Source organism: Coregonus clupeaformis, chromosome 7, assembly GCF_020615455.1.
Source record: "Coregonus clupeaformis isolate EN_2021a chromosome 7, ASM2061545v1, whole genome shotgun sequence".
Taxonomy (NCBI): Eukaryota; Metazoa; Chordata; class Actinopteri; order Salmoniformes; family Salmonidae; genus Coregonus; species Coregonus clupeaformis.
In genome coordinates this window covers 39,123,195-39,177,184 of record NC_059198.1, presented here as the reverse complement: position 1 = coordinate 39,177,184, position 53,990 = coordinate 39,123,195, and the positions used below count along the sequence as shown (strand labels likewise).

Below are 53,990 nucleotides of genomic sequence, written 5' to 3'. Positions count from 1 at the left end.
TGTGGATATAACTGTTCACTTATACTAACGGACAGTATACAGACAACCATACAGTATTGACACACACACACACACTACTGCCTTAGGGTACTACTTTCTCTGCTTCCAAGCTGAATCATCTCTCACACACATGCATGTGCGTATGCACAAGCACCCACACAGATAATTGAGGGGGAGCCGTCCACCAGAGGAATGTTCACTCATAACACCAAGTTCACTTGGACTGCTAAATCTTCCACACTAATTATACAGACATAAACATGTGGGCACACACACATACACACAGGCATAAACACACTCACAGTCATTCTTCCCACAGTAATTATTCCTCTAAACATGGCATTTCCACACAAAAATATCCACACCACCATCTTACTACAGTATAGTCTGGTGGTAGACCCAAGACCCCACACATCACACGACCATAGTACAACTCCAACCAGAAACAATGCCAGTATAGTGCTCGTGCTTTTGATGCCCTTGCTGCTTTTTAGTCTTTGTCTTTTCAAAGGTTTTGTTTCTTTCGATCAACCTCCATATCCCTACTAGCCCTCCCTCTAATTCCTCTAGATATGAGGGTTGTATACCAACCACAATTGTTGAGCGCAGTGACTTAACTTTAAAGAACCTTTGGTATGTGGGGGATCATTATGAAATAGACTGTACAGATAAGCAGCTGGTGAAGTTCTGTCATTGTTTGTATGACTTTATCATTTGCTCCAGGGAGGTTGCACTTTGTTAACGGAAAATGCCATTTATATCTGACACACCAGTATTACACTGTGTGATGCAAAATGGTGGGAGAAAGGTGGACAGTCTGCTAATAAACCATTATGAATGAGTTTTTTCTAACCATTAGTAAACCATGTATACGTGTTTACCATCTATAAACCATTTAGTGGACCTGGTATAATTTATAAATCATGAAGAAAAGACTACGTACATATACACTATATATACACAAAAGTATGTGGACACCCCTTCAAATTAGTGGATTCGGCTATTATCGCCACACCCGTTGCTGACAGGTGTATAAAATCGAGCACACAGCCATGCAATCTCCATAGACAAACATTGGCAGTAGAATGGCCTTACTGAAGAGCTCAGTGACTTTCAACGTGGCACCGTCATAGGATGCCACCTTTCCAACAAGTCAGAACGTCAAATTTCTGCCCTGCTAGAGCTGCCCCGGTCAACTGTAAGTGCTGTTATTGTGAAGTGGAAACGTCTAGGAGCAACGACGGCTCAGCCGCAAAGTGGTAGGCCACACAAGCTCACAGAACGGGACTGCAGAGTGCTGAAGCACGTAGCGCGTAAAAATCGTCTGTCCTTGGTTGCAACATATTTACATTTACATTTACATTTTAGTCATTTAGCAGACGCTCTTATCCAGAGCGACTTACAGTTAGTGAATACATATATATATTTTTATACTGGCCCCCCATGGGAATCAAACCCACAACCCTGGCGTTGCAAACGCCATGCTCTATCAACTGAGCTACATCCCTGCCGGCCATTCCCTCCCCTACCCTGGACGACGCTGGGCCAATTGTGCGCCGCCCATGAGTCTCCCAGTCGCGGCCGGCTGCGACAGAGCCTGGATTCGAACCAGGATCTCTAGTGGCACAGTTAGCACTGCAAAGCAGTGCCTTAGACCACTGCGCCACTCAACACTCACTACCGAGTTCCAAACTGCCTCTGGAAGCAACATCAGCACAACTGTTTATCGGGTACTTCATGAAATGGGTTTCCATGGCCAAGCAGCCGCACAAAAGCCTAAGATCACCATGCGCAATGCAAAGTGTCAGCTGGAGTGGGGTAAAGCTCGCTGCCATTGGACTCTGGACCAGTGGAAACGCGTTCTCTGGAGTGATGAATCACACTTCACCATCTGGTAGTCCGACGGACTAATCTGGGTTTGGCGGATGCCAGGAGAACGCTACCTGCACGAATGCATAGTGCCAACTGTAAAGTTTGGTGGAGGAGGAATAATGGTCTGGGGCTGTTTTTCATGGTTAGGGCTAGGCCCCTTAGTTCCAGTGAAGGGAAACCTTAACGCTACAGCATATAATGACATTCTAGACGATTCTGACCTTCATACTTTGTGGCAACAGTTTGGGAAAGGCCCTTTCCTGTTTCAGCATGACATTGTCCCCGTACACAAAGCGAGGTCCATACAGAAATGGTTTGTCGAGATCGGTGTGGAAGAATTTGACTAGCCTGCACAGAGCCCTGACCTCAACTCCATCAAACACCTTTGGGATGAATTGGAACACCAACTGCGAGCCAGGCCTAATCACCCAACATCAGTGCCCGACCTCACTAATGCTTGTGGCTGAATGGAAGCAAGTCCCCGCAGCAATGTTCCAACATCTAGTGGAAAGCCTTCCCAGAAAAGTGGAGGCTGTTATAGCAGCAAAGGGGGGACCAACTCCATATTAATGGCCATGATTTTGGAATGAGATGTTCAACGAGCAGGTGTCCACATACTTTTGGTCATGTAGTGTACATAGGCATACACTATGTAGTCATGTTTATAAGCATACCTAAATAAAGTGTTACTAGCGCTTTGAGGAGAATTTCCCGCCTCTTCCTGTCCCTGAGCTGAACCTGGTTGCCCCGGCGACAGACTCAGCCTGGATGATTGGTGCTCCATGGTCCATCTCGTACTGCATGGCCAGGCTGAAGGAGGGAGCGTCGTAGGCACTGTAGATGGCAGAGGAGCGGTCTGCACGCATGCACTGCTGGGGGAAGGTGCTGATCTGCTCAGCTAGCTCCAGGGCTGCCTGCAGAACTGAGACACACACACACAAACACACGCAAAAACACCCGAACAAGATATGTATGTGAGCATCGTGAAGAAACAGATTCATGCGGCGGCTCATAAGCACATACAGTGCATTCGGAAAGTATTCAGACCCCTTGACTTTTTCCACATTTTGTTACGTTACAGCCTTATTCTAAAATTGATTAAATTAATGTTTTTCTCATCAATCTACACACAATACCCCATAATGGCAAAGCGAAAACAGGTTTTTAGAAATTTTAGCAAATGTATTAAAAATAAAAAACAGAAATACCTTATTTACATAAGTATTCAGACCCTTTGCTATGAGACTCGAAATTTAGCTCAGGTGCATCCTGTTTCCATTGATCATCCTTGAGATGTTTCTACAGCTTGATTGGAGTCCACCTGTGTCCGTAGAGCTCCGAGCCAAGATTGTGTCGAAGCACAGATCTGGAGAAAGGTACCAAAACATTTCTGCAGCATTGAAGGTCCCCAAGAACCCAGTGGCCTCCATCATTCTTAAATGGAAGAAGTTTGGAACCACCAAGGTTCTTCCTAGAGCTAGCCGCCCGGTTCCTCTGTGGAGATGGGAGAACCTTCCAGAAGGACAACCATCTCTTCAGTACTCCACCAATCAGACGGAAGCCACTCCTCAGTAAAAGGTACATGACAGCCCGCTTGGAGTTTGCCAAAAGGCACCTAAAGGACTCAGACCATGAGAAACAAGATTCTCTGGTCTGATGAAACCAAGATTGAACTCTTTGTCCTGAATGGCAAGCGTCACTTCTGGAGGAAACCTGGCACCATGCCTACGGTGAAGCATGGTGGTGGCAGCATCATGCTGTGGAGATGTTTTTCAGTGGCAGGGACTGGGAGACTAGTCAGGATCGAGGGAAAGATGAACAGAGAAAAGTACAGAGATCCTTGATGAAAACCTGCTCCAGAGCGCTCAGGACCTCAGACTGGGGCAAAGGTTCACCTTCCAACAGGACAACGACCCTAAGCACACAGCCAAGACAACGCAGGAGTGGCTTCGGGACAAGTCTCTGAATGTCTTTGAATGGCCCAGCCAGAGCCCGGACTTGAACCCGATCGAACATCTCTTGAGAGACCTGAAATTAGCTGTGCAGCGACGTTCCCCATTCAACCTGACAGAGCTTGAGAGGATCTGCAGAGAAGAATGTGAGAAACTCCCCAAATACAGCTGTGCCAAGCTTGTAGCGTCATACAAAAAGACTGAGTAAGGTCTGAATACTTATGTAAATGTAATATTTCCATATTTTATTTTGTATACTCATACACACCGCCTGCCGTACACTCATGCACACCGCCTGCCATACACTCATGCACAACGCCAGCCGTACACTCATGCACACCGCCTGCCGTACACTCATGCACACCGCCAGCCGTACACTCATGCACACCGCCAGCCGTACACTCATGCACACCGCCAGCCGTACACTCATGCACACCGCCAGCCGTACACTCATGCACACCGCCAGCCGTACACTCATGCACACCGCCAGCCGTACACTCATGCACACCGCCAGCCGTACACTCATGCACACCGCCAGCCGAGTGTTATACACAAACACACACAGAGACACACAGGATATATACCCTATCTGTATAGTTTGTTTCAATAATTACATTAGCATAGGGCACTTGGCAGCTATTCAGTTATAGCTACTGCTGGTGCATACTCCCTTCCTCCTGCACTTCCTGCCTCTCTGTGCTTGAGCCAAGCCACTTTGTTCCCTGGGCCACATGAAAGCACTGGACCACATCCAAATCTCCTATGGAAGCAAAGGGCTGATGTGAGTGATGCCCAAGTGCCCCCTCTCTCTTTGAGCTATCTCTAACCAAAGTGATCAGCCTCTGAGTCCAATTAATCGGACTTGGCTGTGGCTATGGGAATGACTTCCGAAAAGACTTAACTTAATCTTTGAATATCTTTTGAGGAATCTTAACCAGGAGAGCACATGGAAAGGCTTTTCGTAGGGATGAAGGAGTTTGAGTTTTCACACATTCATACAGAAAATGCCATTTTGGAAATTACACATTGTCCAATTCAACTATCGATGCTCAATTAAGTTATTGGTAAGGTTTGTTCCAACCAATGAAATGGCATACAAATCTGATAACTCTGAATAAAATAGCTTACATACATTGTCTAATCTACCACAGCCATTACATTGGAACAGATAAGAAAACTTCAAAATGCACTTTTAAAAAAATACTTCCAAATTGTTCAGAGTGAGGAGAGGAACATTACAGACAAAACCTCAAGAGAGGGCATATTTCTTACCTTGGCCATCCGGTACCACTCTGTTAGCCAATCCGAAGGCTAAGGCCTCCTGTGCACCAATGGGCCGTCCAGTCAGAATCAAGTCCAGAGCCCGGGAGAGACCAATGAGACGGGGGAGCCGGACTGTGCCCCCATCAATCAGGGGGACGCCTGAGGAGACAAAGGAATCATCCATGAGTGACATCATACTGAGGAGGGCTGTAGGACTTTACACTGTGGGTTTACAGAGTAGTTGACTATTCTAGTCCTACTGTTGCACACAGACATACACATACGCTTATAACTGGGTAGGTAGACTGTGAGGGAGTTTATCACTCATACGTTCCACCCAGTGATGTAGTGGTAAAAATATAGGGGAGTAAACGCTGACCGCCGTTCGTGGTGAGTAAAGCAATGCTCCTTATACTTTAGATGCATTTTTCCACAAAAGGTGGGTCAATGCTCGTGCAAAATTAAAAAGGTGCGTAAACAGTGTTGTCTTGCGTTTACCCTCCACTACACTCCTGGTTGCACCAATGTAGAGCCTTATAGGACTTACCAATTAGTGTTTTCCCACCAACAGTGAGTGGCTCCTAAAATATCATAATTCATATAAAAATCTAATCAAAGTTTATTGGTTGTGTACACAGATTTGTAGGTGTTATAGCAGGTGCAGTAAAATGCTTATGTTACAAGCTCCAACAGTGCAATAGAATGTCTCGCTAATACAATACAAATACACAAATAATCAAAAATCAAAACAAGAAATCAAGACATGACAGAACAAGTCCAATTAATGATCCAGAGTAGCTATATTAAAGTGACCATCTCCACTAGCATATCCACCAGGCTGAGAATTCTGAAAGTCACTTATTTGCGGAAGCCCTTGTGGCCGTAAGGCAGATGGAGGTATAGTTTTACTGGCCTCTGAAGCACAGGGAGCTTGCCTCCTCAACTCCTCCCAGTCATAGATTCTGCTTGACCACCCATTATTAAGAGCATATGAGTCCAACATATTTTCATAACCTGAAATCATCTCTGTGGGTTTTCGGGGGGAGTTCCCCAGGGAAGAGTTGTGGAAACACTAATTCTATTCATTCATACTCCCCGCTACATTCTCGGAGTCCTTCAAATAAATCACATTTGAATACATTGAATACCAGTGTTAATACATCTGCAACCAATCGAGAGGCCTAGGGTCAGAAACTCAGCACATATGGCAACTGACACAAGACAGCTCTTAGGGAGGGAGCGCTTTGTCAGCAAATACATCTTTCCCTGTCTCTACCGGTCAGGTCGATTCTGTTGAAAATTCCTATGAAAGAGTGTGCTGCCAATAGCACAAGCTGATGAAATCTGACTTAAATTCCATTATTTTTTAATTTATTTTTTACAAAGGCATCACAATAATAAAATCACATTACATACTTTTTAAGTCCATTTGTAAAATGTTCTCGAACAGGATGGGCAGATTGAGCAATCCACCCCACATACTGATATGTCCCTCACACACACACAACCCCCTAGCTTCCCTCAGGGCCGGAGGCTAGATTAGATTGTGGTGCAGAGAGCCTCTTCAGTCCATGTCCAGAACTAACAGGCCAGATTGGCGAGAGAGGAGCCAAGTTGGGCCAGATAGTCTTTAGTGCTGTTGGCACCGTGCTATCAGCCGTCGGAAGGGTCCTCTCTTATCCAGCACCCGCCTCAAAGCCTGCTGATACTCTCCTGGTCTGTCTCAAACTAGTCCTGTTTGCATTAACACACCAGCCCATCCTTTGTTCCCTATGCATGGAATCCAGTGTGTTGGGCAACGTCCCCTTGAAATCGTCACAAATAAAAAGGACACATTAGATGTTTGATTGGGAAGATCTGAGAATGAGAAAGGCCATGTTGTGGATATACCAGAACATCCTTTAATTCCTCATCTATTCAAAGCAGATAAATCCATTGTCTAAAGAGTCACACCAGTTTTAACTGGGTTTTTTGCGTGTCAGCAGAGCCTATTGTCCAATAATAGATATAGGAGGTGGTTCTCTTCCTGACTGTCAGCATTATCCTCTGCATTGCAGGGGTAGGCTTTTTCTAAAACGCTGCTATGCTGGGGAGATGATGGTTAACAATTCATATTTACATAAAATGTGTACGTATGCTGGTCGCAACAATGGCCTCACTTAGGGCTGTGGCGGTCATTACATTTTGTCAGCCGGTTATTGTCATGCAAAAGACTGCCGGTCTCATGGTAATTGACAGTTAATTAACATAAACAAGTGTAGCATCTCCAGACCTCCACGCATACAAGCTGCATACAAGCCACTGATGCACGCCTTTGGAACATCTACATTAAAAATAGTCTAATAAATCAATTTAATATACACCATCACAATAAATCCATTATTTATTTTAGTCTAAAGGTCTAAAGAAACTTTATGATATGAAGAAAATGTATTTCAGAAGAACAGAATATGAGTTGGCCTACTGTACGTTATCTGGCTATGCGCCATGCCATAGGCTTGTTTATTAAGCTGACAAGATATGCTTATAAGTCCTGTGCCATTATTTTATATTATACCATGGTATTGTTGAATACTTGTTTCTGATTGGCTTGAAGGGCATTATAGAGCGTGCATTATTTCCCTATAACGCATGGTACATTTGCATGGTAGAATTCAATGGCTATAGTTCATTCTTACATGTTGTATGTTTGAGCTGCTTTTGAAAGCAAAAGTCGAATTGAAAACATTATTGGCATTGTTGAATTCGATTTTCATAATGGCAAGCTAGGACTGATGGTTTGGTTAGCTAAACTAGCAAGTCTGCTTGTTTGGTTACCACGACAACTACTGTAGCTATCTAGTAAACTTGCTAGCTACTTCAGTGGATTGTTGAACACATTTCTACCGGCAAATGAACACATTTCTAGCTGCAAATGTGTTAAATTATAGCCATGGTATAAAAGGGATAATCAACTCGGGGCTCTATGCGTTCTCTGGAAAATAATGCAACTCAGTGGAAGGTCAGTTCCACTCTGCTAGCACGTTGTGGAACACGCCTTTTCCACGTCATTCATTATTTTCCATAGAACGCATAGCCCCTTGATGATTATCCCTTACTTATTTTATAGTAAAAATAATATAATTGAACTTAGCTGAATAAAATAGAAAGGATATTTGAAGTGGCTATGTTGAGCGTAAAAAGTGATAATTTGAAACAGGTCCTGCTAGATTAAGTTATTTGGCAACTTTAGTTGTGAATGATACAAACCTTAGAATGTCTTAGAAATCAAAATATATAATGGGCCGCATGATGCGACTAGGCTATTGATGATTTGAGAAAGTCGCAAAAAAAAGCTGGTGGTCTGTTCCTTGCCTCATGTTGCACAGCTGTTCTCTCATCAAGTGATCATATTTTCACCCATCAGACTATTCTCAATTGAATCTTGTCTTTACTAATATGTAACATTAGTTTCGATTTAGAATTGCCCATTATCAAATGGGCAGGAACAGGGGCAGGGGGAAAAAGACATGTTATCCGTATGGCACACTCGAATAGCGAATGGAGGCTGCACGCTTTCCCGCCGGTCCGTTTTTCAATGATGCCTGGTAGGCAACTTCGGTATTATAGTGGAGCATGTGCTTAATATGAGCAGCTAATGAATAAATATAAGAACACTTATTTCACGCCACGCGTCAACCAATGTTTGAGAAGCATGCGCTCGCTGCGCGACAGGTGATATTCCGCCCAAACTCTGTATGCCATGGGCTCTCCAACCCTGTTCCTGCAGCTACCCAGGGCTTGATTCGTGAAACCAATTGAAATCTGTTCGGAGACATCAATAGTAACCTGATTTCGCAAACAAAACATATTTTACTAAACTGTTGACAGCCCCTCTGCACGCTCTAGAAAGGAATAAAGGAGAGAGAGGAGGAGATGGAAACGCACGGTGGTGAGATATTCTGTATAGCTAAAGGTAATGTGTCACCCAATTAATTCTGGGGGGAAAAAGCCCTATTACTAGGCAATTCAAAATCAAATACAAATTCACTATAATTGTAGGCTAACTCTGTAAGCCGCCCTGCACAATCAATGAACCAACAGCATTGCCTAGGGCTATACATTCTCTCCCAGACTCATGGATATAAATTTGAGCGTAGCATAAGGTAACCAGTCCATCCAGTATGAATAATAATACAGTCCACACTCAAAGGCAATTACTCAAATTTGTTTAATTTTGGAGTATAGGCTAGACCAATTATGTACCAAAAACATCTCAAATTATTTTTGTTTTTTTTGCCATGAGTAATATGCGGTAGGCTATTTATTGTATAATGGCACATTCATACTTTTTATTCTTTTTGGGGGGGCTTGGGCTCATGTGCGTATGAATGTTTTGAATTAATCATCACCTTAGAAAGCGCTGTCCATTTCGTTGTGTTATTGAAACAACATACACAACAACCATGTTTTACACTCAGTTTCAACCTGCTGTTGAACTTCTTTCTTCAAATTGATCATCACAGTGAGGTGAGTTTTAAATGCACGATACTGTTTTGATGATATTTGCATTGATGTCAGAGTGGTTAGAGGGACAATAGAGCCCTGATTACCAGGCCATTAGGACCTGATGGTTGTTAGCAAGTTGGGTACTACCAACGCATGTCCAGAGTGCATAAGAGGAGATTAACGTGACTCATGACTGCCGGTGTGGCGGTAATACAGTCACCACAACAGCCCTAGCCTCACTCTCATTCATTTGCTTCCTCTTGGTTCAAACACCACATCTATAGGTACAGTAAGACTGCCAATACACAAGTGAAGTGTTGAGCTCTGTGAAACAGTTTGGGCAGACGACTGATGTTTTTTAGTTTGAACTGAGCTGTGCTGGAGATACAGGCATCTGCACCACTTCAAAGCAAAGCTGTCCACAATGGACTCTCACGAGGGTTAATGTGATTAAGTTCGATGCGGATTAAAGATTTCCAGCCAAATCCGTACGGAACGGATACAGAGATGAGAACGTGAACCTTTAACGGAGGTTCACTTTGAAACACTCCAACTTGGAGAAATATTTTGGGCTTAACACACTGTCACAGGATTCCCTTTTCTTTCAGCACATCAAAGAAATATTTTGACGTTTTTTGGTGTCTGCGAGTTCATTGTTTGATGAAGGCCTCCCCATGGGCTCTGAAGAAAGCACAGGACATTCTGAGAACTAGAGTTTAACTCACATCCAGCAAACCACAGAGACACACAGTGCTGCAGGTGCCTCTCTAGCCACTAGCCAGATCCTCTAGTCTTAAAGCCAGGGTGTGGTCTTTCTAGTCTCTCTGCAGGCTCCAGTCCAGTATCACACACAATTTCTGGCAGTTATGTCTCTCCCCGCCACCCCATCCATCTCACTAATTGGGTCTTTGAGCACAGCCGGAACCGTTCGGAGCCAAGGTCCAGAGGTTATCCTACATTGGTCCAAGGACAGCCAGGAGGTTCGAACTTCAGGTTCTGCTAAGGTCTCCCTGTAGAGGTTAGACTAACTGTCCACTCCTGTGCCCTTTCACTGCTTAGAGGGAGAGTATTCAACCATGCAGAGTATTTTGGAATGGTATCCCCATGTCATCAATAACAAGTCATTGGATAGTTGTTTGAATTGGCCAACATGATGTCAGCTTTGGACCGGGCTGTACTCTAAACATGTGGGCTATCCTATGATCCCTCCTTTTGGCCTTCCTCGTTTTTCCGTACGAGACAGGGGCTTCGATGAGTCATGTGACAGGAAGCCGTCACTCACTTGTGTCTTCCATTGGGCCACATCACATAGATTTGGGTTATTCATTCAAACCACAGGGGATTCCCTTGGGCTGCTGTTCCCATGTGTTTCTCCACCAAAAACGCTTACAGAATTCTCCCATCAAACTAAAGCGATGTAACAAACCTACCAGAGAGATCTAAAAATAAACTCCAGAGGAGTAGCGTTACTTTTGATGAGTAGAGCCTTACTGCTATACATGCCAGGCTAACTACAGAGTGGAGGAACACAACGTCCACAGCTGATAACTGGGTATGGTCAAAATAACAATTACAGTGCTAAACTCACATCCAATTATAGAACGAGCCACAGTGGCCAAACTAAGCTGGGGAAACAACTGGGAAAAGTGTTGACAAACAACCCAGGGGTTTGTGGAATGAGGCATAACCGAGATGGTGGGGTGGCTGAACATAAGCAGCTGGGAGGAAATGTGCCTCCGCCGCCAGCAGTGTCAATCCTCAGAGCACATATGCTCCACTCGGGGCTGCTTAAGGAGATCTGAAGTGAGCGGTTAGTCATTCCCCTTTCACCGGTTCAATTCAGTACGTATCAAGGGAAGGAGACAATGTGAGGATTGAGGAAGCCAATAAAGACTATTGAGATGTACCCCTGATGTCATGCACTCAGCGGCGTCAGTATGATATATGATGGGAGGTGACGAAGACAAGACATGGTGGCCATGCCCCTGCCACAAGACAGTATGAAGGGTGGCTCGGGCCCTGGCTCAAGACAGGCGAGGGCACTGCCAGGATGCTCTGTTTAATTACAGAGCCAAAATGATAAGCCCTGTTTAGAGAAAGAGACCCAGGATCTACCCGCTGCCAGTAAATTATAGTACGGCCGGTCCTATTTATAAACACGGAGGTCATATTTTTAACCCCGGAGGCAGACTGGTGTCGAGATGGGAGATGCTACTACACGCTACATTCATTTCCTCTCCTTCTGGTTATCAGGGAGTGCAGCATGTACAGCAGTGGTGTCTGTACATGCAATGCTTTCAAAGGCCATGGTCATTGCTGCTATCGCAGAGTTATTCAAAACCCAAACAGGAGAAAGCTAAAGTGATAACGGCTTGAAATGCTACATTGCTGTTGAAAGGAAAATTAATCAGGCACTTTGTAACGATTTTGACTTCCACTGGCGGGGTAAGGGCTGCAACCTCACACAATTAAAATTACACACACACACACACTTGGTAATAGTGGGGGGTGGACCAGGCTCAGGGAGGTGACTAGGGGTCATCTCGTAGGTGGGATACACATACCAAATCTGCGACAGAACACCCCCATGACAGCGCTCTCCTCCACCACTCTCAGGTCAGCCAACAGAGCCAGCTCCAGCCCTCCGGCCACCGCGTAGCCACTGACCGCTGCTATCAACGGCTTGGACAACACCAGTCGGGAGGGACCCTGGGAAGGACACGATATGACACACACACCCTGAGCGAGGCATGAAAATAATACACTCCCTAAACAAGGCTGCAACTAGGCTTCCTGCACAAACATACTCCCACAACAAGGAAGAACCTTGGCCTTTTACAAGAATACATTAGCTTGAAAGACTAGCAATAGAGATTAGAGATTACGGATTATATACAGTGCCTTCAGAAAGTATTCATACCCTTTGACTTATTCCACATTTTGTTGTGTTACAGCCCAAATTCAAAACGGATGTCACTACAAGTTGATTGGAGTCCACCTGTGGCCAATTCAATTATTTGGACATGATTTAGAAAGAAACACACCTGTCTATATAAGGTCCCACAGTTGACAGTGCATGTCAGAGCAGAAACTATACCATGAAGTCCAAGGAACTGTCTGAGATAGAATTGTGATGAGGCATATACAGTTGAAGTCGGAAGTTTACATACACTTAGGTTGGAGTCATTAAAACTTGTTTTTCAACCACTCCACAAATGTCTTGTTAACTAACTATAGTTTTGGCAAGTCGGTTAGGACATCTACTTTGTGCATAACACAAGTAATTTTTCCAACAATTGTTTACAGACAGATTATTTCACTTATAATTCACTGTATCACAATTCCAGTGGGTCAGAAGTTTACATACACTAAGTTGACTGTGCATTAAACAGCTTGGAAAATTCCAGAAAATGATGTCATGGCTTTAGAAGCTTCTGATAGGCTAATTGACATCATTTGAGTCAATTGGAGGTGTACCTGTGGATGTATTTCAAGGCCTACCTTCAAATGCAGTGCCTCTTTGCTTGACATCATGGGAAAATCAAAAGAAATCAGCCAAGACCTCAGAAAAGAAATTGTAGACCTCCACAAGTCTGGTTCATCCTTGGGAGCAATTTCCAAACGCCTGAAGGTACCACGTTCATCTGTACAAACAATAGTACGCAAGTATAAACACCATGGGACCACGCAGCTGTCATACCGCTCAAGAAGGAGACGCGTTCTGTCTCCTAGAGATGAACGTACTTTGGTGCGAAAAGTGCAAATCAATCCCAGAACAACAGCAAAGGACCTTGTGAAGATGCTGGAGGAAACAGGTACACAATTATCTATATCCACAGTAAAACGAGTCCTACATCGACATAACCTGAAAGGCCGCTCAGCAAGGAAGAAGCCACTGCTCCAAAACCGCCATAAAAAAGCCAGACTACGGTTTGCAACTGCACATGGGGACAAAGATCGTACTTTTTGGAGAAATGTCCTCTGGTCTGATGAAACAAAAATAGAACTGTTTGGCCATAATGACCATCGTTATGTTTGGAGGAAAAAGGGGGTTCTTGCAAGCCGAAGAACACCATCCCAACCGTGAAGCACAGGGGTGGCAGCATCATGCTGTTGGGGTGCTTTTCTGCAGGAAGGACTGGTGCACTTCACAAAATAGATGGCATCATGAGGATGGAAAATTATGTGGATATATTGAAGCAACATCTCAAGACATCAGTCAGGAAGTTAAAGCTTGGTCGCAAATGGGTCTTCCAAATGGACAATGATCCCAAGCATACTTCCAAAGTTGTGGCAAAATGGCTTAAGGACAACAAAGTCAAGGTATTGGAGTGGCCATCACAAAGCACTGACCTCAATCCTATAGAAAATGTGTGGGCAGAACTGAAAAAGCGTGTGCAAGCAAGGAGGCCTACAATCCTGACTCAGTTACACCAGCTCTGTCAGGAGGAATGGGTCAAAATTCACCCAACTTATTGTAGGAAGCTTGTGGAAGGCTACCCGAAACGTTTGACCCAAGTTAAACAATTTAAAGGCAATGTTACCAAATACTAATTGAGTGTATGTAAATTTCTGACCCACTGGGAATGCGATGAAAGAAATAAAAGCCGAAAGAAATAATTCTCTCTACTATTATTCTGACATTTCACATTCTTAAAATAGAGTGGTGATCCTAACTGACCTAAGACAGGGAATTTTTCTAGGATTAAATGTCAGGAATTGAGAAAAACTGAGTTTAAATGTATTTGGCTAAGGTGTATGTAAACTTCCGACTTCAACTGTATCTGGGGAAGGGTATAAAACCATTTCTAGAGTGTTGAAAGTTTCCAAGAGGAGAGTGGTCTCCATCATTTGGAAATGGAAAAAAATGTGGAATTACCCAGATTCTGCCTAGAGCTGGCCGTCTGACCAAACTGAGCAACTGGGCAAGAAGGACCTTGATCAGGGAGGTGACCAAGAACCCATTGACCACTCTGACAGAGCTACAGAGTTCCTTGGCTGAGATGGTAGAACCTGCCAGAAGAACAACCGTCTCTACAGCACGCCTGGAGTTTGTAAAAAGGCATGTGAAAGACTGAGAGCATAAGGCAAAATATGAAGTGGTCTGATGAGACAAACATTTTACTCTTTGGCCTGAATGCAAAGCACTGTCTGGAGAAAACCAGGTACAGCTCATCACCCGTCTAACACCATCCCTACCGTGAAGCATGGTGGTGGCAGCATCATGCTATGGGGATGCTTTTCAGCGGCAGGAACTGGGAGACTGGTAAGGATAGAGGGAACAATGAATGGAGCCAAATACAGGCAAATCCTTGATGAGAACCTGCTTCAGAGTGCAAACGACATTAGACTGGGGGGCGAAGATTTACGTTCCAACAGGACAATGACCCCAAGCAAAGCTGGAATGGCTTCAGAACAAGAATGTGAAAGTCATTGCGTGGCCCAGACTTGAATCCCATTGAAAATGTAAGTTCCAAACAGGACAATGACCCCAAGCAAATCTGGAATGGCTTCAGAACAAGAATGTGAAAGTCATTGCAAGGCCCAGACTTGAATCCCATTGAAAATCTGTGGAAAGACTTGAAGATTGCTGTTCACTGCTGCTCCCCATCTAATTTAACAGAGCTTGAGAAATCTGCAAGGAAGAATGGGAGAAAATCCCCAAATCCAGATGTGCAAAGCCGATACAGACATACCCAAGACGACTCAAAGCTGTAATCGCCGCCAAAGATGCTTCTACAAAGTATTTACTCAGGGGTGTGAATACGTATGTAAATGTGATATTTCTGTATTCCATTTTCAATAAATTTGCACAAATGTCTAAAAACATGTTTTCACTACGTCATTATGGGGTATTGTGTGTAGATGGGTGAGAAAAACATCAACTTAATCCAATTTGAATTCAGGCTGGAACACAACAAAATGTGGAATAAGTGAAGGGGTAAGAATACTTTCTGAAGGCACTGTATGAAAGACATACCACAACTGATCCATTTACATATACATACAGAGGGGTCAATAATGACAAACAGATACATTGAAAGTTAGGTTGTGTGTTATCAGTCATCGACTGTTCTGTGCACACTGATCGCGTGTGAGGGTGATGCAAAGTCAGGGAAGGTTTTTGCAGATGCGCGCACCATAGGAGCAGGACCTTTGGTGACATCTTGCTCCAATTTGAGGGAGGCAGTGTGATGGGCCAGCTCTTTCAGATCGTAACCAGCACAGAAATTCCCTCCTGGAAGAGACCACAAAATTACAAAGTATGGCAGCTGGCAACTGAAGAGGAAGGGAAAATGACGAGGATGAAGAAAAAAAACACAACAACTTGAAGAGGAGAGGCAGGGCTGCAATTTAGAAATGCATGAGGAAATATGGCTGGCTGGCTGGCACACAAATTATTTTCTGCTCTTGCGTGGGCTCAGTCTCTCTTTACTGCACAATGCTCTCATTAATGGTAGAATAACGCACCCTGACCAAAGCCCCTTCCGTTGTATTCATGTGGTAATTACAACATTACCCAGGAGGCCTACAAACACTATGTCACAGGCGCTGAGGCGGAGGGCTGTAAAACGGTGTGGCCGCTCTGTTTCTAACTGTAATGAGACTGAGGATGAGAAATGTGCTACAACACCCCTCCACTGAGACTGGCTTGATTACAGCAGCAGTGGGTCAGAGGAGGAGAGTTCTTTAAAAGGCTGTGTCTGTGTAATTATGTACCAGTGCTTCCTGGATTTGATTGAATCTGTATGAAGAGATATTGTAGAAGGACTATACCAGGAGACATTATGATACCATTTTCTGTTTTTAAAACTGATGAGAGCATATTGTGACTTTATGGTGAGTTTAAAGGTTGAATCAGAGAAACAAGCTAAAACCAATATGCAAATTGTGCAGTGCACACGTCTCTTTGGGAAAATAAATTTTAAAGGATTTTATTATTGATATTAATGGAAAACCTGTGAGAAAGTTGAAGTAACATGCCCATATCTCATGTTTGGATTTGGCCGCATGCGACTACACTTTATCGTATGTTCTCTAAAATGGGGATAAAATGGCCTCATTGAAAGGTGCTACAACAGTGACCTTTGCAGCTATTTCAGCAGTTAGCAAACCTTCAGATTCCCCCATCCCCCTTACTATAAAAACATAGAAATACGATTCCAAAAAACTCTAAATATGTGCCAACAGATTCAAAACATATATAACAGAGGTAATTACTCATAATTTAGTGAAAAGTACTGAAACAATTCTCCCAAAATGGAGATGAAAATTATCATGTTTTGGACTAATTTGGACCAAATAGCTTCCTTATGGTTGCAAAGTTAGTTTCCAGACTGGACATGTCTAGCTGTCATCTCCACAAGCAGAGGGATTAGTAATACTTTTTGAGGTCAGCCACCTTACCAGGGCAGAGCTACATTTGAACCTACAAACTGGATTTACATTGAGACATGCACTCCAATTAACAACAATGGGCAGCGCAGGAATCCAAGTGCACTTTGCCAGAGTTGTCCATTACACTGGTCAAAGTTAATCCAAATAACACAAGGCAATTACCGCCACACTGTTTTCAGTTCAGCGCCGAAGCGACCAGCATTTAGCAGCCTTCATTTCACTGGGTTACAGCTTTGAGGTGTTGAAGCATTAAAATAAAGCCTCTCAGCCAACGCTACACTCTAAGAGAGGAGGAGGGTTGATCCAGGTTGAAAAAATGATTTCCATTGTGGGAGTTCATTTGGATGGGGTGAGATTATTATTTGGAGAGGTATTAAGTGTGTATAATTATCGCTCCCTGGTTGACACAGTGCAGGACCCTGGAAGCTGTGAGCATACATATGTTAATACAGGCACTTTTAAATCAGGGCTAATTAGGGGATGAGGAGGAGGAGTGAAGGATGTGACTCCCACTCTGGGCTTCTAGCGCCTGCAGTTAGCCGGCGAAACGATTTAAAGAGAGTTTGATCTCTCGCCCCAGTTGATTGGGCTGCATGGTTCTACATGCGTAATTAAGGATATCTAAATAATTGGTGACTGTGTATAGTGTGTTATGGGGAGCCTGCCCACATAATTATATTCTGCCGAAATTAAAAGGAAATCATGTTCTTAAGGCATTATTATGAACACCTTGCTTTGGAGGAATAAGATATATACAGTGCCTTCAGAAAGTATTCATACCCTTTGACTTATTCCACATTTTGATGTGTTACAGCCTGAATTCAAAATGGATGATTTTTTTATTATTATTTAAAAAAAAAAAATCCACACAATACCCCATAATAACAAAGTGAAAACATGTTTTTAGAAATGTTTGCCAACGGCACTGTAAATATCTAAATACCCTGAATGTAAATGAACTTATTAGCATTATTTTGTCAAAGACAAAAAAAGGTACTATTTCCATCCAATAAAAGGGGTGTCATTGCATCCCTACGAGTTTGCTGTCTACTGTCCTGTATGTCTGGGGGAGAGTGGGGTGTCATGTTTTGTATGTGTAACTGTTAGTGAGCTGTGGAAAGAAAATACAGTGGGGAAAAAAAGTATTTAGTCAGCCACCAATTGTGCAAGTTCTCCCACTTAAAAAGATGAGAGAGGCCTGTAATTTTCATCATACGTACACGTCAACTATGACAGACAAAATGAGAAAATAAATTCCAGAAAATCACATTGTAGGATTTGTAATTAATTTATTTGCAAATTATGGTGGAAAATAAGTATTTGGTCAATAACAAAAGTTTCTCAATACTTTGTTATATACCCTTTGTTGGCAATGACACAGGTCAAACGTTTTCTGTAAGTCTTCACAAGGTTTTCACACACTGTTGCTGGTATTTTGGCCCATTCCACCATGCAGATCTCCTCTAGAGCAGTGATGTTTTGGGGCTGTCGCTGGGCAACACGGACTTTCAACTCCCCTCCAAAGATTTTCTATGGGGTTGAGATCTGGAGACTGGCTAGGCCACTCCAGGACCTTGAAATGCTTCTTACGAAGCCACTCCTTCGTTGCCCGGGCGGTGTGTTTGGGATCATTGTCATGCTGAAAGACCCAGCCACGTTTCATCTTCAATGCCCATGCTGATGGAAGGAGGTTTTCACTCAAAATCTCACGATACATGGCCCCATTCATTCTTTCCTTTACACGGATCAGTCGTCCTGGTCCCTTTGCAGAAAAACAGCCCCAAAGCATGATGTTTCCACCCCTATGCTTCACAGTAGGTATGGTGTTCTTTGGATGCAACTCAGCATTCTTTGTCCTCCAAACACGACGAGTTGAGTTTTTACCAAAAAGTTATATTTTGGTTTCATCTGACCATATGACATTCTCCCAATCCTCTTCTGGATCATCCAAATGCACTCTAGCAAACTTCAGACGGGCCTGGACATGTACTGGCTTAAGCAGGGGGACACGTCTTGCACTGCAGGATTTGAGTCCCTGGCGGCGTAGTGTGTTACTGATGGTAGGCTTTGTTACTTTGGTCCCAGCTCTCTGCAGGTCATTCACTAGGTCCCCCCGTGTGGTTCTGGGATTTTTGCTCACCGTTCTTGTGATCATTTTGACCCCACGGGGTGAGATCTTGCGTGGAGCCCCAGATCGAGGGAGATTATCAGTGGTCTTGTATGTCTTCCATTTCCTAATAATTGCTCCCACAGTTGATTTCTTCAAACCAAGCTGCTTACCTATTGCAGATTCAGTCTTCCCAGCCTGGTGCAGGTCTACAATTTTGTTTCTGGTGTCCTTTGACAGCTCTTTGGTCTTGGCCATAGTGGAGTTTGGAGTGTGACTGTTTGAGGTTGTGGAAAGGTGTATTTTATACTGATAACAAGTTCAAACAGGTGCCATTAATATAGGTAACGAGTGGAGGACAGAGGAGCCTCTTAAAGAAGAAGTTACAGGTCTGTGAGAGCCAGAAATCTTGCTTGTTTGTAGGTGACCAAATACTTATTTTCCACCATAATTTGCAAATAAATTCATTAAAAATCCTACAATGTGATTTTCTGGATTTTTTTTTCTCAATTTGTCTGTCATAGTTGACGTGTACCTATGATGAAAATTACAGGCCTCTCTCATCTTTTTAAGTGGGAGAACTTGCACAATTGGTGGCTGACTAAATACTTTTTCCCCCACTGTACATCAGGGGTCCGCAACAGGACAAAACCAGCCCGCAAGCGATTTTTTTATAAAAAATAATATTAGTTTTTGGTCAAAAAAACACTAAAATCACCAGGAATTCAGCTAAAATTAGTTTAATTTTGGAAATCTGTTCCCAAGTATTCCCACAAATTTAAAAAAGGGTGCCTTCAGAAAGTATTCATACCCCTTGACTTATTCCACATTTTATTTGTGGCCTGAATTCAAAATGGATTAAATATTTTTTTAAATCTCACACAATTTACACACAATACCCCATAATAAAAAAGTGAAAACATGTTTTTAGAAAGGTTTGCAAATGTATTGAAAATGAAATACAGAAATCTAATTTACATAAGTATTCACACCACTGAGTCAATACATGTTAGAATCACCTTTAGCAGCGATTACAGCTGTGAGTCTTTCTGGATTAGTCTCTAAGAGCTTTGCGCACCTGGATTATACAATATTTGCACATTATTTATTTAAATTCTCCAATTTCTGTCAAGTTGGTTGTTGATCATTGCTAGACAGCCATTTTCCAGTCTTGCCATAGATTTTCAAGCAGATTTAAGTCAAAACTAACTAGGCCACTCAGGAACATTGATTGTTGTCTGGGGAAGCAAGTCCAGTGCATATTTGGCCTCGTCTTTTAGGTTATTGTCCTGCTGAAAGGTGAATTTGTCTCCAGTGTCTGTTGGAAAGACTGAACCAGGTTTTCCTCTAGGATTTTGCCTGTGCTTAGCTCTATTCCATTTATTTTTATCCAAAAAAAACTCCCTAGTCCTTGCCGATGACAAGCATACCCATAACATGATGACAGCCACCACCATGTGTTTTGATACACTATCCAAAGTGTAATTAATAACTTCACCATGCTCAAAGGGATATTCAATGTCTGCTTTTTTTTTCTTCATCTACCAATAGGTGCCCTTTTTTGCGAGGCATTGGAAAACCTCCTTGGTCTTTGTGGTTGAAACTGTGTTTGAAATTCACTGCTCGACTGAGGGACCTTACAGATAATTGTTGTGTGGGGTTCAGAGATGAGGTAGTCATTCAAAAATCATGTTAAACACTATTATTGCACACAGAGTGAGTCCATGCAACTTATTATGTGACTTGTTAAGCAAATATTTACTAATTAACTTATTTAGGCTTGCCATAACAAAGGGGCTGAATACTTATTGACATTTCAGCTTTTAATTTTTAATTAATATAAAAATTTGGGGGGGTTAAAACATTATTCCATTTTGACATTATGGGGTATTGTGTGTAGGCCAGTATCACAAAATCTAAATGTAATCCATTTTTAATTCAGGCTGTAACACAACAAAATGTGGGGGGAAATCAAAGGGTGTGAATACTTTCTGAAGGCACTGTATGTGATCATGTCTCAATATAATCAATGTATGAAATGATTGTATTTAAAAAATAATATATTTTTGGGTTTAGTTGTGGTCAACTTGCAGTGTACAAATTATTATAATTATGCTCCGGCCCCCGACCATCCGCTACGACCAAAATCGGCCTGTGGCTGAATCTAGCCTACTACTTTAATACATCATCATCATCGCCATGTCTCAGGTGTTGTCATAGAGACCGTCTTTGAGTGTAGAGACCGTCTTTGAGTGTCTCTATGTGCTAATGTCATGTGCGGAATCTGAACCGAGATCTACTGCAGGAGAAACCAACGTCTTAACTATTAGCCCAAGAAGAAATTCCCTCTTGGGCCAAGAGCTGACAGATTTTGAAGTCGCAGGCGGGCTACCTCATCATGTGACTATGAGCAACCGTGTACCCAACTCATGACTGCTACACTAACCATGCTGACCTAGCCTAGATGCCAGTCAGTTTCTGCTCTCTTGCCAACTCTTTATGGAATTATCATGCAAAACATGTTTGACTTGACAATAGCGTAGACAAAAGCACAAACAGATCTGGGACCAGGCTACTGCTGACCCTCCATCAGAGGCTTTGCTGAGCTCCTGTCTGTAGTGTGCAGGGGGTCTAACCGTTGCCATGGAGCACTGCTACAGTCAGGGCGGGGTCACTGTCGAAGGCCGTGAGCTCGTCCAGCAGCCGTCCAGCCGTCTCCTGGTTCACCGCGTTCCGCACCTCGGGGCGGTTGATCGCCACGGTGACCACTGACCCCCTCCTCTCCGTCACCACAGTCCGCCCGGCGACTGCACAACAATGGGAGAGAAGAGAAGTGAGACCGCAACACTTAGAAAGAAATGGCCCCAAAACTGGGACTGGAATAGATCATGGCTGAGGATGAAGCTATGTGGCAGAGAGCGCGTACAGTTGACTTGACATATTTACGGTAAGAAAAATGGACCGATATCAAGACAGTTGCATCCAAAATAACTTCAACAAGAGATGAGATCCAACATCACTCCAGCCATTCTACAATCATACAAAGTAAACCGTTTGAGAGCTAAAACACATTTCCATATAATACAATATAGTATATAAAATAGTGTAACTTATCTTTATTCAATATTGACTTCAATTTCATATTCCGATTTAAAGGGAGTTGGAAGTCAAGGTCAGTAAATTGAGTGTGCAGAACTCCACACAAATTATATCCACATATCCAAAATGCATGTTTTGTAACAAAGTGATACATAATGGCGCCTGTTTTGAGAAATAGATTTCTCAAATATTATTTAAATATACTAGGCGCCTCAGTCAATCCATTGAATCCACATTCCACTCTGCCCCATGTCCAGTCTGGTCTGAAAGCAAGTATTTGCTGCCCTCGGCTGCCAGAGAAATGCCATTGCATATGACACCGCTGTGTTCTTCAACATAGCTACCTTTCTCCGATTCCTTTCCGGCTGAAGTACTGTAAGGGCTATTTTTCTCAGAATACTTTTTTCCAAGTAACCGGTCTACGGCAGTAGCAGCTTGCCAGCTCAGATTTCTAGCTAACAAAACACGTGTCGTACTCTGACACGCTCGGAGACCCATAGTTGTGCTTGACAAGCAAAAATAGAAACTGCTGAAGCTCACAGGAACAAAAGTATCCCTAATTCCAAAGTGAATGTTCCTTAGGCACATCTATAAACAAAACCACGTAAAATAAAAACAGTCTCGCGGTCTACCTATCAACAAACGTTCCAATGTTTACTAATAATGTGCAGCACCTCGCAAGTTCACCCCCAGAAACAAGGCAAACTGTAAGTAAGGTTCTTCTGCACATGATTGGAGCATGCACTGGTGTAATACACAAGTGCAGACAGGAGAGGGCAGAGTTGAGTCATTTCTTGCACTGCAGTGCACATTGCTGTACAGAGGTGAATTTTCTGTAGAAAATAAAGTGCTTAAGCACAGATGAATATGGGTTAGTTAGAAGTAGAGTACATTTGGCCTATTCCTCTCTGACTAAATCTACCTCTTCCCGGAAAAGGATTATGTTACCATCAAATCATGATAATTTTATCGATCCATCTTCAGTCAATAATTGTATACAGTAACAATGTATACTATTGTGTCTGTCTTCAGCAAACTGTTAGGTCTTTGTCCACCACACATTCAATTCAGAGCTCACAACTTTTTTCAGGTTTCTTTTTTAATAAAAGAGGTTCCTCTTGCATTTATACAGTTTAAGGCATCATGCACACAAAAAATAAACGATACAAAAGCGTACTCTTCTACCTAAAATAATAATAGGCTAACTTTTTTTTATAGATTTGCTGGTTAAAAATATGTCTATACAAATATGGCGTTAGCTGGCATGTCAGTGAATCTAAAAGCAGGCTTTGTGCCCGACCATAACCTGCTTTCACAGTATTTGTAAACATGGCTTCAGCAAAATAGATCTGAGATTAAGAGTGTATGCTTTGAACATTGGCAGAAGTCCCCCAGAAGCATGCGGTTATTTGTCCTAAATGATATGTACAATGCAGGTTTACCTTAAACACAGATATTCAGGTCTTTACCATTATTAAGATAAGATTCAGACATTAAACAAACATTATGAACAATGACAGACAGACAGAACATAACGTCTTTATATCCTATCCCAGAGTCCCAGTCATCTTGATCCAGGAAGACACGTTGTGGAGGTGGGAAGGATTTGGCTTTGGCACAGTTGTGTCCAGTTGTGCTTTTGGCTCTACTATACAACATTGAAAACCATGGATAGATACTGTTCATAGGACACCTGGATCCAGCCGTCTTGGTCTGTGTCGTACCTCCTGAACACGTCGGTCAACCTCTGAAAGTGAGAAATGACAAAGAACATTTAAAAAATCTAAGATAATACAGTATATTACAGTAGATCTAGACATCAGTAGATCTTGACTTAAACATACTAGCCAGTACAGATGCCATGTTGGTAAATAAACATCAATGGCCGCTTTCCCAGACACAGATTAAGCCTAGTCCAGGACTAAAAATAATTCTCAATTGAGATTCTACATTGAAAGAGTTTAGTCCAGGACTAGGCTTAATCTGTGTCTGAGAAACCAGACCAAAATATTTTAATCAATATACAGACAACAGCGTGGCCAGGAAAAACCAAGACGAGACATTTCTAATTTGCAGAGTCTAAAATACCATGTGCATAAATGAAAAAATGCCATGTTGAGAAAACACAAAGTCCAATTTCAATATGGGCTGTATATACTGTACACACAATATCTTGACAAAACAATGTAGGCTACATAACCAGTGGTATGTGCACAGGAAGCCCAGTAAGACGGTTACCTGTAGAACAATACAACACTGGATGAAGTCATCGAAGGCCACTTGTCCCTTCCTCTGCCTGTCAAACTTCTCTATGAGAGTATTGTAGAACTGGTCTGAGAGGCGATACCCTGAGGAGGAGGACAGAGAACAGTCAACATCACAGAAACACATCTCTGTTCAACAACCCTTACCCCATTTGTAATATGCATAGGGCTTTCTCCTGTTCACTTCACATACAGGACTAAGAACTACTACATTTCAATGAGGATAGAAAATAACAACATGCTTGACCTCAATGTATGCTAGGCTAACAACTCATATCGTCATGCATATCTATCTACACAACTATTTTGGCACATATCTTTATCCAGGCTCATGCATGTTGACCTTACTCGATCTTACAGAAGGACATTAGAATATCGGTGCTGACCTTGTGAACCAAATAAATGAACGTAGCAGGTATAGCGGTTGGCCCGCCACCAGTATGGTGAAATAGAGAAGGCATTCTCACCGAATCCAGTCAGTGCCTGCTTAAGCTCGTTCTTGTCGATGAAGCCCGAGTTGTCTCTATCGTAGGTGCGGAAGATGTTCTGCCAGTCCGTGATGTATTTCCACACTCCGGCGAACTCGTTGAAGTTCACCCCTCCTTTGTTCTCCCTGTCGAACATGGCTGTGAGAGAGGGAAATCAAAAGAAGATATAAGTGAGAGCAAGAGGTCTGTTCAGAAGGGTGCAATGTTACAAAACAATGTTCAGATAGAAATGCATTTTGTAGAATATGTATGTTTTTTCTGTGTTATAGAATCGGGCACCATGTCAACTTTATTCATAATCTTTCTCTCCACAACGTTCTGAAATCTTACCACACTGAATAGACCCCTGAGAAACACCACCTACGAAGAAGGGACAGCTGGGAAGTCTAGTTCAGTGCTAGAAGGCATAACATTAACACACTGGACTAAGGACTACCATAACATCTGTTATGACACAGAGTTAAAGAAATCTTGCCCGTTTGAACTTTCCCCTACGGTTTAATCCAATTACATCCTAACAAAGGGCTTCATCACATGGAAGGCTTAGGGCTGGTCGGCTGGATGGCCATTTGAATACAACTGATTTACTGTGTACAGTACAGTCAGAGTGGGAAGCAATGGTGGATTATTGAGATTCAAAATAACACCACTAAATATAAAACGTAGTATATTTTTCTATTCACATTCAGCTACACTTGGACTAAAGCAGATTCCAGCTGGTGAAAGGGTAAGTGTGTAAACCAATCAATACGGTCAGTGGATGGCTATAGACAGATGCCTTTCGAGACCAAAAAAACACCTCCTGTTTGTTAGAAAGAAAAGCTCCTTATTCCCCCTTTTACCGATAGCTGCATGCTTCCACTTAACTGGGGAGCCGGGTTGAAATGTGTCACTGTGCACAAACTAATGAAAAGGGTTGCTATGGGGATAACGTATAAACAATGGTAGTACACCAGGTCAGGACCATATAGGCTTGTCATTGTGCAAGTTTGTTTGTGTGTCAAGGGTCAAAGAGGGACAAATACTCACATATGATTGATCGGACAGTCACTGGGTTGAAAGGTGTCCATGTACCTACAGAGAGAAGATAGAGAAAAGATTGGTGAAAAACAACAACTAAGACATTCTGCCACAAAAAGTTAAATTGCACAGGACGACTGTGCCAAGTTAATTAATACCTTTGGACTTGAATTAGGCCATTTATAACAAAAACAACAACAAGAAGAGGGAAATAGGCCAAGTAAAGAGTTAGGAGGACTTTGGTGACTTAAGCAACCATTCTGTTCTTATCTTGGGTATGCTTACTACCAAGCCAGTATTTTGGGTAACAGAGGAGAACTGCTGGAGATTTATCAGGGTTTCCTAAACCTTGCTGACTCACCATCTCAACCTTTTCACTCTCACTGCTCTGAGGGGGGAGAGACAGCGAGAGAGCGAGAGATAAAGGAGGCTTTGCAGTGCAGTAAAGTGAACCACTTTTCACATTAAGCCTTTCCTCTGCAACGACAAGCCAAGCCAAGCCTCGGAGAGATGTCTCCCACTCAGGCCGCTCTGCCTCCTTATTCAGACCTGGGCTAATTTTACAGCTGGGTGGGACTGGCTGGGATTTGGTCTGGGCCTGGGAACAGACATGAAGCGTCTGGACTACACCCAGACCAGAGAGGAATGGTCAGGTCTCCAGCCAGACTCCCCATTCTCCAGCAGCTGTGAGGTCAACAACAGTGACCGGCCATGTCCGAGAGAGGCGCCCTGTCTGTTGGTCAAGCCCCCAGACCGGCACCACAGGAGTGTGTGTGTGCGCGTGTGCTTGCGTGCGTGTCGAGGCTGCCCCCGCCCGCCCTGTGAGACAAAGTTCCCTCTGTGCAGCACACACACTGGACCTTCTCACTGCGCTGCCCAGTGCCGACTCATGACGAGGTTGGGGGAACAGGGAGGGGGACATGGAAGAAAAAACAGGGTGACCGCAAAACAGCGCCCCACAAGAGAGGCTTAGTGAGAGCGCTCTATAATAACACACACACCTCGAAGGGCCTCACACAGGTTTGAATTCACACATAGTAACACACACTCATTCATTTACGACTAACTGCTCCAGGCGGGCTAAAACAGCATGTGCAAGGATGAGCTCAACCTTGAGATAGAAAGTCACCCCCAGCTCCCCTCCCCTCACCCCGGTCTTACATGCAGTACAGGCAGGGTGCCGAGCAGGGAACCTCTTCTCCACAGATGCCAGACAATCTGCCCCGTTCCTGTCAAAGCCACACATGATTGTTTTGTGTTATTATTCTGCCTTTTGAAAAATGTTCATGAGGCGATTCAGGAGGAGTCAATGCGGGAGTTTTTACCCATTAGTAGATGGGCCTAGATTCCCTTGGCACGTAGACTTGCCATTCAAACTACTCAGCACAGTGAATGCAATGCTGCCGATTTCAGCAACTACTTGGCTGGTGGCTCCGAAAATAAATAAATAATCTAAGCACATTCATCTCAGTCGGGGAGGAGAGGCACATTTTGACAGGTGCTTGGTGCAGAGCAGGAGCTAAGAGGACCGTTGATATGGAGAGCTAGCTAAAAGGCACCAACACCTAGAAAAAATTCCCTTTATTGATAGACTGGCGATGTACAACAGGGGGCCAGCTGTTTCTCATCAGGGAGAGGCCCTGTCACAGGGAGGACGTCAGCCCCGAGAGGACGAATAGCGGCCTATAGTGGTAACACTACACAGTCTCCCTGAGGGGATGAGATGGAAGGAGAGGGATAACAAGGGAAGGGGTGAGGTGAGAAGTGGTAAGAGGGGAGGACAGGATCGGTAAGAGAAGAGGAGAATGGAGAGGTGAAAAGAGCAGTCTACAAGAAGAATAAAAAAGGAAGGAAGGAGGGAGGGAGGGATCAGAGAGGCCTGGGTGAGTGTCAGAGTGGTAGTGTCAGTGACAGCACCGTGGGCATGGTCGGTGAAGTGCATGGCCGAGAACGGGGGCACAGCTTGCATTCAGTCAGCAGCCTGGACACAGTCACACACAGTCTCACAGCCAAATCATGACACAGCCCTACTAATGAGCACGACTGGACTGACTGTGTGAACACTGCGCCTGCCTTCCTTCCTTCCACACAGCCTGGGTCATCAATATTCTGAACCAGGGCTACTGCCAGATAACAGCTCCTTTCATCGCTCTTGGGCCTCAACACTTTTTCACAGTGTAGAAAAACAGTTTGAGAGAAGAATGTCCATTCAAACCCTTTCAAAAACCGCAGAGAGAGAGTCCTTGACCAATTCAAAATGTTGAGGCACAGAATACATGTTTGTTGTAAAGATGATCTCAATGTCTGCTGTGCTGTACTCTAGTGCCCTAAGGTACAAAACACGATGTTTACTGATAGCATTGACTCAATCATGAGCTTATCTCGTCATCCAGCCCAGTGGAAAGACTAATGTCATGTTGTGCTCGTGGCGTTGGCTAAGCCACTCCTCTCGGTCATACCTCAACAACAAGAGGGTGTTGGGTTGATTATCAGGTGGCAGCCGTCGTCAGCCATTTCCAGGAAGTACTTTTCCTGTGTCACCAGACGACGTTTCCACCTGTTTTTCGGCCATTTTGAGGTAAAAACAAAACATTTGTGTCCATTTCAAGTTCAGACCACCAACTCTCCTCAGCAAGCTTCTCTCTGTCCCTCGCCAGGTGTTGAAATGAGAGGAGGAGGTGTTGAGGTCTAGAGGAGAAGGAAGAGACGTACCGTTCGATAAGGCCTGCTGGAGCTCTGTGTCTGATATCACGCAGCTCTTGTCCTTGTCCACTCTGGGGAGGAAACACACAATTAGATACAGACAGACAGACTGTATCAACACACAATACAGCCCAGCTGAAACCCTACCCACGTTACGCTGTAAGCCCCTTGTCAGGATCTCAACACTCCATTCAATGGGAGTGTGCGGGCTGGGCTGGGCTGGGCTGGGGACAGGACGATGACTTGTGGGGATGGTGGTGAGTGTAATTTTACACTCACCACCACCCCCAACATCACATCAGTGAAAAGTGAAACCAAAACTAACCAACCGCATAAAGACAGGTCGACGACACTGTCGGCTAGTGCTACTCTTTCACCAACTCTTATTGCTGTCTGTGATTAAATAGCCTAATTGTTGGCAAGAGCGCTATTATGGTCCCAGATCTGTTTGTGCAGTCTTGCCAACGATGTTTGGCATGACAGCAAGCATTGGAGTTGGGTACTGTAGAGCACAAACAGATCTGGGATCAGGCTAGCTAATACTGTATATTTTGAGCGCAATGCCAAAAAAGGAGGCTTCAGATACTTTCTCCATCAAAGGAAAATATATCAGAGATGCAATTAACGCTTTTGCTTTGAATTTACAATACACACAAATATCTTATTGCATTCCATTGTACAATCTCAGAACCCATCGCCTTTCAGCATAAAGCTATGCGCTAGGCCATCTGTTATAGAAGTGTAACATCAAACTAATTAGCCTAATTTTTTTATCGTGTTCCAATTTAATAGTATTAGAATGGTACAGTTGTTCTGTTTAGACGTGGGAGACATTTTGTGAGTTGAACATTAACACAAATTAGAGGCCTTGCCTTCCAGTTCTGGAATAACCTCCTCTGTGAAATGTAGCACAATCCTCCAATGACTCACATGTTCCTTAGCAACCCAGACCAACCTACCAACTGCAGGCTTTGCAAAGCTAGACGGGAGAAACCACATAGAAATACAAAACCTGACTTTCCATGAAGGCACGCTTTGTGACTTCCTCCAGAATGAAAAAAGTGTTGTAAAGAGTGCTTGATCAGATAGGGTACCTACCTAACCTTAACCAAACACTTTTAGAGTAGGGTCTGTGCTGTGTGTGCGTGTGTCCAACTGCTCAATCTCACTTACTTGTTTCCCCTCCTCTGGTTTGACTTACCTCACTGGGTTTTACATAAAATGAGGTGAATTGAAAGGGTATCATTAAAAGTCGTTTCCCTGGCCTGAAGCAGAACCATCGTCCCATTTGCTGAATGGTGCTCAGAACAAATCCTATAAATTAGCTGTACACATTAGTACTACAAGCAGCACAGCAGCCATTAGAATCGTAACATTTCCCCTGCCTGTCTCAGTTTTTCCTATGGAGCTATTCAAGTTATGACATGCCTGGCAGAACTTAGTTTTCTACTCAAATGATTTAGCAGCTTATCTCATGCTGTCTCTCATGGTGGGGGGAAGTAGAGGTAGGTCTTCTGAACACGAGGCCGGTTTTCAGACGAAATTATCCTAAACATTTGTTTACTCACTGACGGTAGACAGTGTAAGCAATTGTTTGTATTGTCACGTATCAGATGTTGATCTAGGCCTAGATCCTAGACGGATCCTTTGCTATTCTACTCTAGGCTATGTCTTTGGCTGCATTTACACAAAGAGACCAATTCTGATCATTTTTTCACTAATGGGTCTTTTGACCAATCAGATAAGCTCTGAAAAATATCTGATGTGAAAAGGTCTGATGTGATTGGTCAAAAGATCAGAATTGGGTTGCTGTGTAAACGCAGCCTTTGTGGCCTACATTTGACATGCCAGTGTAATGCCACATGACCATGGACTAGTGAGTCGTTTAGGTCTAGTGTCTACTTGTTTGTCATGGGATCATGTCATGGAATCTAACGATCATATAGGTGGAGTGGAAAAGGAGAATTCTATGACTCAAGCCTAACAAAATGCTAAGAAAAGCACCAGGTTGCTGATGACTAATGGATTTACACTTTGACCACTCAAGTCATATGACCCAGGGAGTCCCAGCCCCAGTGTGTTGCTTCAGCTCAGGCTAGGGACACATCTGAAGTGTGTAGTGTGTGGGTGGGTGGAATACTGATAGACAGATAAGACCAAGTTTTCTAGGTTTTGCCTCATTATAAATTATTCAACAAGGTGTTGCGTGTGCCTGCAGAATTTTAATGTTGGGAGAAAGCAGAGTACCATGGATCCTCTGCAGTATTACATAACTCAATACCAGGGACTAAAATTAAGCGAGACATCTCACTCACTCCTTTCTTCTGGTTCATATACAGTCAATGAACTAAGCAGACCAGACCCAGCTGTTATCGCATTGGTGACTATGGGAGAGCCACCCATTAAACAGACCGGAACAGAACAGTGACCATTTTTTCAGAAACTGTAATGAGTGGGACATCTTCATTTATCCACCATCTTTGTCAATATTACCGCCAGGGGAAAGAGGAATTTCCCTCTTCTTCTACAACGTTTTGCCAGCTATTGTCAGTTGTAAGTTTATGTAAATTGTCATGTCTGCTCTCTTGTCAGTCCCTATAAAATAAAGTGTATTCAAAGCTAATTTCATAGAATAACAGACCAACACAACAGAAACAGATAGACAGTAAATTATTAGATTATTTTAATTAGCTAGATGACTGACATTGATCAAATCTACTCCCTGTACTGGTTTAACTGTATATAATACAATTGAACAACAAGGCCTTGTATGTGTGTGGTAGGAAAATGTCATATGCAAGAGTAAAATAGGAAAACATTTTTGTTGTTGTTGCCAAAACTGACAGGCAAAATAAATCCTGATATGTTTTATGTTTTTCTTTAAGAAATTAAAATCAGTCTGTCAAATAAATGTAATCATCGAACCACGGTTATAATACTATGAAAAAAATAACTTTTTATGCATACATAAACATAAACTGCTATACTATTATTATCCCTGCCTATTATGCGCTGTGGCAGCAGTTTTCAAAATGAAGCTCAAATCGATGCGGAGTACCGTTATTTCGATAGCCACGAAAGACGTCTTTCCACTCACCTCTGAAATATATTCCAAAGAAAACCTTGATCCGGCGCCGGCGCTGCGCTGTTGTATTGTTGTTGTTGAGGTTGGCCTCTATACGGACTACCTGTATGATATGCCATTTTAAAAGCTTTATAATTTGTGCTATGAAAATAAGAAGTGTACCCTGTACTCGTTTCAATCTGACACTGACATTCTTCACGCAGAGGAGTGGCATCTAACTCACCACTTCCCCGGAAGAAAATGTGGAAACGTCATAGGGCTACCTCCTTGGGGTGACTCACACACTCTTTTCACGCCACTTCGATACAAGGTGATTTTCGTAGCAGGTTAGGAGAGTAGTAAAAAGTCACTTCGGTATCGAAGTGGCGTGAAAAGTCTGTTTCCCACTTCCACACGTTTTGAATGGTCTTCTGCCCGGCCCAGTGATTTACCAATGCATTCTTGTTGTGTGAAGTTCTAAATTACGTTATTGCTGGAGACCCACAAAAAGTCATACTGCATGCTATTTTAAACTTTGAGAAATCTCCCTAACAGCAGTATCAAAAGTAATCAAAAGTAGCGACCTAATTAAACGTTTGAGATTGAAATGATTTCCAACATAATATGATTTTCACTTAGCTAGAACTAAAACATAAGGCTTTTCAGCCTACACTCTACCGCTACTATAGTATCTAAGTTACCGACTGAGATGTTTACCAGAGCCATGTATTTATTTTCTATATAAATGGCTCTGCTGTTTATCTTTTATTTTGGACTACTGCACAATCCATGATTGGTCAAAACATAAACGTCATCATATAGCTAAATTTGGCGCGAATTTCGATAACGCTGCTCTCTGAGGAGAATCTGCCTGTAACGTTAGCTAGCTAGCTAGCAGCTAACATCAACCCTTTATTGATCTAATCAAGATCAATCTGATCTTTTTACATTCTACACACAGGTTCTAGACACCAAATTGCGAAACAATATTTCTGCATGAATTGAGGGAAGATGTTTTACTATCCAAATGTTCTTCAGAGGCACACTGGCTGCTTTTCCACTATTTGGTGAGTTGTGGCTCTCTAACATTAGCTAGCTAATGTTAGCTAGGCTAGCATCCTCTTTGGCTGAGTTTAATATTTTGTAGCTTGTGAATCTCGGTCAATGTAATGTGAGTATGCCATCATCATCAGAGACCTTTCTGTTTCTGGTTATTGTCATGCTGTTTTGTTTCTGTGTTTTAGGTTGGCAGCCACCAAAGGGATCAGGATAACACGCAGAGAGCTTCTGAGGGTCAACGTTGGGCGGACATGGTAACCATAATCCTTCTCCCTTTCTATGTCTGAGGGAAAATATTATGTCAAGTGATCAACCCATGGTCCCTGCCCCAGTATCTCTGTATTAGAGATGTCAACTATGAGTATGAAGTGTCTCCTCTCTATAATAATAATATGCCATTTAGCAGACGCTTTTATCCAAAGCGACTTACAGTCATGCGTGCATACATTTTTGTGTATGGGTGGTCCCATACATTTTTGTGTATAGGTGGTCCCGTTACAAGCACCGTGCTCTACCAGCTGAGCTACAGAGGACCTCTCTAACACCCATGAAGCTCAGATTCAAATTTAGACAGCGCTGCAAGCATTATAATGTAAAAATACATTTGTTACTCACCAAATATGGTGTTTCGCTGAGCAACTATCTTCATTTACTCCCGTTACGTCCGCAGACACGAGAGGAGACATGTCAACATCTCTAAAGCACAGATACTGGGGCAGCCACTCCCTGACTAAGTTCTGTCCTGATGAAACATGTACCTATGTTGTGCCATGGCCATACACATCAGTTGTGAATGTGATAGTGATCTGATATCAATCATGTAGCTATGGTGGTGTATTTGCAGTGAGGACATCATGGATTACGTGACGGTCCAGGTGGCTCCGCTCTGCCCTGGTCTCCCTCGGCCTCGCTTCTCCCTCTACCTGTCCTCCCAGCTGCAGTATGGGGTGGTCATCGTCTACCACCGCCAGTGTGGTTTCCTTCTGGGTGAGAGAGAAGGGGAGAGAGAGGGAAAAGGTTCAAATGAAGGGCATACAGATTAACGCCATGTAAAGAGATGCTTGTCGATACAGGCCGGTAATCAGAGACACTATGTCAGGTCTAATGGCAAGGCAAGCTACAGGACCAAGGACACTGATTGAACTGAAATGCAGCCTAACAGTTACTCTCCATCCATACACACTCATTGATACGACCTGAGACAATAAAGTATACAACCACATTGTTGCTAGAGGTCGATATGAATGATTACGCTCAGATATACTCACTTATCATAACAGGCAACTCGATAGTCTGATATAGCCTCCTAAGCAGCCAGACATAAATCATGCTAATAGATACACAGATCCAGGATCATATCATGTTCAGGGTCACACGCTTGTACAGAACCACGTGTTCAGAACCACAGCTGTCCAGTCAGGAAGACATATATGTATGTATGCCATAGCCATGGCAGGTAGCCTAGCAGTTAAGAGCGTTGGACCAATAACCGAAAGGTTGCTGGTTCGAATCCCCGAGCCGACTAGGTGAAAAAGCTGTTGATGTGCCCTTGAGCAAGGCACTTAACCCTAATTGCTTCTGGATAAGAGTGTCTGTTAAATGACCTCACCGCAAACTTTTTCTCCTCTCTTCCAGAGGAGATCCAGCAGACCATGGAGCGCCTGGTGCGCTCCGAGAGACACTCACGCATTGACATGGCCGAGCCTGACAGGTGAAAAAACACACACACCGTTACCCGTGTGTCCCATACACACATGTCCCCTTGAGTCGTAAGATATAACTGTCACACATACACTGAGTGTACAAAACATTAAGAACACCTTCCTAATATTGAGTTGCACCCCCTTTTGTCCTCAGAACAGCCTCAATTCGTCGGGGCATGGACACTACAAGGTGTCGAAAGCATTCCACAGGGATGCTGGCCCATGTTGACTCCAATGCTTCCCACAGTTGTGTCTAGTTGGCTGGATGTCTTTTGGGTGGTGGATCATTCTTGATACATACGGGAAACTGTTGAGTGTGAAAAACTCAGTAGCGTTGCAGTTTTTGACACACCGGTGCGCCTGGCACCTACTACCATACCCTGTTCAAAGGCACTTCAATCAGTGTAGATGAAGGGGAGGAGACACGTTAAAGAATGATTTTTAAGCCTTGAGACAATTGAGACATGGATTAAGTATTTGTGCCATCCAGAGGGTGAATGGGCATGACAAAAGATTTAAGTGGATTTAACAAGTGACATCAATAAGGGATCATAGCTTTCAGCTGGATTCACCCGGTCAGTCTATGTCATGGAAATAGCAGGTGTTCCTAATGTTTTGTACACTCAGTGTATATTGACAATGATAATGGATTGGACTTATGTACTGTTTTTCATTAGGTCAAAAGGTACTGTACATTGTGTACATTGAATGGCGTTCACCACCAAAGTGTCGCCTGTGTGATGCATGACAGCCATTTTGTAGCCATGTTGTAGTAATAACATTAGCACCTTTCCCTCCCCAGACAAGCCCTAAATGTCCCAGACTCCCTGTTCCTGCTGGAGAAGGCAGAGGGGGCACAGGACCCCTTCTTTGGGGTGATGGGCTTTGAGCACCTGCTGCCTAGTCCATATAGGATCCCTCTGGTATACAATAATTTCTACACAATTTTTACCTAGTTAACTCATTTTCAACGGTATGCCACTAGAAAAATGTGAAACCCCCATACAACCACAGCTAACTTCAATTACAGACATAGCTAACCCCGATACAGCCACAGTTAATTCCTATGTAAAAATAGCACACAAAAAGCCTTTAAGACACAAATTTAACTTTACCCTCATTGAGTCCCCTTGTGAGTTGATAATGCATTTATTGATTGAACACCATTCTAACAACACTCTCTCTGTGTGTCTCGTTCATTCCCAGCCATGGCAGCTGATGGAGAGCATGACTCCAGAGCGCCCTCTAGGGACCAGTCCTGGAACTGCATCAGAGGACGGAGGTGAGACTGAGTGACGTCTGATTTGGGATGGAAAATCCTCTGCAACAAATCTGCATTACTAATGTTTGCCCTCTCTCTTTCTCTGTCTCTGTTGCTTTCTCTCAGGTTTCAATTCCCCTCCTGATGCCATTACCCTGAAAGAGAAGGAGCAGCTTGTCATCGCTGCTGCTGAGGTGACCTGAATATAGTGTTGTAATATACTGATAAAAGCACATAGAAAGGCTATTATGTATATTTATAAACCTCAGTCATTTAGGATCAGACTGAGAATGTTACTCACTTTGCCTATTAAGAGACATCTAACCATGTGAACACAACAAGGAATTTGGATCCGAAAGGATCTTTCCTGAGCTCTCAATCGTTCCTGAAGTTGAACTCTCTCTCGGTCTCCCTCTGCCCTTCTCTCCGTCAGTTTGAAGGAGCTGAGCTTCCTGAAGCCACTGGCAAAGAGATTGACATGCTTCTGGAGCAGCAGGACCAATTCCATGACGGTGAGAGAAGAGAGGGAGAGTAAATAATAGAGCCTTACACATGCCTGTGATGTTCAGGCCCGATTGCTTCTGCTAAATTTAAGGCCCTGTCCGAACCCGAAATCAGAAATAACTTCCTTCATTAGAATCCATTAGCTCCTGGTCTGTCTGTCCTCCCCCTCCCTGCGCTAGTGGTGCGTGGTTCAGCGGGTTTGTTCACCTGCACCTGCCCGCAATTGCTAATAATACATCCGCATCCGCCCGACTACACAGTGCCTTCAGAAAGTATTCACACCCCTTGACTTTTTCCACATTTTGTTGTGTTACAACCTGAAAATGGATTAAATTTAGATTTTTTTTGTCACTGGCCTACACACAATACCCCATAATGTCAAAGTGGAATAATGTTTTTTGAGATTTTTACTAATTAATACAAAATGAAAAGCTGAAATGTCTTGAGTCAATAAGTATTCAACCCCTTTGTTATGGCAAACCTAAATAAGTTCAGGAGTAAAAATGTAAAAACAAGTCACATAATAAGTTGCATGGACTTATTTAATGGCTGTGATAGGAGAAAACGGAGGATGGATTGTATTGTTACATCACCAACATTTCAAGAATAAAGTTCTGTATGGGTGGTAACATGGCGGCCGTTCTAAAACCTGGCCAAACTCTCTCTATATACTGTATATCTGGTTAATGGACCGGTCTTCATTATATATATATGGCTCAGAGCTTACGCACAAATGCCAGATAGCCTAAAATTAAGAAAGAAAAATATCAATGTAGCCTATAGATATAAATTGCACAATCATGTTTTTTGAATGTAATGTTTCAACCCGACCGCCACCCACCAGCCCTTCATCCACACAATATTTCATGACCCTAAACCCGCCCGCCCCAGGGATATAACGCAGACCAGTCCATTAACCAGATTGGTGCACATTCAACAAATCTGATCTAACAAAGTGGATATTCGTCAAATCCGTCATGATTTATGCATTGTAACAGGCCCACAATGTGGTAACTTAAGTCCGATTTTGATATATTTGGCTGTTTTCAAAGTATAACATTTAGAAGTTGTCACTTTTCAGCATTTAGCAGTCACTTCTTCTAAACCTAACTCCTGTTCGTATGAGCTGGTTAGCATAGCTAGCATATAGAAATCGGTGGTGGTAGTCAGTCGTTTTTAACTGTAATGCAATTGATTGGTGACGATGACATGAACATGTATTGGGGTTGACATCCATACAAGCATTATACTCTGATATTTACCTCAACATAGTGTGAAATACACATATAAGCAATAGCCTAAATGTAGGATAATTTTGCTGGGGGGCAATGAGGATATTCGGGATCTTTCCCCCACGGCCCTTTCCCCCACGCGTTTCCATGGCAATTATATTGTGTTGGTCGAGTTCGATTTGCCTTTTTACCGCATCAATCACTACCCTGCGCTGCATGTGCTCTGCTGCTAGTCTACCTGTGTAGTATCCATAGCAACGGCTCCACCTTGGGCTGCTCAATGACGAGACGCAAAAGAGCAGTTAGCCGTTAGCTAGCTACTTTTCATCACTCTAAACTCTGGAACATTGTTGTTTTCTGTGAAATAGTCTCTCCTGTCGACTCAGACAATGGTCACCATGTTATGATCTTAGTAAGATATGACTAGGCTACTGTGCAGCAGATCACGAGCAAATGGCTCAGCCCTGCCCCTAGCCAAGTAATTGATTAAAAAACAGGCCCTACCCGATGTATAGTGTCGGGCTCAGGTTGGGTTCAGGTTGGGTAGCAGAGCTCTAGTAAAACAGTAGGACTCATATGGACAGATAATGAAAGTTATAGAAAGGGAAATAGGTAAGTAAATATGTTTGCATAAACTGGTGTGTATGTGTGTGTTTATTGTACAGAGATGGAAGAGCGGGAAAGGGAGAGAGAGGGAGAGAGAACCAGGGACATGGAGCCAGGAATGACCTCCATTGACCAGTAAGTCATATGGAAAAAATTTACAGCGTCGTCATGTTTTCTGACAGGGCTGACGTTCTAGTGGTCACCTTGATCTTCTATTATCTTCCCCTGTCTTTTTAAAAATGTACTCTTTGTTGTATTGTTCTTCTTTCAATGTGTGTGTGTGTGTCCAGGCTGAAGGTGTCGGTGGTGGGCGGGGACAGTGTGTGGCTGCTGGACGAGGAGACCGGCCTGCCTGTGGAGGTGCCGTTAGAGGTCGTTCCCATGGAGATGACCCCCCCTCCTCAGGTGGCCATGCCCTCTGCCCCAGACACCTCTGAGAGAGAGGGGGAGTCCGCGAGTCAGTCAGAGAGGGGGACAGAGAAAGCGCCGGAGAGCTCATGTGGCGAGGTGTGTGTGTCTGTTCACACTGTTCTGTGTGTGACTCATCATGAGGACTCACGAATCCAAAGCTTCCGTATGAACTCCAAGATATTTCTGTACAATATTTTCGCCTGCCAAATGTGTGGGTGTGTACAGGCTCCTCTCAGTTTCATCCATCCATAACCCTCCCATCTGCTCTCTTCCTCTCTTTTCTTGCCTCTCTCATCCCTCTCTCCGTCCCAGCTCCCCCATATAGACGCTCTTCCTCCTAAGAGGCGGGGTCGCAGACGGCAGCTCATCTTCGCCGACCCTCAGGTGCAGATCTCCCAGGATACCATGCGAGTGCAGATCGAGGACACCAAGGCTGAGACTCTGCCCCTGGTAGGACTCAAGCCTTCCACTACTTAGCCTTCACTAATCTTACCAGGGTTGTGTTCATTAGGGCATGCAACGGTAACATTTTAAAGGGTTTGCCACTGGAAACAAAAATGTACATTTCTTATTGGACAGGTCCAGGTAGTCCCTCCCTGTTTCAGTGCATTTTCTTCCGTTTGGTGCCTAATGAACACCACCCACATCAGTGATTACTTCAAAGAAAATAAGGATATATTCGTATTCTCATTGCTTTGTGTGTGCCTCCTCCTCAGTCTCAAGTGCTGATTAACCTCCCTGCCCAGAAGAAGATCCTCCCAGTAGAGCTCTACCTTGCCCCCTCTGGCTGTGAGTATATGACTCCTCTCCTGAGATAGTCCTATCAGACCAGGGTAGATGGTAGTAATAATGTAATATGTCATTTAGCAGATGTTTTGGTTCTAAGCAGCACATTGTTCTTATATAGTAGTACAGTGTGTGTTCCCCATGTAGGAATCAAACCCATAACGCTGATTTTGCCAGCACCTTGCTCCAACCAACGGAGCCACCTCACAACTGCCACACCATGAGGTTATAATGATGATTTCACTGTGAGTCTTTTCTCTCTCTTTTTCCCCCGACGCAGCTCTCCTGCACCCTGACCTCCTGTTGCTATGGAAACAGTGCGCCGTCCTCACCACACTCCCTCGCACCAGGGAGAGAGGCAGAGGGGAGGAGACGGAGGAGGAGGGCAGCTCCGAGCTGGACAGAGAGATTGAGAGGAAGAGGAGGGACTCTAGCATGCGAGAGGTGAGCGAATCTATATTTGCTGTGTAGCTTTCTACATTTGTTTTCATTATAGCTCTCAATCGATGAAGTGGATTTTACAACAATACAACAGAAGCTGTAACATATTCGGTGTCCTTTATAAACTCAGGTGATTTGACACCATATTCTTCTACATTACCAATGCCGCCAGGGGACACTTGTGCAGGACATTTGAAACATTAGTTTACATAGTAAAGACTTGTGGGTGAATTCAAATGTACCCAAGGGACGAGTTGAACAGAAGGACAGTGAATACTGTTAATAATATCTCAGAGAGCCTGGAATAACAGCATCTAGTCTATACTGCTTAGTTTTTCATGCATACAGCCAGTTCAGAATTGTCTGAAGTCTAGATGAATCTATCTTTTCTCTCCTCCTGTATCCCCAGATCCCACGAGAGTTGCTGAATTCAGGAGGAGCAGCCCCATCTGAAGCATCAGGTCAGACATTGTGTCCCTGTCACAGTTACTTCAAATGATAAAATGACGCCCACAGAACAAGAATGCGATTCTACTTCTATGGTGACGCCATTGAAATGTACATACAATCACTTTACTGTTGCATTTTGATATCTGTTTGTGTTCTTATGTTTTCAGCCGAGGTTCTTCTAGACGTGTCCAAAGAGGACAAATCACTAGAGCAGATCACCCCTGTCAGCAGATGGTGAGATATATACAGTACCAGTCAAAAGTTTGGACACACCTACTCATTCAAGGGTTTTTCTTTATTTTTTGTAGAATAATAGTGAAGACATCAAAACGATAAAATAACACATATGGAATCATGTAGTAACCAAAAAAGTGTTTAACAAATCAAAATATATTTTATATTTGAGATTCTTCAAAGTAGCCACCCTTTGCCTTGATGACAGCTTTGCACACTTCTTAATAAAAATAAAAATAAAACTTGAATGAGTAGGTGTGTCCAAACTTTTGACTGGTACTGTATATAGAGAGAAAATAAGAGGATATATTTGTATCAATATGTAGTTATCTTGGTCCTGGTTGGATAGCTCAGAGTCTCTGCTCATTTCTATCCACTGTAAACTAATACTGACTTCTACTCGGCAGGTCTCCTATGGAAGAAGCCCCAGTGCCTATGGAGGCTATAGTAGAGGTACATGTGGCTGTACCAGACAGAGAAGAGGAGACAGACAGAGAGGTCACTGCCGAGGGCCTGTTGAGGTATAGTATTACTAGTCACCCATCTATCATCCCTGCACTGCTATCCATTCTCTCTAGATCTCTATTATATTCTAACATTTACATTATAGTCATTTAGCAGACGCTCTTATCCAGAGTGACTTACAGTTAGTGCATTCATCTTAAGATAGCTAGGTGGGACAACCACATATCACAGGCATAGTAAGTACATTATTCCTCAATAAAGTAGTTATCAGCAAAGTCAGAGCTAGAAGGTGGGGGGGTGGTCAAGTGCAATTGTGTTGGTTCAGGAATTTTTTCGAGGTATATAAGATAATCTTTGAAGAGGAAGGGTTTCAGGTGCTTTCGGAAGATGGGCAGGGAGGGACTCTGCTGTTCTAGCTTCAGGGGGAAGCTGGTTCCACCATTGGGGTGCCAGGACAGAGAAGAGCCTGGACTGGGCTGAACAGGAGCTGCTCTCCTGTATGGGTGGGACGGCCAAGAGACCAGAGGTGGCAGAACGGAGAGCCCGGGTTGGGGTGTACAGTTTGAGCATAGCCTAAAGGTAGGGAGGGGCAGTTCCTCTTGCTGCTCTGAAGACAAGCACCATGGTCTTGTAGTGGATGCGAGCTTCGACAGGAAGCCAGTGGAGTGTGCGGAGGAGCGGGGTGACATGGGAGAACTTGGGAAGGTTGAAAACCAGGCGGGCTGCAGCGTTCTGGATAAGTTGCAGGGGTTTGATGGCAAAAGCAGGGAGCCCAGCCAACAGCTTCTAACTCAGTCATTACTGTACTGCACTACTCAATCTATTCTATCTTCTCTATATCTATTCTCTCTAACTGTGTAAAACTCTGGGCAGTGTTTATCACATGGCTATCATCTCCCTCTGCTCCTTTTAGTGTGGTGTCCTCATACCTCCTGAGGTTTGGGAAAGTCACCTTTCACTCTCTGTTGCCCCTGGAGGCGGACCGTACAACTGCAGCCCACATGCTTACCAAACTGCTAGGTGAGAGCTGACAGAGAGAGAACAGAGAAAAATAGATATCACTTGTGGCGCTATATGCATGTATGCATTCCAATATTGTTTTACATAACTAACAAACATGCACGTATTTTCTGTGTTGTGACGTTTGTGTTGTGTTGTGTTGGTCCAGAACTGGTGTCTGCTAGGGAGCTGGCTGTATGTCAGGCTGAACCCTACAGCCCCATCACCATCATCCCTGGACCACTCAGCGCCGTGCACGCCTGAGGAACACAGAGGATGTCTCCACCAGTGCTTGACTTGGACAGGAGTTCACCGCAGCTGAGTACCGGCACCTCAAATGTTCTACTGCTTTTGCTCCTGTTCCTCTTATAGAATATTAGCTCAAAAGTATTGTGGTGCTCCTGCACCTAATTATAAACAGTACCGGCACCCAAAATGAGTACCGGCACCTATTTCAGTCCAAGTGAAGCAGTGGTCTCCACACACACATGGCCATACTTTTATAACAGAGTAATAATGTTCATGTCCCAAATATCCTTCATATGAGAACATCACCTCAAACTGTTTTGTAACACACACCCAAAAATGATGACCTCTTGGAGTTTAAAACATTTTTCTAAAAAAAATTCTAACCTTTATAAGTGAAACCTTTTTATAAGAAGTGCAATGACTGAGGAGTTTGTATTAGTGAAGGGTAAAGCTGTTAATATTGAAACTTTTTATTCAAATTTGGTATTTATATTATTAATATCTATTGAAGAGAGTATTTATTATTAATATATTGAATACTGTATATTTAGCAGATATATTTTTATTCTAATTTATTTGTCAACTGTCATGCAAGTTGATATTGTTGACAGCAAAGTTTTTGTTTAACCTTTGGTGGTTTTTGTATCTTATCAATTGTGGTATGATGTTGCTCTGTTCTTACGTTGAAGCATTTATTGGAGATGTATTTTTCTAATAAAATGCACTTTTACTCATTATTAGTAAGCCTCAAATGTAATTCCATCTTATTAAATAGTACCCTTATTTCCCATTCATTTGGGATCTACTACTCAATTTAAGACCACATCTGAGATATGAAAACATCTTACTAACTTTGATTTGGGGCTGAACTATCCCTTTAAATTTGTGGTCAATCTATTATATTACAGTGGGATATAGCCTTGTAGTTTGCTACACTCAGATGTATTTTTGAGGAACAGGCTGCAAGGGGACAATAGGGGGCAGTAGAGGACCATGAAGAAGTCAGAGTCACCAACTCAACAGCAGAGAAGGTCTACTCTGGACTATGACCTCATCTCTCTCTCTCCTGGATTGACATCATTGTGCCTGGCTGGCAGAAAAATCACATCTGATCTCATGGCTGAATTACTCAATACAATTAACTGGTGGTTAGAAGGCGCGGGGGCTGTGCAGCCTGTATCACTGAGTCACACAGCACCAATGTAGCTTTGGGCTGCAATAAACAAAAGCAAAAGAGGCAGAGGTCAATGTTGTGGTACATGGGGTAATGGTGACCTCAGCCTGTTTCTCTGCTGAATGCAGACCAGACCAGGGGACAGAATAGTGAGTGTCCATGTTTGGCAGTGGTGTAAAGTACTTAAGTAAAAATACTTTAAAGTACTACTTAAGTCATTTTTTGGGGTATCTACTTTACTATTTATATTTGACTACTTTTACTTTTACTTCACTACATTCGTTAAGAAAATATTGTACTTTTTACTCCATACGTTTCCTTGACACCCAAAAGTACTCATTACATTTTGAATACTTAGCAGGACAGGAAAATAGTCAAATTCACGCACTTATCAACCAAACATCCCTGGTCATCCCTACTGCCTCACATGCTTTGTTTAAGCAATAAGGCCCGATATACACTGCTCAAAAAAATTAAGGGAACACTAAAATAACACATCCTAGATCTGAATGAATGAAATAATCCTATTAAATACTTTTTTCTTTACATAGTTGAGTGTGCTGACAACAAAATCACACAAAAATTATCAATGGAAATCAAATTTATCAACCCATGGAGGTCTGGATTTGGAGTCACCCTCAAAATTAAAGTGGAAAACCACACTACAGGCTGATCCAACTTTGATGTAATGTCCTTAAAACAAGTCAAAATGAGGCTCAGTAGTGTGTGTGGCCTCCACGTGCCTGTATGACCTCCCTACAACGCCTGGGCATGCTCCTGATGAGGTGGCGGATGGTCTCCTGAGGCATCTCCTCCCAGACCTGGACTAAAGCATCCGCCAACTCCTGGACAGTCTGTGGTGCAACGTGGCGTTGGTGGATGGAGCGAGACATGTCCCAGATGTGCTCAATTGGATTCAGGTCTGGGGAACGGGCGGGCCAGTCCATAGCATCAATGCCTTCCTCTTGCAGGAACTGCTGACACACTCCAGCCACATGAGGTCTAGCATTGTCTTGCATTAGGAGGAACCCAGGGCCAACCGCACCAGCATATGGTCTCACAAGGGGTCTGAGGATCTCATCTCGGTACCTAATGGCAGTCAGGCTACCTCTGGCGTGCACATGGAGGGCTGTGCGGCCCCCCAAAGAAATGCCACCCCACACCATGACTGACCCACCGCCAAACCAGTCATGCTGGAGGATGTTGCAGGCAGCAGAACGTTCTCCACGGCGTCTCCAGACTCTGTCACGTCTGTCACATGTGCTCAGTGTGAACCTGCTTTCATCTGTGAAGAGCACAGGGCGCCAGTGGCGAATTTGCCAATCTTGGTGTTCTCTGGCAAATGCCAAACGTCCTGTACGGTGTTGGGCTGTAAGCACAACCCCCACCTGTGGACGTCGGGCCCTCATACCACCCTCATGGAGTCTGTTTCTGACCGTTTGAGCAGACACATGCACATTTGTGGCCTGCTGGAGGTCATTTTGCAGGGCTCTGGCAGTGCTCCTCCTGCTCCTCCTTGCACAAAGGCGGAGGTAGCAGTCCTGCAGCTGGGTTGTTGCCCTCCTACGGCCTCCTCCACGTCTCCTGATGTACTGGCCTGTCTCCTGGTAGCGCCTCCATGCTCTGGACACTACGCTGACAGACACAGCAAACCTTCTTGCCACAGCTCGCATTGATGTGCCATCCTGGATGAGCTGCACTACCTGAGCCACTTGTGTGGGTTGTAGACTCCATCTCATGCTACCACTAGAGTGAAAGCACCGCCAGCATTCAAAAGTGACCAAAACATCAGCCAGGAAGCATAGGAACTGAGAAGTGGTCTGTGGTCACCACCTGCAAAACCAGTCCTTTATTGGGGGTGTCTTGCTAATTGCCTATAATTTCCACCTGTTGTCTATTCCATTTGCACAACAGCATGTGAAATTTATTGTCAATCAGTGTTGCTTCCTAAGTGGACAGTTTGATTTCACAGAAGTGTGATTGACTTGGAGTTACATTGTGTTGTTTAAGTGTTCCCTTTATTTTTTTGAGGAGTGTATTTTACATTTACATTTTTAGTCATTTAGCAGACGCTATTATCCAGAGCGACTTACAGTTAGTGAGTGCATACATTTTCATACTGGCCCCCCGTGGGAATCGAACCCACAACCCTGGCGTTGCAAACACCATGCTCTACCAACTGAGCTACACGGGACCACGTGTATATGACCAATATACCACGGCTAAGGGCTGTTCTTATGCACGACGCCATGCAGACTGCCTGGACACAGCCCTTAGCCGTGGTATATTGGTCATGTATCACAAACCCCCGAGGTGCCTTATTGCTATTATAAACTGGTTACCAATGTAATTAGAGCAGTAAAAATAAATGTTTTGTCATACCCATGGTATACGGTATATACCACAGCTGTCAGCCAAATCAGCATTCAGGGCTCGAACCACCCAGTTTATAATTGTATTTTACCTTTTTTTAACTAGGCAAGTCAGTTAAGTTAAGTCCAGCCAAACCCGGACAACGCTGGGCCAATTGTGCGCCGCCCTATGGGACTCCCAATCACAGCCAGTTGTGATACAGCCTGGAATCGAACCAGGGGGTCTGTAGTGACGCCTCATGCACTGAGATGCAGTGCCTTAGACCACTGTGCCACTCAGGAGCCCAATAAATGATGTCTGAATGTTGTGCCCGTGGCTTTTTGTACATTTTAAAAACAAGAAAATTGTGCCATCCAGTTTGCTTAATATAAGGAATTTGAAATTATTTATACTTTTACTTTTGATACTTAAGTATATTTTAGCAATTACATTTACTTTTGATACTTAAGTATATTTTAAACCAAATACTTTTAGACTTTTGCTCAAGTAGAATTTTACTGGGTGACTTTTACTTGAGTCATTTTCTATTAAGGTATCTTTACTTTTACTCAAGTATGACAGTTGGGTACTTTTTCCACCACTGATGTTTGGAGCGAGAAGTCATGGCTGCTGGGCCAGACATTGTGTTTCATGTTCTAGCCCTGAACTAAGAAAACTGATATTACCAGTGTAAACCCTTAGCCAAGATAATTATTGGTTCCTTATTTTACTACTTGTTTTTTAGGTAATTTACCATTTACTTTCCATATCCTGCTAAGGCCAAAGGTAGACGTCACTGCACTGTGCAACATACCCACTGACCAGTACCCACAGCATCAATGATCAACTCTCTACTGTTGTCACTTCAGAGGGGAGGGGACTGAAATGCGTCACAAATTGAATGTTGAAATGTTTTGACTTGGAAAACAATCGTATGTCCATATATCTGTTGGGTTGTTGGTGTGGTATCTAGGTGATAGGTTTGTTGTGAAACCCTGGTATGTCACATGGGCCAGTCAGCATGTGTGTTTGTGGAAAAGGAACTCCCCCGTCGCTGTACTGGGGACAGAACACACACATACATACACAGTTATGGAACATACACACGACACACACAGGCATACAACCACACATGCCACACGTTCCTGTACACACGAGGGACTTGTAAGAGTTATCAGGGCGAACAGAGTTTTTTTCATGCTTTTTTTCATGCTTACAATGTGACACCACACTGCCAATGTTCCATTAATCGATCAAGGCTCACTGCCAGAGAGATGGGGAGGCAGGGAGACAAGCTGATCGGGAACAATCAGTTAGGGTAAAAATATTTACAAGAGGTCAGCCAACGTCACTGCATATATAACAAATGAGCTATGTTTAATTATTGAGAAGCATAAATCTGCCAAAAGTGAATTGTGAGATTAAATGTGTGGTAACATACCCTTTTGACCCTCCAGAAAGTTAGCGCTTAAGCTCGTCAATTTGGCGTGTAAATAGGATCACTAGGCGTTCACACACACACCAGGGAAACCATTTTTAACATTCTTTAAGTGCAAACTTTTTGTTGCATGTTTTGTCCTACAAAACATTCACCTTGAAACACTAACCGTGGATACATTGGCAGTGGTATGATTCACAAAAAGGAGTCCCCTGAGTTGATAGCACGCACACAGGCACGCACACAGGCAGCAGGTAGCCTAGTGGTTAGAGAGTTGGGCCAGTAAGCAAAAGGTTGCTAGTTTGAATTCCCGAGCAGACTAGGTGAACAATCTGTGGACCTGCCCTTGAGCAATGCACTTAACCCTAATTGCGCCTGGGTTGCCGTCAATAATGGCTGATCCCTGGCCATGACCCCACTGTCTCAGTGGGATATACATAAAACATATTTCCATTTCACACCACACACTTGTGTGAAACAGGACAAATATTAGCACCCCCTATTTGACCTTTTACACACGAAGAACAGCATGAATACAAAGACAGAGGAGAATCCCCTTGCAATAAAAACATGTCAGTCCATCAGAGGAGAATCCCCTTGCAATAAAAACATGTCAGTCCATCAGAGGAGAATCCCCTTGCAATAAAAACATGTCAGTCCATCAGAGGAGAATCCCCTTGCAATAAAAACATGTCAGTCCATCAGAGGAGAATCCCCTTGCAATAAAAACATGTCAGTCCATCAGAGGAGAATCCCCTTGCAATAAAAACATGTCAGTCCATCAGAGGAGAATCCCCTTGCAATAAAAACATGTCAGTCCATCAGAGGAGAATCCCCTTGCAATAAAAACATGTCAGTCCATCAGAGGAGAATCCCCTTGCAATAAAAACATGTCAGTCCATCAGAGGAGAATCCCCTTGCAATAAAAACATGTCAGTCCATCAGCCAGCCGGTGACAGTCTAATAATGACTGTCACATTACACACATTCACACTGACCGTTTAAATCAGCAGGAGGGAGAGAACAAGCCTGCATGTACCACCACACAGGCCTTCAGTCTCTACTACTCTGCTCAGAGAGGAGGAAAAAGGACCTGTTGTCATTCTGAACCATCCCCCTCAAGTTATCACAGACACGCTTTTCTATTCTTCTGACCAAAGCAACTGGAGAAGTAACTGAAGACTACAACATCCTACTACTGGATAGATACTGAGTGGCAAATAGAGAAAGAAAAATAATAGACACCCAACTAGAATAGAAGACAGTAAAGGAGTTGTCAGATTTTAGATAGTGGTCTGTTTTTTCAGTCAGGCTAGCCGAAGACACTGACATGGCGGGGGAAGAGAAAAACCATACATTACATTTACATTTTAGTCATTTAGCAGACGCTCTTATCCAGAGCGACTTACAGTTAGCGCATACCTTGGAGCCCGAGAAGGGACAGACCCAGAAGGGACAGACCAATGGAGAGCCACACAGTCCCACAGACTCCCCCAGCCTGCGGAACATTGTACGCACCAAGCTGGAATGGGATGTGCCAATGAGTGTCCCTTTGCCCATCGAGGTCATCAGTGCTGACCAGCCTCTCCCATTCCTGGACACCACGCTGGCAGACTTGGGCATCAAAGAGTGAGTCCGCTAGGTTGCAGGTTTGAGTGTGTGTGTTGTTGACACGTGTACATGATCAGTGAGATGATCAGTGTGCACTCAAATGCTGCAGGACATTTGCTACCACATAATAACGCATAATATACATTCTGAGTATGTTGAGATGATGTTGATGTTGTCTGTGTGTATTTTCCTTTTTTTGGTTTAAATTGTGCAAGTGCTCAGATCCTCAGTGAAAGAGCGGGTGGTGTGGGTGGACACCAAGAAGACGCAGGTGAAGAACAAGGAAGGCAAACTGAAGGAGAAGGAGATCACCATCCTGGAGGTGCGGGTCAAGGCCCAGATCCCAGGACATAAGAAGACCCAGGAGGTCCTCTACAGCACTGTGACCCACACAGACCGCTCCTTCTGCCGGACCGGAGTTGACATCCTGCCCTGGAAAAGTCACATGCAGACAGGTCTGAGATACACCTCACGCTCTACACTCTCTCTTGTCAACAGCTGTACAGTTAGTCTGAAGGAACCAGATATGAGAAACATGGTGATGCCTCTACGTAGTCTTCATGAAGCTTCGGCTGTCTCGGTTTATACCTATCCAGTTCCTTCAGGATGTGTAAACACTGATGGAATAGGGCAATGGCAACATTGGTTTAGAACCAGGCATAGGCCTATGCTTTGTTGTCAAACTCAAGGCACCACTGTGTTCTCGATGGCCCTGAATCCGACCAAGTTAAGCACGCATAAATGGAATGTAAATCCCTTTTTATGCACTCTTATCTCTATGCTTTATTCTGGCCTTGAACTTAAGCATGATAATAGCATGCTATTTCACCCGCTTTTCGTTCGGGGTTTAGATCTAAGAAATGAAGGTGTGGCAGAGGTGTGTTTACAGATTCCCCGTATTCTGACCTTGATTTAATTGCCTCATAATTCCACCACCTTTATGCAAGAGGAAACCATGAATAAGGTCGAGCAAACCTGCCGGTTCCAAGTGGGAAAATAATCTACTTTCTTTTTCCGATAGAAATAACAGCATTCTCCATGCATTGTAATTTACAACTTGATAAGAGCTAGGTAAATGACTAATCCGTTTGGATAAGGGAATTGTAAATATAAATGACACTTGTTTTAGATCTATTTTATCTTATAAATCGCTGGAGACAAATGTGAAACCTGTCATATGGCAGCAAACTGAAGCATATCAACATATATTTCTATCATGTTAAATATTAGCCACTATCAGTATTGTCCATCAGTAGGCCTAATAACAACACATATTCAACTGCCAATTTACTGTTAGTTCCCTTCAGTTGGTATAGCCTACATGATCCTTCCATTTAATTCCATTGTTTCGTTTACCTTCATTTTCTTCCTCTGTAAACGCCTTCATGGGCATGTGGTTGTTGCTGATGATTATTAGTAACAGTTGATATTGTAGCGACCCGCACAGACAGCTGTGTGTTATGTGTTAGGCTAGTAGATGGTTGTGTTGTACCTACCAGTACCCAGTGTTCGCGGGGTCCGACATGTCAATCAACCTGCTATCTGCCAATCACGGGAATGCCTGGAATGTTCTGATGCCGGGCATCCTGGCGGTTGGCGGAGTGGCGTGGAGGAGGGTTGGGCAGGGGGATGGAGCATTGGAAGTTAAGACCAGGTTTAGCCTTTGTTCTCTCTCTTTACGTCTGGGCTTCACAAGAGAAGGTCACGATTGGCTTGTGGGTTATCTTTCATTTATTTGGCGTGGGCTACGGCCAAACAGTAGCCTGTGTAAAGTTGGTTTAATAAACCGTCCATTCGTAAACTCAATCCTCTGTCTGGACAGTTGTTCTTTTATGTTCTAGTCAGGTCATTACATTGGTGTCAGAAGTAAAAACGTTGATAAAAGTTAGCCAGCTAGCTAGCTGACTTCTGTGGCTAGCTACCGTAGGTGAGAACGGGGGTTGAAGATGCTTCGAGGGAATCCGAAAGTGAAGGTGGAGGTAGGGGACAATTATGGCCAAGGAGGTGCGTGTGCATGGACGTCGGGGGTTCTGGCTGAGGAGATCGCCAGGGCATCGGAGCCCAGAGGCCGCTTGAGGGAGGACGTTAGAGTGATGGCGGCTGAAGCGGGCATGAGTGCTTCGTCGACTGTGTTTCGCGCGGATTCTGGTGGGCGGACCGAAGGGGTGACGTCGACGCGGCGGGACGAGGAATCTGGGGCTCGGGATGTAAACAAACATGGCGGCGCCCAGTTCCCGGCTGCGTCCGTATCCGTTATGACCCCGAAGTATTCCGGTAAGGCGGATTGGGAAGCTTTTCATGCTCAGTTTGAACTGTTAGCTCATTTTAGGGGGTGGTCGGATGAAGATAGGGCACTGCAGTTGGCTTTATGCCTCACGGATGAAGCTCTGGCCTGTTTGATATTGATTAGCCCCGAGGACAGACGTGATTATGGTGCTTTAGTGGGAGCACTGAGGAGGCGCTATGGACAGTGTGTACAGCCCGGGCTACTGCGCTCCGAACTGAGTAATAGACGCAGGCAGCCTGGAGAGCCTCTACGGGTGCTAGCTAATGACATTGAGAGCCTCTCTCGGCGGGCATATGCTCACATGCCCCCCTCCGTGCAGAGCGAGCTAGCACGGGACCAGTTCATACAGGCGCTCTCTCCTACGGAGCTGCGCATACAGACCCAGCTGGCTCATCCTGAGTCATTGCAGGTAGCCTTGGAGATGGCTTTGGAGAGGGAGCTGGTGTGGGCTGGGGCTTCAGCTGGGGCTTTGGTGGGGGTGCAGGGAGACAGACCCTCTGTGCGAGCTGGGGGGCAGAGCAGCCCGGAGCCGGAAAAGCCTGCATGGGTGGCTGAAATGACAGAACTCATTCGTGCTGTGTCGCTACAGGCGGCACGAATCACACGCCCTGGTCCCAGGGTCTGCTGGGGTTGTGGCCAGCCAGACCATCTGCGCCGAGATTGCCCCATGTCCCCCAGAGCTCAGGGAAACGGCTCGGGGTCCGCATAGACCGGGTAGTGCGGACCCCTGGCTTTCTATCCCAACCACCATCTTCTTCAGGAGGAGCCCACCGGCACAGACGGGGAAGCAAGGCTCCACTTCCCCCAGAAGCAGACGAGGGCAAGCGGATGGAGCCTGTTGTTGTGGTGGGCCGGACCTGTGTTGGGGACTTTTGTCATGTCCCTGTCACTGTGGAGGGGGTGCCCTGCTCCGCCCTGGTGGACACTGGGTCCACAGTAACCCTGGTGAGGCCAGATATTGTGCCAGGTTGGACTCAGTGTGAGCCTACAACTGTGCAGCTCCGCACAGTCACAGGTGAGCTGGCACCCATGAAAGGGAAGGGAATAATGACTCTGACAGTAGGGGGCAGGACTGTGCGTCATCCTGTGTGGGTGGCGGCTGTGCAGGACCCTTGTATCCTGGGGTTGGACTTTCTTAGGAGCACAGGCTGCCAGTTAGACTTAAATAGGGGCACACTGAGCTTCCAGGGAGGGCCGGAGGTCACCATGGCCCCTAATGTCACATTCACTCAACCCAACAAACCCTTTACTCCAACAGTTAAAGCAGCAGAGACTCATGGCTGCCCCCCCTCCCCCACATCTGGGTGTGACTTTTCCCCAGCCCCCCTGTCACCTACGGCGTTGTGTTACATTCCCCCAGCTACCTCCACGACACAGCCCTCTGTGAGCCCGGGCCGCGCCCCCCCAGCCCAGCTACCCCAGATGGGAGGGGAGAGGACACTGTCTGCAGTGAGGGAGATATGGGGGAGGAACTGTGTTGGTCTTGACCCCGAGCAGCAGGAACGGTTGAGGCAGTTGCTGTTTGAATTCAGAGACAGCTTTGCGCTGAGTGAGGAAGAGGTGGGTCAGACTCATCTGGTGCAGCATGAGATCGACACAGGTGATGCTCGACCTATCAAGATGCGTCCCCGCCGTATCCCGCTGGCACGCCAGGAGGCGGCAGACAAGGCTGTGTTGGAGATGCAGCGGGCAGACTTCATTGAGCCCTCAGACAGCCCCTGGGCGGCGCCAGTCGTCATGGTTCCAAAGAAGGGGGCAAGCTGAGGTTCTGTGCGGACTACAGGCGGCTGAATGAGGTAACCAGGAAGGACTCATACCCCATACCACGTATCGATGAGTCGCTGGACCTGGTTAGGGGATCCTCCTGGTTCTCCTCACTAGACCTCCGCAGTGGCTACTGGCAGGTGCCCCTCTCCCCAGAGGCCAGAGCCAAAACTGCGTTCTCCACTAACAGAGGACACTGGCAGTTCAAGGTCCTGTGCTTTGGCCTGTGCAACGCTCCAGCTACTTTTGAGCGTTTGATGGACAGGGTGCTGGATGGCATCCCCCGACAGCAGTGTCTGGTATACCTCGATGACATCCTGGCCCATGGCAGCTCCTTCCAGTCAGCCCTGGGGGCGCTACGGTGTGTGCTGGAGAGGGTGGCTGCCGCAGGTCTGAAGCTTCACCCCGAGAAGTGCCACTTCATGAGGAGAGAGGTGTCCTTCTTGGGCCACCGAGTGGGGAAGGAGGGGATCAGCACCATGGAGGACAAGGTAGCGGCTGTCAGAGACTGGCCCACCCCCACCGACCAGCGTCAGCTGAAGAGCTTCCTGGGCCTGGCCTCGTACTACAGGAGGTTTGTACGGGGCTTCTCAAGCGTTGCTGCTCCACTGAACCGCCTGCTGCCGAAGGACAAGGCTTTCACTTGGACAGTGGAGTGCGTGGAGGCGTTCAACACCCTCAAACGTGCACTGATCGAGGCCCCCGTGCTCGCCCCCCCCCTGACCTCACATTGCCCTTTATCCTGGACACAGACGCGAGCAATGTGGGCATGGGTGGGGTGCTGGCCCAGGTGGGGCCAGAGGGGAGAGAGCGGTGGCGTACTTCAGCAAAACATTTGACAAACATGAGTGCCGCTACTGTGTCACCCGGCGGGAGCTCTTGGCTGTTGTGGCTTCCGTCAAACACTTCAAGTACTACCTGGGTGGTCTGCCCTTTACTGTAAGGACTGACCACTCTGCTCTCCAGTGGCTCATGTCTTTCAGAGAGCCAGAGGGGCAGGTGGCACGCTGGTTGGAGGAGCTTCAGCCGTATGACTTCACGGTGGTGCACAGGGCAGGGGCACGCCACTCCAACGCCGACGCCATGTCCCGTCGGCCCTGTACTGCAGACGGCTGCCGCCACTGTGAACGGAGAGAGGGACGGGAGAGAGAGCTGTGTGCAGAGGAGGGGGTCTGTGCCACAGTGTGTCGGGCGAGCGGGCCTGTCTGCTGTGAGCTGCAGACTGTCGACGTGGCTGAATGGGGGC

The 53,990-nt window shown here is 44.5% G+C and overlaps 3 protein-coding genes across 5 annotated transcripts; 1 reads left to right on the top strand and 2 right to left on the bottom strand.

The window, feature by feature from the left end:
* Nucleotides 1-2,454: 2,454 nt before the first annotated feature.
* zgc:101569 (uncharacterized protein LOC449822 homolog) lies at nt 2,455-22,874 on the bottom strand. The gene is made up of 6 exons (XM_041881902.1): nt 22,524-22,874; nt 21,717-21,887; nt 15,716-15,813; nt 12,140-12,284; nt 5,097-5,246; nt 2,455-2,794 (listed from the first exon to the last, which is right to left on the bottom strand). The coding sequence occupies exons 1-6, from the start codon at nt 22,765-22,767 to the stop codon at nt 2,562-2,564; spliced, it is 1,041 nt and encodes a 346-aa protein (XP_041737836.1). The 5' UTR covers nt 22,768-22,874; the 3' UTR covers nt 2,455-2,561.
* Nucleotides 22,875-23,266: 392 nt separating this feature from the next.
* Nucleotides 23,267-31,945, bottom strand: pdcd6 (programmed cell death 6). Of its 3 annotated transcripts, XM_041879842.2 has the most exons (6): nt 31,752-31,945; nt 28,664-28,725; nt 25,961-26,005; nt 24,911-25,069; nt 24,418-24,527; nt 23,267-23,926 (listed from the first exon to the last, which is right to left on the bottom strand). In XM_041879842.2, the coding sequence occupies exons 1-6, from the start codon at nt 31,856-31,858 to the stop codon at nt 23,828-23,830; spliced, it is 582 nt and encodes a 193-aa protein (XP_041735776.1). In that variant the 5' UTR covers nt 31,859-31,945; the 3' UTR covers nt 23,267-23,827. The 3 variants fall into 3 exon arrangements, with proteins under 3 accessions (XP_041735776.1, XP_041735778.1, XP_041735777.1); XM_041879844.1 differs by lacking the exons at nt 28,664-28,725; nt 31,752-31,945 and adding an exon at nt 28,411-28,620; XM_041879843.1 differs by lacking the exons at nt 28,664-28,725; nt 31,752-31,945 and adding an exon at nt 27,113-28,374.
* Nucleotides 31,946-32,066: 121 nt separating this feature from the next.
* rec8b (REC8 meiotic recombination protein b) lies at nt 32,067-42,227 on the top strand. Its single transcript, XM_041879841.2, has 18 exons — nt 32,067-32,785; nt 32,963-33,031; nt 33,622-33,764; nt 34,413-34,488; nt 35,283-35,403; nt 35,687-35,762; nt 35,868-35,935; nt 36,175-36,253; nt 38,143-38,218; nt 38,374-38,590; nt 38,807-38,944; nt 39,211-39,283; nt 39,561-39,724; nt 40,131-40,182; nt 40,339-40,405; nt 40,813-40,926; nt 41,784-41,890; nt 42,039-42,227. Exons 1-18 carry the CDS (start codon nt 32,730-32,732, stop codon nt 42,131-42,133), a joined length of 1,791 nt encoding a protein of 596 aa, XP_041735775.1. The 5' UTR covers nt 32,067-32,729; the 3' UTR covers nt 42,134-42,227.
* Nucleotides 42,228-53,990: the final 11,763 nt, after the last annotated feature.

What these genes read in the sequence shown, in the direction of transcription:
- pdcd6 (XM_041879842.2), bottom strand. Translation starts at nt 31,858, where the DNA reads ATGGCATATCATACAGGTAGTCCGTATAGAGGCCAACCTCAACAACAA. An exon ending in CTTTGGAATATATTTCAGAG is followed by an intron (nt 28,726 to 31,751) that starts GTGAGTGGAAAG and finishes TTTCCTCCCCAG; the next exon opens with AGTGGACAAGGACAAGAGCT. An exon ending in AGTGTTGTATTGTTCTACAG is followed by an intron (nt 23,927 to 24,417) that starts GTAACCGTCTTA and finishes TCTCACTTTCAG; the next exon opens with AGGTTGACCGACGTGTTCAG.
- zgc:101569 (XM_041881902.1), bottom strand. Translation starts at nt 22,767, where the DNA reads ATGTGCCTAAGGAACATTCACTTTGGAATTAGGGATACTTTTGTTCCT. An exon ending in CCAAAGGTCCTGCTCCTATG is followed by an intron (nt 12,285 to 15,715) that starts GTGCGCGCATCT and finishes TGTCCTTCCCAG; the next exon opens with GGTCCCTCCCGACTGGTGTT. An exon ending in GGTGTTCTGTCGCAGATTTG is followed by an intron (nt 5,247 to 12,139) that starts GTATGTGTATCC and finishes TTGTCTCCTCAG; the next exon opens with GCGTCCCCCTGATTGATGGG.
- rec8b (XM_041879841.2), top strand. Translation starts at nt 32,730, where the DNA reads ATGTTTTACTATCCAAATGTTCTTCAGAGGCACACTGGCTGCTTTTCC. An exon ending in GCAGGACCAATTCCATGACG is followed by an intron (nt 36,254 to 38,142) that starts GTGAGAGAAGAG and finishes TTTATTGTACAG; the next exon opens with AGATGGAAGAGCGGGAAAGG. An exon ending in AGGCTGAGACTCTGCCCCTG is followed by an intron (nt 38,945 to 39,210) that starts GTAGGACTCAAG and finishes CCTCCTCCTCAG; the next exon opens with TCTCAAGTGCTGATTAACCT.